Consider the following 72089-nt stretch of genomic DNA (forward strand, 5'->3'; position numbering starts at 1 on the left):
AAATAAGTAATTAGACCATTTACTACAATACTGCAGTGATTTAAGTACGGTCTTAAGTGTTTTTATATATAAGACAGTGTTATTACCAGCAATATATCAAAGTGAACGGCATATTAATTGAGTAAATTGGTCTGCAATTTTTTCCTCACGCACAACAATATTTGAATAAACAGTATTGGTTGTTATATGTGTATCACGAGAGCATAAAACACTCATAAAACATGATTTAAGCAATTTAATGTAACCAACACATACTGTCACGAGTGAAAACAATGAATTTTTGAGTTGAACACTATTTGTAATTTTCTGGTTCTCACTCACTCAGTGGTCCTTTTTGAAGGTTTCTTGTGACTCCCTCTGAGCCTAAGCTATCCGAAGCGAACCCCATTATTAAATCGTCAGCAAAACATTACCAGTGTTGTATTATTTTGAAGTCTTATGAAACCGTAAATGTGAAATGAATGTTTGATTCTTTTAATGTGTCCGACATATATCTGGAATTTTAACTATGAAAACAGTCTTTCAGCCATAAAGTTACTTATTGTTTATGTTTCATGTATGAACATTATGTTGTAAATTTATGATTTTTGAAGAAAATAGCACAAACGAATTAAGAGACAAACTAAGCTATACCTTAGTACAATAAATTATACTGAAGTTCAGTACTACACTAACTGTGGAATTTATTGCATGTTCAATTTAAAATCAACATATAAAATAGTTTCATGATATTGATGTTGATCAGATTTATTTTTATACTATATATTGTTTTTCCTGTATGAATTACAGTACTTTGGGCTACCATAATGCACACAATTCTTCTGAGCCGTGCGGTATTGTTTATACTTTGTTTAATCATAGCCTCCAGTCAATAATAATTAAATTATATGAGGTAGTATTAACAGTACAGACATGTATGTAAAAAAATATATATATAGTCACGGTATAACACAAATTGAACCAATGAAATCAAATTATTAAAAATTTTGCATTTTTTGATTAGGTACATATCTACATTATTTCAATAGTACAGTATGAGATAATTACTCTATGGGTATGTTAAAATATGTGTTTTCAGAGTAGTATTTGGGCATAAAACTCCAGATACTAATTGTTGAAAGCACTTATGGTAGTTGCATTACAACTTTATCTTCATTTTTCCGCCATATAAAGTCATGGTTACCGCTCAAATCTCTTAGTTGTCCCATACCAGACGAGAAGACTGCAAGCCAGTCCACAGCCTTGCACTTAGGGCAATACCATGTGTTGCACTTATCACCCGCCTCACTAACACAAATACCCCTCTGAATAGGCGGGCCTCTTAACAATACATCATCTGCAGTCGCATGCACGAAAAAAAACTGCTTTTTGCACCTGCTGTTTACACACCAGAAAGTGTCACTTAATACTGGATTGTGAAAATGTAAATAAAATAAGAACCATTTTTCTCATGCTTTGTCTTAGGTAACAATAATTTGACTAAATTATTTAAAGTATAAATCACAGCAAAATAAATTGATCCTCTTTACATAAGCTTTTAAAACAACCAGAAAAATGGCTTAGTTGGGAGTCCTTCAAACCCTTCTAGGTGTTTTCTCTACACTTAAATTGCACACAATTTGCAAAACCACATCCTGATCCATGGATATTGAAACATGACCTAGATCTCATCTGAGCATTTAAGGGAACATCAAAAACAACTTGAGAATAATTTAATACTAAGTTTTTTCAAAAAAAAAATTGGTGTTTATTATACCTACTGATAACAATAGCATAGATACATTGTTTATATAAATAACACTAACCAACCAGTCATTGTTTAAAAAGTATAACAACATTACTACACGTTACCTTACAAAACTTTCATTACAAAAGAAATGTATTCAAGTAACACAAAGTCATGTTATGCCTCGCAATGCCCACCCATCAGACACTACTTATATTTACAAAGATGCCTAAAATATGTCATTTTCTTTAACATACCCCCACTTTTATTAAATCCTGTCCACCATAGTTTAAGATATTTATTTGATTGACAAAAATGAGTCTGTCTAAAAACAATGTGTACACATTAATAATAAATACATAAAGATATTTATGACATAACAATATCAGCTACAAAGATACAAACAATGTGTTATTAAACTCATCACACTAAACAAGCTAAGAGGATTTACTTCAAGGCCTACAGCCTTGTCAGACACCACTTTCAATTATTCTAAATGGATGAAGTATATTCCAACATATGCAGCAGTAAATTAAAACACCTACATTAGTGCTGAATATGGACAAGATCAATTATTGCAATAGGGACAATATGGTAAACTGGTAAGAAATGTTTTTTTCATTGTTTGAGACTAGTTACAGTAGTGGCGTGGAGTGGAAAATAACTTGAAAGCAATGCAGTAAATTGTCTCATGCTTTGCCAATGCTAATTGCCCAGAGTGTCTCATATTGTCTTATTACAATAGTTGGTAAGATATGTTCAATATTGTACACCAATAGTCACACAACATGGAGGCACAGACTTTGCAAATTACCAAGCAAATGGAAGTATTGACTCTCATACAGATGTAGCTGTCATACAAAAATTAGCAACCAAATATGATGACCATGGGGACTAGGTATTTTTATTACAGCATTTTATGCACATCCAATTGGAATGGTGGTCATAAAAATCAAGGTTTAAAAAAATTAAAAAAAAAAAAACACTTATTTCCTTTACAAATTAAATTGTTCAGTCTTTTCAAACATTCAAAGATGGTCATTCTCAGAAATAACTCTACATTGCACATAAAAAAGTAAACAAGCACAGGAGTAAAATTTTTGACTGAAATTAATGTTAAATTAAATTTTACAAGAATTTCACTATTTTTTGTGCATTTCATACTTAAGTATCTATTCACATCAAAAAATCAGATTATTAGCAAAAAATATATATATAAAATATTGATACTAGACCATTGAACGAAGAATATTACTCACCTATGATGTGAAAAATCTCTAGTATTGATTAAAGCTCCACATAAACTATGTTAATCTTGTTTCCCAATAGCTAAAAAAAATATACTGGTACCTATTTTCTTGATGTAGTGGCTTGAGTCTTTAAGTATCAGTCAATCCCTCCCCAATCAAGTTACATGTTAATCATCTTATTACAAAATAACATAACACAACCAAGAAACAACATGGTTTGATAAACTTAATCAGCTTATCCATTCACTTCAGTAGCTCACCATTACATAACAACTAATGAAATGGAAAGATTCTCCAAGACCCAGCTTTGACCTCAGTGGCATACAGGTGTGAACCAGTATAAGCCCAACAAACAATGGAATATTGGTTGTACTGGAAAAGAGCACAAACCTTTTTTTAGTGAATGTTTGGTATAAAGAATTAATTTTAAAAATTTGTTGTAAAACACTTTCAAAGCATTATCTTCCATTGACAGCTGGTGTTTGTGGCCTTATGCATAACTGGGAGCAAAGAAAAAAAATTTTAAATGTTATGTAAAGTAAAAAATACAGTAGAATTCCTACATAAATATCCTCTATAACAAAAACCTCATTATAACAAACTGTTTGCCAAGAACCAGTCAAAACTGTACCTAACAAAAAATTTTCACTTCTATAAATAACAAACATATATTTCTTCTCTTTCAGATATAAACTCTTTTATAACAAAGGGACAGAAATATAAATTTATATATTTTTTTAATAACCAAAATGCATTAATATTTGATCAATTATGTTAATGACTGATATTTAATTGGAAATAACAGGAATTTAAGAATATTTAGAAAAAAATTTGTAGCAGAAATAGATCACTACAAAACTATACCAACACACACGAACAAAACATTCTGATAAATTTGACCCATATCTTTAATCAAATAGGTTTTCACAGCATATTATGTAATGATTGATGAACACAAGTAAATGTTGAGTTGGATACATCACCAATATTGATATAATACTCCAATTAATCCTTTTATTTCAGAACTCAATTGATACGGTATAACAAAAGCACTGCAATTTTTGTAACACAACAGTCACACTCAAAATTTCACTTTTTGTGTCCAGGTATAGTGGAAAATCTGATACCATAAACTTATTACCCCTGATTCATTGCACCCCTTTAAAGAACTCCTTTATAGCAAACACACAAAAATTCAGTTCCTTCAGTTTTGTTGTATAGAGGTTTTACATTACCAAATTTAAAATTAAAATTAATAAAAAAACTTTTTTAAAAGAAAAATTTACTGAAACATGAACCGATACCCTAAAGAAAACATTTTTTCGTAGATGCAAGTTCTACATGTTTTGGCATGATGCAAACAGTATTCACCAGCACAATTCCTGAAATTCAATTTGTGGATCAGCAAGCTCAAGCAAATAAATTGAAAAATGCAGTTTCAACGAGAAAAGCGTTCCCAGGACCCAAAAGTGGAAGAAATCCAGAAATCAACAAACGTATCCTAGATTTCGTTAAAGAAAAACGGAGTGAAGGTCTTCAGAATAGCACTGGAAATAGCCAATGAATTGAATGTGCCACGAAGGGAATTCAAGGCAAGTATTGGTTGGTGCAGACGATTTATGCGAAGAAGTGGTCTCTCGCTTAGAAGAAGAACATCTCTGGCTCAACACCTGCCATCACATTTCCATAAAAAGCTGTTGGCTTACCAGCGACAAATGTTAAGCCTACGGAAAACACATGATTACCTCCTTGGTCAGATTGGCAACGCCAATGAAACGCCTGTTTACTTCCACATGCCTATTCTCCGTTCACTCTTACCTGAGTTTTGGAATAAACAAAGCCTCTTGTAAACAAACATTTTCATTGGCTGCCGGCCGCCGCGCACATTATTCGTGCGCAAGAAATAGTCCCTTGGTTACGTACCATTTGTAAGTATTTTTACACGGTCTTTTTTATAACAATTGTTGATATATAGCATTATAGCGATTCATCATTAATTTTCAATACAGTTTAATGTGTCAGCAAGTATGTACTTACAATTATGTTAGCAGACGTCGTGTGTACGGTGGCATAAACAAAAGGTACTGTACAGTGTACAGTTGATGCCCGGCGCAACAGTTGCATTTCGGATTTGCGCGCGCACGGCTTGTTATGGCTGACGTCGGACCGAGTTTTGTAAAACACAGAACGGGAAAGCCTTTGAAAAGTGCACAGAAAACTATTGTGTTGAATGTTTTTAAAACATTTTCAGACAAATATCCGGATTGTCGTGTGAATGATATTGCGAATTTAACTGCGGAATTTAGGCGTGTTTCGAAGAGCAGTGTGCTTCGTGCAAGGAAAGAATTACAGGACACCGGGGCAATAACATCTTCCGGGAAGAAAAGGAAACTTGAGTATCCTGTTTTAAAAACTTGTGATGATTTTGTGAAGACGGTTATTAGGCGTAAAGTGCATAGTTTTTTCTTCGCAAATGAACCACCTACGCTGAACAAAGTGCTACGGTGCTTCCTGTTATATTACGTCTCCGTTATTTTATTAGCACCGACTGTACTGAAGTGTGTGTGTTGCAACTAGTGCTTGGCGCGCCAGATGAATTCAGCCTATCACTTGCTGACGCGGCGCAGTGATACGGCGGTGTTTGTTTATTTCAGAACTCAGCTAAGAGTGAACGGAGAATAGCAGCACTACTGTCGAAGCAAAAGGTGCAAAGTCTGTGTTGCTAAAAACATCTGGCAACAAAATGATGCGCATCACTGCAATGCTAGGTGTAACTGCAGATGGACGCAAACTACCTTCATACATCATCTTGAGGTGCAAAACTATGCCGAAAGAAAAATTCCCGCCTGGCATAGTTGTGAGGTGTCATGAAAAGGTTTGGATGACCGGTCAGTTAATGCTTGATTGGTTGTCTGTAGTGTGGAATAGGCGACCAGGGGCTGCTCTCAGAAAGCGAGGATTGCTGTCGTTGGATGCATTTAGGGGCCACCTCACAACAGAATTTAAAAAGAAGGTCGCATAATGTAATACTGACCTTGTGGTAATTCCTGGGGGAATGACATCACAGTTACAGGTACTCGATGTAGTAGTGAACAAGCCTTTCAAGGATAATCTAAGGAGGCAATATTCAGACTGGTTACTGCAGGGGGACCATCCACTTACTCCAGGGGGAAAGATCAAGAAGCCATCTGTGAGTCAGATGTGTAAGTGGATTATGGCAGCCTGGGACAAAATATCTCCAGAGTCAATTGTGCATGGTTTTAAAAAGTGCTGCCTTTCCAACTCCATGGATGGTTTGGAAGATGACGTTTTGTGGGAAGATGGTGGTAGGAAATCTGATAGCAGTGATAGTGATGAAAGCAATGAAACTGATGAGGCAACGGACAGTGAATAAAAAGTCATTGAAAGTCAATGTTTCAGTCATGTGTTTTGTCTTCATTGTGTAATTTGTAATTTATATATTTTAATAATAAGCCTATGCCTATGTAAATATGGACTCTCAAATATTTTGGTAAGTAAGAATAACACATTTTGTCAGTTCAATAAATACTAACTTAGTTGAAGTGTTACTATGGTAATATGCTGCTGATAATCATTTTAGTAAGTTAAAATTTATTTTTCCATGATTTTGAGTGTGCTGTAGAAGGGGTCGGCCTATTTTCGGACCAATACGGTACTTACATGGGAAAATAATGCCTTTCTCTTTGTAGACTGCAAAAAAAAAGTTTTATGGCTAAGAATTTTATAGACATTTTTTACTGTAATGGCACAGTTTCTCGATAATTTTCATTCTCTAACAATCACAAAAATGCATAGATCAACATTTATTTTCTGGTACTGTAAGACTGTATCTCAAACAAAATGTTCACTGTATTTGCTTCACCAAACTCTCCTAACATCCTGTCATTTAGTCAAAAACTCAAAATTAACACTGCGGTGGCCAACTTAGATTTGTTTCGGTAGAGGTATTTAATAATTATGTAGTCAATCTTGGGTGACATTTGCTCAAGAGATGTTTGCAAAAAGCAATGCACTGCTGTCCATACATCATGGCAGAGGGCCAATTTTCTGAAGTGTTAATTGTTAAACTTATGGACTTTTAAGGTGGTTTATATTTTACAACATGAAAAAATATACACATCATAGCATATTTTTAGCACAATAAACTGCCAAGTTCCATTCTTAACGCTTTTTCCAGCACTGATAAAGAGAATTACAGAATTTGAAAATTTTTCAGTTTAAAGGCAAAGAAACTGCCTACTTTACTTTACTCTATTTTACTTTATTTAGCTGTCCAAATCCTCAAAATTTTGAGGGTTTTGGAAGGCTGGTTAAAATTTAAAAAAAAAAAAAAAAAAAAGTACTGTACAAAAATTACAAATCTATAATATTGGGATTTTTTTGATTTTTGTAAATTCGACTTTCTTAGTCAGGTGCTGCAATTGCAATGTCTTCCCAATCGGGGGAGGGGCCACTACATCGATTGCTAATGTCCTGGCCTGTGGATCATGGGCTGGGGAACCCCGTGCTAGCATGCACTAAGTACTCTAATTGTCTAATGTAACCCCGAGACTAGATATGAGAGATGATGAAAATATCAGAAAAGATAAATCTAACTTTATCAGGAGTAGGCATGTTGGCAGGTCATGAATATCTAGTGGCTGGAAAAATTAGCATTTTTTTTCTTCCAAAATTAGTATCTAATTTTTTTCAAAATTTGTTTTTTTTTAACAGTTTTTTCTTCCTATTATTTAAAATTAAGCATCTATTTTTCTTACCCAAAATAAGCATCTTTTTTTTTAATTTGCATCTATTACTTTATAGGTTAGTATCTATAATTGTGAAATTTGAATTTTTAATGTAACTTATTTAAATCATAATATTTACATTCCTAATTTTTGAAAACTAATTATTCATAAACACAAAGGCCTACAAAGGCCTACAAATAAAATTCTATTTCAGTTTTTAGCAAAAAAAAAATGGTTGTTCGTGGCTTTCTAGACTGAAACCAAATATTAAATTGCAAGTTTAAATAGTAATTCACAAATCAATGCAATTAATGGGATTGGGTTTATATTTTGAAGTTAGGATGCAAATAACTTGGCTGCATCACAAATACATGGCAATAAGATGAAGTATGGTCACAAAAACTAGTGTAGAGAACAATAACTATAAAATCACCTCATGATTCAAGTATAACATTTGGGGGAATGCCAAATACCTGTAATATTACTGTGGTTTACTCCACACTCCAGCTAAAGCAAAATGCAAGAGTGAATCAGCCAACTGTACACCTTTCGTCAGAGAGACAAGAAGATCTGCAGCAAAGATGGTGGACCTGTTGTGTTTGTGTATTAACTGAAGTACTGATATGCCTTACATGACAAACATGAATGAAAAAATTTAATAATGCATGTGCATGTGTCCCAGACAAACTGCAAATTACAAATATAAGGTATGTTATGTCACTGAAAGTCTACAAGACAAGGTTGTTTCTCCCTAGTGTGAAATAACACATTTTTTAAAAATGTGTGGCACTTCACAACAGATATTTAACAAATTATTTGACATTTTAACTAATTTAGCTGAAAAACAAGAAGCATTAATTTATCAAATTAGCAAAAATAGCATTTATGATAAAAGTTACAAAAAAAATATAGCATCTCTAGTAAGATGCTAATTTTTCCAGCCCCTATGAATAGCAATGATAAAGGACAATCATGACTACTAGTCCATGGTGAAGAAAACATATTTACAGCGTTTAAAAAACCAGTTCAGTTTTTTAAAAATATAATATTTTACAAAATCAATATTAAGTGCAAAAAATTAAGTAAAATTAATTCTAAGTTATAATGATGAATACAATGCTCATTTACACAATAAAATGTGATGTACACAAAAATAATAGATTCACCATGCAGAAGTGGTAAGCGGTAACCAAAGATAATTTCATATTCACAGATCTTGAAAAGTTCACACTTCCGACTCCGCCTTTGTTTTAGACGCATGATGATATTTTGCAAAAGTTTCACCGACAAGTAGAGGAAATACTAGAGATGCTTCCCCATATATCTGAAAATGTAAAAACAATGGACAGAGTTAGTAAAAGTATTGCATAAAATAAGCTTAAATTAAAGTGTAATGTACGCTGGGCTTCAGATAAACACTCAAAAAATTAATAAGTAAAAAAATAATGCCTTCGAAGCATCAGCCCACAAACAAAAAACAACAATTATTATCACAGAGGTGCCCAGACGTCGTACAAAGGAATTCAGCTTATAACCTACTTGAAACTCTAGGAGGCTATGTGGATCGAGGATGAGTAATAATGAAATAACAAGAATGCTGGTTTGATTTATATAACTGCCCTTTTACAAAAATTATTTACTTAGCTTTTTCTTTTCTTTTATCTTTATCTTTAAGTACACATGTATTAAAATACATTAATTACAAACAGAAGGGAGCCCCGGGGCAACAAAATACATATAAAAGTAAAACAACCATATCTCTTAAACTTGACCCTGGTTTTACATGAGCTCGCAGGCTCAAAAGAAAGACAATTTCATTTTGTTTTTAATTTGCTTTTGAAATGAATTTAACCCAATCCTATGTCCTGAAAACTGGCGGTCCTGGCACTGGAGGTTTCTGTAGATTAAAGTCCAGAAGAATTCAATTTATGAAGAAACTGGTATGTCGACCGGCGTGGGGAGAAAACTTTTGAGAGCATGAACCCAATCACGGACTGCTAATTTTGGCAGTGAAGTTCCATTCTAATTCTTGAACCCCGCCCAAAACAGCGGGGTGAAGTCACGTTAGCAGGCTCCAGGAGTAGAGCAGGCAACTCCCGGTGCGGAAGTCCGCGGTAGCCATGACGAGAAAGGTAAAAAAAATAATTTAGATCATAAAAACTAGCACGGGCAGCCAAATATAAAACTAAGAAAAATAAGGCATCTATGCCTTGACGTTCGAGACTACATGACGTAGTCTCAAGTCTTGGAAGTAATACTAAGGTGGACTCTCGCGAATCGCGACGTGTGGTCCGTACTGTCCAGATGCTGCCCGCCGAATGTTCAAAAATGGCTTCGGCACACCAAATTGAAGAAAGTTACTGCGCCTATCCAAGGAAGGGGGGGGGGGGGGGGGGGGGTGATGGCCCGAAGGTATCCGAAGATGCCCGAAGGGGCGAAGCAGACTGCAAAGCGCTCACCAGGGTCGCGGGTGAACTAAGGTCTCAATCGCACCGCAACTGCTTCCAAAGTCGATTATGACAAGCTGTCGCTTATGGGAGGGATGAGTAGTGCGCTCTGGCGGCCAAGATGAGAAACGGGGCTTGGGGTAGTGTTCGCTAGCACGAAAAGTCATACTGTTACAGGGAGAAAACGTGATGCAAACTGCTGCGATAACCAATCTTCAGCAAAAGTATCTAATTGGGCCTGTGAACAAGCGCAGGTGCACTGGGTTGCACAAGATCACATCGGAGAGTACAGTAATGGAATCAAAATTAAATTAAATTAAAAATGCAACTTTATTTTTTGATTCCTTCTTTAAAAATGAAAATTTAAACTTAGAATTCAAACTTGTGCCCAAAAATTATGATAAACGGCACAAAATTTCCCTTTAAATAATGCAGTTCTTTAAGATGAGCAGAATTATTCATTCACTTTTAAACATTATCATTTGAAAACTAATGCAGCATATAATTTCAAAAAAGAGCCAAAAAAATTCATTTGATAATATAACTTTTTTAAGAATGCATACCAGCAAGTTTGATAATTAAGTGCCTAGAATGCTAGAAGTTACACATACTCATCACATGAACAAATATTTCATAGTTGAAATAAACTTGTAAACTAACTGTCAAGGAAAAAACTGCCCTTATTACCATATTACCTAATAACATAACTGTCAAGTCACCAAGATGATCACTTTAAGTAATTAAGTAACCTGCCTAGTCAGGGGTGTATTTGTGCTAATGAGGCAGAATGATAAGTGCTACACTCACTAGTGCTTATAGTGTGGTATCTCCTCTAAGCACAAGGATCTGAACTGGCGTGCAGTCTTCCATCCTCTGCTCTCATTGCTAAATGCTTTTCAGAAACAAAACATCACTCGGATATCTGGAGCAGTTATCAAATTGCATGATTTCTTCTGAAGCTCTGCACAATGTACGTAGGCACAGGTATGTGGAACCCTTAAGGCTGTATGACCCAAAAATTTTTATTATTGATTATAATCTGAAAATATTGTTTACATATAAATGAATTTTAACGTGTGAAGAATTTACTCTAAAACTGATAGTTTTTGAGATATGTGAGCTTAAAGTTTAGTTTTGTAACACTTCTTGCAGTATGGATATCCAAACCTTTTTGATGAAATTTGCTCATTTTTGGTATAGAGCGAGTTATATATGTGCACTACTGAATAATATCATTCAAAATTTTCAAAAATTGACTAGTGGTATTTGTGCATGGTCATAAAATTAGCTAATTTAATTTTAATATAAAAGCTCCAAAAATTCACTTAAAATAAAATCCAATATAGTTGTGCGATACCTACAACCATATACTTTTATAAGAAACAATTAAAAGTCTGATATTTGTAACAGTACTGCAGATCCATATCACAACATGAATGCATGTTTTTTGTTCGCCTGGAATTCCAAAATATATCGGATGCAACCCGCTACCCACTTGGCGCCGCCGCGAAGTCTGGCTGAGCATTAGCTTTCCCACCCCACCCCCCTACCCCACCCCTGGAGCGAGCAGGTGAACAGCTTGGCTGCCAGCCGCAGGGTTGCCGGACCTCAGCTGCCCTCCGCCCTGGGCTGGCTTCGCCTACCTGACTGTCGCGTTCGCGTGGTGAACAAATGCCAATACGCGGGTGGCGAGTTTAGTACAAACAAGTGCTGGTTTTAGATGCAGGCTTTGTCAGTCTTGGAAAATTAATCGTACTGTTTTACATTCACTGATTTTTCTTGCAACAATGGCTCCCCAGAAATTAAGGAGTGGCAAACGATATTTAAAAACTAAAAGAAACATGTCATAAGCAATAAAACAATACCAAGCTGCTCAGCGATTGTTGCTTGAAAATGCAGGTGGTTTGGAAGAAATCCAGCCAGATTCATCAATTAGTTCGGCAGAATCTGGCCATCAAGTCCGGGAAGAATTTCAGAAAGTGTATTTTATTTACAGTATGGGTGAAATAAATTTTTGCTTGCATTTTAGTACAATTTTACAATTTTTAATGAAAATTCATATATATACGTATATATTTTAATGTGTATATTTGTTTAAAAATGTGTTCTCATGCATATATTGTGTGTGTAATGTAGGCGTGAGTACGTATGTGTATGTTTGTTTGTCCAGTCGTTTGGTCTGTAGTTAGAACATCCCAACTTGCTTACTGCCTGAGTTGAAAATGTTTTCGATTGAGATTTGGTGTTATATATCCTTTCATTCACGTGTCACGTAAGGCAATCGCAGGATCACCTTATCAAGAAAACCTTAGGTGTTTTTGCGGTTTCCAACCACACCCTTAACTGATGTTACCAAGCTCACAATTCAGCTAAGGATATCATCATCTTATTCTTCTTCATCATGATATTCATCATCATTAATTTAATAGTCATCTGAAAGTAAAACATTCTCATGAACTCATGTTTGTATTCATATAGGATATGAGTGTACGTTAATATTTATAGTATGTTATTTATATATCTGTAGTACTTTAATATTTATAAACATGTGTATAGGTTACAAGTAGTCCTTCATTCAAATATGTTGAAGAGTGGAATTTTGTACACATAGGGGTATATATGTTTGTTTATGTGTATGCATGTACATATGAATGTTTGTGTATGTGTCGGGCATGAATTATTGAAGTATTACTTCCAAATGTGTTTGGAAAGTAATTAATTAGGCTAAACTTGTTTATCTGGTAAATGTATAGATGATAGGAAACAAATATTTTATTTTGTATGTTGAAACGAAGGGTTACAACAAAAACATGGGAGATAAAGTAAGTTTATCAATTAGCAGAGTTTCTCACCGAAATATTTGTGACGAAGAGACCTCCATGATTATAAAGGGCCTAGGAAAACTTTGCTACTGCTTGGTGCTAATGAACGATAACAAGTCGGAAACACTTATTGGTGTTGTTTCCTCGGGATATAGCGTAATGTACTTGTCCGGTTCAAACACCGAAGACAAAGTATAAGTGACGTTAACACAAAAACTCAAACATATGCAAACCTTTTAAAATTTTAAAGAATGTGTCATACTTCCAACACAAAGAACACTTAACTTAAAATTATAAATTTACACGTGGTACTTGGTTCTTCCCGCCGTATTTATAAACCGCGGGTGTTCTATTATACAACCAATCAAAAATTATTTTTAAAACTACATATTTTTTAAATAGATGCAAATATTTGAATACATAATTTGGCAAAAATAATTTTGTTATAAGAACATGGAAGTTTGTATATGATTATAATACATTGGTTTACATAAATGTTTCTAAAATCGTTAGGAGCAATAATGATGACTAAGTTTTAAATATTCACATTAAAACATGTAGATTTTTATTAGTAATAATTAGTAGTGGCACAATGAGAAAGACAAGAAACTAACCATGCATCTGTGGCTGTGACTCACAGTGAATTATAGGGTTTCAGAGAACCAACGTCAAAATTTTTGTGTTATGTCAGCTACTTTAAGTGACATTGTTATTCTAAAAGCATGCATAGATTTTAACTGGCTATTAAAAATTTGCTAAGGGGCCAGCGTATGTATTAATTTTCAAACAATTCCATTCAAATTAAACCAACCAGCATTCACCACAGAAAGGAAACACAGTAGTTTAGTAGATGATTTCTAAAGAAAACATTGAAAATCTTAGCTAAACAGTTTATCTAGCACATGCTTATAACTCTGTTGTCACAACTACTACATGCAAAAACCTCGACAAATATTTTAAGAATTTGCTACTTGAGTGATGTAAATTAATATGTATAAGTAACATATGAGTAGTTTTAAATGTAGCATTCTATACTTGGGGTAGAAATAATGTGTCTAGAAACAATAAAAACATTATGGGAGCTAATAATTTTAGTTACTTCATATACCTAGATTCAACCTTGCTGGATTTTATCATGAGTATCAGAAAACATGATTATGTGTTACACCGAAGGAAAAAAAAATTATGGACATAGATTAAGCTTTACTTCTTTGAGACAATTAACATAATAAAGTAATGTAACTGTAATTTTCAGTTTTTAGGTTCGCTGAATTTGATTTTAATCAAAGTTAGTTCATTGCTTTATTTAAATTTATATTATACTCTCCGCGGATGTATAGAGATAGTCGTAAACAACAAATATTTATCATTATAAAAATTATTTTAAAATATTCACAAAATGGTTATATTCTAAGCTTTATAAGATACTAAATAATTTAAATAGTTTATACATAACAGGTGGACACGTAACTGTAAATTTTAAAAATATTTTTTTTTCCATATTTATCAATAACAAATGGAAATATATGAGGTTTTTTTAAATTTATATATAGTTTAATCTGTTAATAAATCCTTCATAAAACACAAATAGAGCAAAAACTTAATTATGTTGTAATATTAGTTTGATGTGATGTATAATAAAAGAAAGATATAATGTTATCTAAGTCTCAAGTTAAATGCTAGTTTGCCAACCTGTACTAACCAAACATTATCATTTTCATAAAGTGCTTGAGTAAAATATTTTTAAAAATATTTTAAGTGGAAGCCATTAAAATAAATATTTTACCAAAATGTGTTTCAAAAAATTAGTAGATCAAGTTTATAGAATTAAATTCTGCATAGACTTATACTTGCATAGACAAGCTGAAAGGAATTTTCTCATTTCCGTTATCTTGGAAGTAAGCTCAAAAGAGCGCGGTTTATTCTTTACGGCTTATGGGCTGAATATTATGTATATTGAGTGCTCACGAACATTTCAGAGAGCAAAAAGTTAGTTTGTAGCATATTATTTTTTGTGTTGTGCTGTTCTTGTGGTTAACCAAAATTTTCACTGTGTTCTTTGCTAACTAGTATTGATATTTTGAATGCAATGGATTTATCATAAAATAGAAATAAGCAGTACCAATTACATTACCAATTACCAGATAGGTTTGGGGTTCTGTACTTGATGATCTTTCTGCTTTATACTGTAGTGGACATAAGGGGGACCTAAGATATTGTTACGAACGTGAGCAAGGCCGCGACACATGCAGGTGCACAGCTGGCTGACATCATGTGGCCATGCAACATGAGACGTTCCGCGCGCACCTGGGTCGCCGCTTCCCCTCCCTCAAACCCTCAGCTCCCCGCGCGGCGCTGTTAGTTTGACATCCGAAACCTGACAGCTGCGGAGTTACGCGAGCCGCCGACACGTGTTTCGAGAGATTTCTGTCGTCGGGTCGGCGCGGAATGATGCTACTGGCCCCGGCCGCTCTCTTGAGTTCTGGAATTGCGCCTGGGCCTATTTATATTCCCGGGACGCCGGCCTCCGAGGTCAGTTCAGTCGGGAGTTCTCCCGCAGCAGAGTTCTCAGGGCGATAGTGCCGCGGGTGCGGCAGAGCGGCAAAGTCCTTAGATGAAGGTTCCAGGGCAGGGAGTGAGTGAGGGAGTTCAGCCAGGAGTTCTCCCGCGGCGGAGTTTCCGGGGCGATAGTGCCGCGGGTGCGGCAGAGTGGCGAAGTCCTTGGACAAAGGTTCCAGGGCAGAGAGTTCAGTTCCGGGCGATAGTGTCGTGGGCGCGGCGGAGTCCTGATCAACGTTCCGAGCGAGGCGTCGAGTGGGTCCTCGGCGAAGGCAAGTGCGGCGGCGGCGGCGGCGGCGGAGTGCAGCGACGGAGTCCCGCGGCAGAGATCCACGAGGGGTGCTGCAGCGAGAGTTGCGCAAGAGGTGCGGCCCAGCGAGGTGTGTGGATTGTAAGAAACAAGTGACTGGGGAAGTAACATTTTTTTAAGTGCAATTGATTATTTGCCATTTTAGAAGATTATTTGTAAGTGACATAAGTAGTGGCCATCAATAAAACTGTGTGTGATAAAAGTCTAATTGGGCTATCCTTTTACGAACCCGGTAAATCGTAACAATATTAAGCTAAATACACGCTTTCTACCAAAAAATAATTTGTCGGATTACTTCTGAAGCTCCAAAAAATTAATTTACTCAAACTGTTACTCTGACAATCTGAAAGGATTTGTTTTATGTGTCTTATAATTTTGTTGGCATGACTTTTTCTCACTAAATAAACACTTCAGTTATGTTAAAATCTTTTTGTTGGGGCGATATATTTCTATGTCCATTGTGCACCTTAGGTTGCCGAAAGTTGCCAAATGGAATCTCATACAAAAAACCTCTATCTTGACATAATTAAGAAAAGCTGACCTGTGTTTTGTAGTTAATAGTTTGTTAAAAATTAGTAGGGGCATGCATATGGTACATGTGGTACATATGGTACATGTGGTACATGTGGTACATGTGGTACATATGGTACATATGGTACATATGGTGCATGTCTGTTGCAATTTTTGTGCAGTATGGATAAGGAAACCTAAATGAAATAAATAACCTAAAATTCTTGGATTTAAAGGTAATGCTGCTGGCTATTGTGTGGTATGGATAAAATTCTTCCAGAAAAATATATTTAATTATAGTTAGCCTTTTAAAAAAAAAATTCTGATGGTTTTACTCAGGGGTGCCCACAAGGGGGGGGTAACGACGCAGACTGTGTCATTAAAATTTCAGGGGGGGAGGGGTGGTTAAAAGACGAGAAAGATGTATATATTATTTACATAATTATAGCTTCTAATATGAAAATACGTTTCTGGTGCTTTGATAATTGAAAGATATCTTGTAAATCAAATTGGCAACCCCGCACTTTCCTCAACAAAAGCAGTTTGGCATCTGTCGGTTCAGGATGGAAATATTACCTGATATGACCAAAATTATTATTAGAAAATCAGTTTTAATTAATGCAAAATGTGATAAAATATAATACTAAAAAAGTATAATATTATAAAATAATTGAGTAAATCATTGAGAAAATGGCATAAAAAAATTCGGGGGGGGGGGGGGGGGGGCGAATCATTAGGTTAGGGGGGGTGAGTCATAGTGTTTGGGGGGGGGGGGCACCTCTGTTTTACTTTTAAAGCCAGATAAAATTTAATATTTTTTTTCTGAAAGAAATTAAACCATATCAAAGAGCAGCCAATAAAATAGACTATACACCTAAAAAGTTATAGCTTTAAAATCAATTTCATTCTACTAATCCATATTGCACAAGAACATTAAAAAAATACAACTCTGCTGGCTAATTATGCAAAAATTATTCTATATATACATTTTTTTTTCATTTCGTGAAAGTTCAGTAACTCAAAAAGTTGGCAAGTTTAACCATGTGGAACGTAAATATAAAATAATAACCTGTAATGGGACATACATCCTTAAGGATGCCGCCTACCCGGGCACACACATGGTGCGCAGAGCTTCAGGAAAAACAATGTGATTTCAAAACTATTAAGCTATACGAGTGGGGTCTGTTTACGAAAAGCATTTAAGAATTCGCTGAGGGCCAAAAAGTACTTTTGATTTCCGATTAAGTTTTAAAACTGTATTTTTAGAAGAGTTAAAATGGCTAAAAAGTGTGTTTTCAGAGTAAATTTTAGGCATTAAAGAACCGATAGAGATTCTTGAAAGCACTTAAAGGGACTTTATCTTCATTTCTTTGCCTAATAATGTTATGGTCACCGCTAAAATTTCACAGTTGTCTTATGCATGACAAGAAGACTGCACGCCAGTTCTGAGCCTAGAAGCATCAGCGAGCGTACAGGTTATCATCCCGCATCACTAACACACATACACCCCAACCAGACAGGCCCTTTAAGAAACCGATATTCGCGCAACCCTTAACTTAAAATATAATATTTTCAAAGCTAACCTTAACAGGACGGGATTCTTTCCTGATCTTGCCCCAGGATATTGCCTCGTCGGGCCGGGCCCCACTGTCGCTGCCGTCAAACTCCGAGGCTGTGTTGATGAACACAGAGAAGTCTGCACCATTCCTCTGAACAGAACATACATCATTGACAGCTAAAATACAGTACTATAAAACTAGTACTAATGTGCACCATGCATTAAAATTATACTTCTAACACCCTTCAAACAAAAAAATGTGTAACAATCTAACAATGATTTGTCCTCTTTCATAACCAATGGGCAGGAACAAGATTTTACAGTTTTATTTTAAGGTCAAAATTATTTTTAAAACGTGAAATTTCGGTGTTATTGTTTTAAATCATTGTTATTATTCATAAAAACATGGAACTAAACACTATTCAAAACTTATTTTACCAAAAAAAGTCATATCTTGACTGACACATGATGTATTTTGTAGCACTGCAGGACCCTGCTATCTCCAGCTTTTATGAGCATTTTTTGATACTTGTGTTTTGTGATTCAGATGGCTCAGCAGATTACAAGTATATATGTAGTGACCTAGGCCATAGTGACCTAGTTCTTCGTACTTGTATTTTATGAGTCAAAATAATGTTGTAATTAGTTTTTATATTTAATTATTTTATTTAGAAAAGACTTTTAACTATATTTTTACTGATTTTCACTTTGCTAGGTTAATATTATTTAAATTTCTTTTTCAGTACTTATTTGATTTCAATGTTGTTTTTATGCCTATATTTTACATTTGTATTTACTTGGAAGCTATAATTATGTTACTGGAACATTGTGTACAGTGTTGGTATAAGAAAGAAGGGCGACCAGGTTAGTCATCATGAGGTCGTGGTACTGAACGGTCACGTTAAAGTGATGGCTATAAAATAATATAATAATTTAGCTGAGAAGCAATTTTCATGGCTGCAGTATGGGCGGCGTTGATTTGTAAAATTATTTTGACATTTAATTTAGAATTCATTGACTGCAGTCATTGATGTTAAACCTGCGAGACTTAAAAATTTGATTTTAGTTGTTCCAACGACACAGTCCTTGGCTTGTATCGTGAGTTCACGTGAAAGATGGGATTTTAATCCAGTATAATAAATCTTACTTTTATCAGACACTTCAGTACCATTTCAAAGAAAATTGTTACATTAAAGCAATGAACTTTTTTTTGTGATGTGTTGTGGATAATCTGAAACAGTGTTGTAGTGTGAAGATGGTGGCCATTGTGAGTTGTGGATTTTTGTCAAGTGTTAATAAAAAGCAGTAAAACCCAATTTTGGTCCGAGAGTCTATATTTTCATCATAGGGGTGTGCGAATATTCGAAATTGCAAATATTTGTGCGAATCAAATATTTGATTCGATTCACATTCAAAACCATATTAGGTATTTGAAATTTTCAAATATTCTAAAGTTTTCGAATGTATTAATACACTAGAATACCGCCAATGCGACCCCCCTCTGATGCATCCATTCCGTTTATACGACCGTTTTTTGAGAAACAGTGAAAAATTTTAGCAGAGAAAGTCGAATATTTGAGTAAAATCGGCTGAAAAACAAGTCTGTTACACTTTGTTGGGCGCTATGTGTTCACGTTTATCTTGGCGAGAGCTGTACTGTAAGCAGGCAGGCATACAAAAGATGGCTAAAAATAGATACCACCCCTCTAGACTGTCCACCCGGCAGTGTCTAGACGAGCTCAGCGCGTCCACTCACACGAAAAGCAGTCTCAGCTGTCATGTTATCTTACCCGCCTCCACGAAAAGCCGCTGTGGTAGCTTCTGCGAGAACGTAAGAAACTCGTCCGGCCAGACTGGCGGTAGCGGAGGCTTGACGTCATACTTGACGTGACGTGACGCTTACCTCTCCCATACCCTGCTAATTCAAGCTCATCCCTCCCAGAGCCACAAACCATGTAAAAACACCCCCCCCCCCCCCTTTTCCATCTAACATTTCAACACATTCCCTCCCTTATTTCAACCTTCTGCGTTGAAAAACTGTCAGCATCCTCCTTCCCACCCACACAGCGTGCGACAAAAGCCAGGTTGTATAGTCCATTCTTGGTAAAATAAATATTTTTAGGGGCTTATACGACTGTCCTTCGCCGTTAATAAATACTTTATAAGTTAAGTTATTATGATACAATTTGTTTATTAGTCACACAGCAGTTTCTGCTGAAAAATCACTAATACCTCGAATTTTATTGAATAGAAAAATTTAGCAGGGCCGTAAATATATTTTACTGCATAGTTACTTATCCAACTGAATTCCAACGTGTTTTTATTCTTTTTTTTACGCTGCGAAGGGACGTGGAAAAGATAATTGCTTGAGCTGTCAAAATAAACATCGCTGACGGCAAGGGCAGGAGCGCATCCTGTCGGTCTGTCGCTGTGATTATCTACTCCAAAAACATGTCACAGCATTTCAGGATAGCATTGTTCTTATATATTTTGTTTATAGCCGAATGTTTTCTACCTGATCCACACAAGTTCCTTCGCCACGTTTTGAACGAAGATAACCACCAGCCGGCTAGCATAGCCGAACTCGCGTGACGCGAATTCACTTAGCGCGAGTATTTATCGGAACCTATTGTTCGGGGTATGCGAGTCCGAGGTGTAATATGAATTTAAACAGTTGTCTTTTTTACACCATAGACTATTTGAATATGAAATCTATGCGAACAAAGGCGTTTTAATGTATTTGGATATATTTGGGGGGGGGGGGAAAGGGGGGGGGGAAATTGGCCCGAATTCTCTATTGCGACCATGCCGTTTATAAGTCTGTTTTTCCCGGAAACCGTGAGGGGTCGCATCAGCAGGATTCTACTATATTACTTTTTTTTTGACAAAACGTGTGATACAATAATATGTCGAACCTCAAGAAATCATTTTCCGAGAAACTTAATAGAAGGAAAAAAAACTGTAAGCGGACCTTTACTTACATCAAATTTTAGGTTAGGTAAATGGGCATACTGAGAACAATTAAAGCCAATGTAGCATGAAAATTGAAAATTATCATAAATGCTTACGATTTTACTGCAAACTTTCCGTGATGTGTAGCATAATTAATTTATTATATCCAGTTGTCCTTAGCACAATTTTTGGGCGAGCCATGTTTGTGCCATATAAAAGTGTAAAACTATTTAAAACAATGCCAGCGCATCAGTTTTCACCTTTAAAAACTAATGCACACATACTCTTTGGTCACCATTCTATTAATTTTACTAATACAAATCTAGAGAAATTTTTTTAACGATAGAAAAGTAAATACAGCGGCCATCATGGCTACAGCAAAAAAGAAAACGTGTCCGTTTGTGTTGATGGCCAGCAGGGTGGCCCATGGCCAGAGAATTGTGTTGCTAGAATTGCTCCAGCGCAATCGCTTTTTAAACTACTGAGAATGTTACATAAATAATTAGATAAAATTAAAAAGACAAGATAAACAAAATTCATTAAAAATTATTTTGCCTTGACACGTTTGATTCCAAAAGACTCTGAGTACGGAATATTGACCATGGTTACGAACAGTTGTAATAAACAACTCTTCGATATATCGATTGGTAATAGCTTGACTATTTACTGCCGAGAATAAAACTGATACATCGAAGATCTGTTTACTTTCATAAACTTTTTTTTTTTAATTTTCAGAAGAAGAAATGAAGTTCAGAACATTGTTTTTCTGCTTCTGTGAACATTGTCACTTCCAAGAGGCAATGCTTGGATCCAGAACATGTAAAGGAATTGGTCTTTTTGTACTGCAATTTACGTAATGTTGATGGCAAGGTGTAGGCTTGGCTTTTTATGAAGACATTTCTATACATATCACTGATTGTGTTTTATTACTAAACCATTAGAAGAGACATAAAAATTTACATGTTACTTGAGTAATAAAAATGTATTTAAAGCTAAAGAACATTACTCTTTTAAACAACAATTTATAATATGCCAAATTTTGACTAATTATTCAGATTTATACCTAGAACTTAATTAGAAATTATTCACAAATTATTCGCTATTCGCAAATATTTGCAATTATTTGATTCACATTGAAAAAGTCACATTTGCACAGCCCTACATTTAAAGCAACATTTTACAAAATTTGAACAATATTTTCAAACCCAACTAATTCTTCAAGTGTTTTTCTGTATGTATGTGCAATCCAAACCTATGTTGAGTTAAGCGTAGGTCTGGATTGTAGCAATTCATACAATAATAAACTCATTAATAACATAATAAGCATGACTAGAACAGAACTACTCATTGTTACATGATGTAGTGACATGCACTGCAGTGGTATTTCAGTTTAATCATAATTTACCATGTAATCTTCTCCCTAACAATGTAATGGGCAATAATCATTTAAGAAAACAAATTGTTCCATAGGAAATAAAATATCTATCAACTTGTATGTACTTCTGCAGTAAACAAGAAAAAATACATCACACAAAGTCACTTTTAACAAATAGAAAAATTGTGGGTGTAGATATTGGTAATAGAGGACAAAATCTGACAGAGCATTGTAGGTGCATTTTTACTCAATGGTAACTGAAAACCAATAATTTCCAAATCCTGAATTAGCCATTTTTGTTTGTGCCAAACTTACCATCAAGTTTGCGTTGCAGACATGGTGTTTTATCAAGCCACCTCCTATGATGATCATCCCAGAGTGCTTAGCTTTTATCGCCATGGTGTTTATTCGACGAACATCTGCCAGATGAGAATGGGAAAAAAAATGCAACATGAAGTATTTATCAAGACTCTTGAAGATTCTCACATCAACAGAAAACAATACTGTATGAGCTAATACATGAAGATAATTAACTAAAATACACTACAGTGACATTCACTACCTGTATTAGTATTTTCTTTACATCAGATAGAAGATAAAGCATGTACTGAAGTAAGACACTATGCTCACATTCGAAAATAATTTAGGAATCAAGTTTTACCATTACACCACGTAAGAAAAATGTGATCTCAGACACATTTTAAGTGGTTAGGTACTATAATTTCAGTGCAGTTCTTAAAATTTTTTCTCTACAGTAAAATTCTGTATAAAATTACAAAATAGCCATTATTATATAACAGTAATAATTTTAACATTTCTCCAGTTATGACATTTTCCTTCTAATAAAGTTCAAACTATCTTACCCTTTACCTAAAAACTAGTGATGGTTCAAATCCCAATTTTCTCGAATCTGAACCTTAGAGTGCCTCAAATCCATCCCTTGAATCTGAATTTAGTTTTCAAGAGTCAACTGTAGCCACACCTACTGGGATACAACTTAAAATCAACATAAACAAGGGGTTGTGGTAGTACGACCACGACAGTGGTGCGCTCGTGCTGCAAGAAATGAAGTCAAAAAAATGTGAAATAACAAGCAAGCCAATTTATTAGTAACAATGCATATAATGCATATAATATGCATATAATAATTTGATTCCCGCGGGAATACACAGATACAAGTTAAAACAATGGTGCGATAAATGGGGCAAGCTGACGACGCGTTTAACGTAGCACAATCATATGGGCCGCTAGACAACAACAAGAAAGAAAGAAAGAAATTACACTTACAATTACATACAATTACTATTACCGTTATGACGCGGCTTGACAAGAAGTGTCCAAAGCCATCATGGCATGCCCATATACAACCGCAGAAAAACACTGTTACATAAGCTACCGGTAGTACTCGGCGTGAGCAAAAGAAACTAAAGCAAAGAAATAGACTAAGCAATGACCTGAAGGGTCCAAGATGACTTACAAGCATTAGTAAACATGGCAAAAATCCAAAAGTGAAAGCGCGGCCACAACGCGCCAGCAAGAATAAGAGAACATACTAATTACTGAAAATTACAGAAGATAAGTTTCACAGCCGACTACATACCAACGCGACGCCAGCCCCAAGTGACAGCCTTCGTGTTAAATGACCGGAAGACTGTGGCAAATAGCCTGGGTGCCGAGGTTATATAGGCCGGGAACAATACAAGGCAGAGTGCGCTGGTGGCGTGGTGGGGAAGGGAGGAAGAGGGGGGAGGGGGTAGGAAGGGGAAGTCGGAGAGGAAGGGGAAAGGAGGAGAGGGGAGGGGAAAGGAAGGGAAGGAATGCTAAGCAGTGCCCGCACTGCTTCACAACAATGAAATAATGTACAATAAATAAAAATTTTAAAAAATAGTATAAAATGTTTCTTCATAGCACTTCTTTGTTTCTGAAATGGTTAACTACATTTTAAATTTGTAATTCCTAATGATTTTACAGTATTTTAAATGTCACTCAACCTATTTTACAATATTACATTATTATATTTATACCTAAATTAACTATTTGATAAAATGAAAAACTACTTGAAGTACCACAATGCCATCTAGAAGTACCACTATGCCATCTTGAAGAATGATTTGAAAACATACCCGGAAATTAAGAAAAAAATGTTTTCAAGGGTCTCCCCCCTACCTACACACTGAAACAAGGCTTTTCTTAAGAATAACTGATTTTTTTTTTTTTTTTTTTTTTTCAAAATAAAAACAGTTTTGGGTTTCAGAAACTATCTCAAAATGAAATCATCATCTTCTTAAATTCATGCAAAAAAATGTAATAACTTACTGTTGAATCACTCAAACATGTGGAAGGTACTAAATGAAGCAGTACACCAACTCTAAGCACAGCACAAAGAGAAATTTATCACATTTGTAGTGTTCATAAATAAAATTGAAGAGCTCTGTAGTAAAAAATAAATTACAGATATATTGGAATAACTTTGTAATTGAAATTTGTTTCCTGTGTTAAAAATCTATGACCTTCCACGTGGCATTTTCAGAAATGGTGTCAATCAACTCACATAAATAGCTATGTTACACACGAAACTTTTTTTTTCCCAAGAAATTGCTGAGAAATTTTGAAAAAAACTTTAAAAACATAAGAAATTTTGTTGTTATCCACAAATTTTGCGCTTAGCCATATTTTTTGGGTCCCCTTAATATGGCACCCTATACATTTATATTAGTTTCATGAACTAAGTTTTTCAAATGAGTACATGATATGTAGTTAATTAACTTAATACAAAAACATTAAAAGAGTAATATTTTGGAGAACGGTATTAGAATAATTGCATAAATAAACATAAATAAGCCTAGTAGACTTTTACCAATGTTGAATTTAATTTACTAGTATTTTTAATTCAATATTTTTCTTATGATCTTTTTCCTCGAATCACAAATTTTTCGAATACTGGAGATTCGGTGGGATTCGAGGATTCGACCAGCACAATGCTACTAAAAACTCATTATGATCTGACATTTCAAAAAGTTATCCTTAGTCTTTTGTGGACCACAGTAACCGAGTAGTCAGATCGTTCACCTCCCAACAAGGCAATCTGAATTCAATTTAAGTTGCTGTTCAATCCAGATATTTTTTTCACAAGTGGATAGTCTGTTGGTCAATGCAGTGTACGGTGGGTTTTCTCGTAGTGATCCAGTTCCCCCACCCATTCACTCCAGCAATGCTTCTCTCACATATTACCAACCCTCACCATCTCTAAGAACCCTGATGTCTGCAGAACTGTACGCCAAAATTCATTCATTTATTTATTCTTAAGAAAATGAAGAGTTTTACTACCCTGAAATCTAGGGAACTGCAAATATTTATTGAAAATTTGTATGTAATTAAGAATGAATTATTTAATATCCTAATTTACATTTCAAAAACAAATATTTTTTTATTATTTCTCACTGATGAGCAAAGCAAGTGAGACTCATAAACAATTAATTATATTTAAACAATTAAATTTAAAAAATGTAACATTTAAGAAGCCAAGATCAATTCAGATATTTTTATTTTTTTTCTGTGACATAATACATACATGCTTTTGAATATGTAATAAATAATCCATTGTTATAATTCAAATAAGAAAAAATTTAATCAATTACAAATTAAAAAATTTAAATGGTTTAAGAAAATGCATATCCAGGTTTTAAATTTTCTTGTAACTTAACACCACTCAATTATGGTTCATTTACAAACAAATCTCTCTTTTTTCATTTTACTGTATTTTGATTTAATAGTTCTCAGACTTCTGTGAAGTGTGAAAAACATAGTATCACTGTGTGTTCAAATTTGATTGGAAAAATATTTTATATTTACGAGTGATTGGAAATGTTTCGAATGTAAATGTGGAAAACAGGACGCACGGAAGCTCCTGGAAGCAGGGGTTCCGACTGGCAAGCCCTCACCTTGGATGATGTCCAGCACGAGGCCCGGGCTGCGGTGCGAGTGGAAGAACAGCATGTCCCCCATGCTGCCGTCCGTGATGGCGGGGCTGAACACCGGGATCTTGTTCCTCGCCGCCCAGTAGCAGATCGAGTCGGGGTTGTCTATCTCCTCGCCCAGCTTGGCCACCATCTTGGACGGTGTCCACAGCGTGCCCTGCCCGACCACCACACACTCTTACACTCTAGTTGTCCCAACACTGTTGCCAGATTTATACTACTACCCGTCTTGTTAACATTAAAAACATTTTTTGTATAGCATCATTATTTAGAATAAGGTAAGAGGTTTTTTTTTTTTTTTAACTTTATTATTTGTTGATTTTTCTGAGACCGTACTTTAACGTCTAAAGACAGTATCATTACAATTGGGCATTCTGAAAGAAAAATAATTCAATGCTAGATACCAATTTTTATTTCACAGGCGAAACAATTTGTAGCAGTCAGTCTATATTAATAACAAAGGCTTTTCATACAATTACATGCTCAAAAGAGCAAAAATAGGTGCAAACAAGAAGTCTTTCAACTACTTCTCCTCAGAAAAAAAAAATTTCATATTAGTAGATGATGCTCTTTGATGAAAACAACAAAAAAAGTGTGTTTCCAAAATTTTCATTTCAAATTTTTCTTAAAAAAATACAATGAGCACATACATTTTTAAAATTTTTCATTATATTAACAAAGTTTTGTCTAAATCATTTGTATGGCGTATGTCTGGCAATAAAGCACTCAGAAATAAGGACAGTCCTAAAGGCAGAAATTGTGCACTGGAAAGATAGAGTTAATGCCCAGTTTAGGCCAAAGAGAATACTAGTTTTTTGATTTTGATGTGAAGCGAATGTCAAACAAATGTTTAAAATAATCGTCAAGTCAGATTAATTTTCGAATATTGTTCTCAGCAAGACTGTAAACTTATAATAAAATACTGGATTGAAATAAATAAATATATAAATAAATATATATATAATTTTTTTTTTTTTAACCTTTGTAATGTTTGAATTGATTAAATAACTAAACAAGTGGGCCTTATATATAACACCATTCAATAAAAATTATAAACTAATCATGCATAGTATTATTATTGAGCCCTCATTAAAACCAATGTTAGTACCACATTAACATACTTTTAAATAATCAATTTTATAGGTGCAAAACATATACAACACTATATATATATATATATATATATATATATATATATATATATATATATATATATATATATATATATATATATATTCATGAGCGAATCTTAAGCTTAAATGTTTTAAAGATTGTAAACAAATGCTTCGCTTCATAACAGACACATAGCTTTGCATCACAATCAAAGCTTCAAATAAAACGAATAGCAAATTTTCTGGTGAAGACAAATCAAATATTAAAAAGGGCTATCATTGATTTGCTTAGTCAAAGCTTCACACAGACCTAACCCACTTAAAATCACATGCAATTTAAGGATGAGACATACTATAGATAGGGCCTTCGCTGTGCTTATTGTACACTAACAATTCCATCTCTACCAAAATAAAGTCAATGTGACTTGCAAACAAACTGTAATTTTTTTTCTATGATTTTTTTTGACTTTAACGGCATTTTAGCATCGAGGAAACCATTTTACAAATGTTTTTTAATAAAAATGCAAATCAACAAATGTTACACCATCAAGTTGGTGTCCTTGTTTCTTTAATATGCGCTCATCATTTTACGTTGTATGTGTGGCCCGGCTAAGCACACAGAGAAACCTTAACAAAAGACAAACAATGTTCTTTAGGAATTTTTCATTACGATGGTTGCGTTCTACGTTGTTTTTTTTAGTTATAATTTTAATTTGGAAATAAAAGAGTTTGTTAAATTACCTTTGTTATTTCTTTCCAAAAAAAATGTTTTTTCTCATAGTTACATGGCATCAGTACACAATTTTACATATGAATTTAGTTCGAAAGCTTTGTTACTTGCACAGTTTTTTGTTTTTTCTTATACAAATTTTTACGAGGTCTTTGAATTTTGATAGGATGAGGTCCAAATACATACCACAGCCCCATACATCTTGCCGTTGATGGTCGAGGATTCTTGTCACTCGCCAAAAAAAAAAATATTTTATTAATGTCCCTTGGTTAACTACATAACTCAAGGTACCGTCGATCGCGGACCGGAATCACGCGAAGTCGGGCCGATGCCGACGCCTAGGGCCTGAATTTCCAATTAAATTGTTGGAAAATAAAGAATTTAGGTTAACAAAAAAAAACAAAAATGCAGCCTGGCCCCAGCCCTTAGGCGTAAAGTTGTCCCTTAGTAACTTTCCATAATATGGCGTGAGTTGCCGACGACATAACCGGGTTCAGCGACGATCGAGCAACAAGTGGCTTGGTCAACGAGACTACCTTCCCTTGTAAAGGTGAAGACAAGGGAGGTAACCCAGTGGGCCAACTGACCAATCAGAGCACAGAATTCAGAAACATGACCATATAAGGAAATTCGGACGGGCGCATCACTCCATGCCAGGGCTCGCCCTGATTGGCTGGCTAGTGGTAGCCTCTAGAGAACCTTCCCAACGGTCGCTACAGCTGTGCGTCCATGTGACGCGTAAATCCCAAACACGCATTTACAAGGTGAAAAATAACTTTCTGGCGCCAGTGTGTCGAGCCTGTCCGCTCTTCCTTCTGTACCTTCCAGACTATTCTCGAAATATTACACTAGCAATATCCAATAGAATTTAGAATTACCCAACAAATTTAAATACAATGCTCAAAATTTTGTAATCAAAGTTGAAATTCATACCGTATTAGAAATTTTAGTTTAAAAATTAGGTCCTGTAAAATTATAGTCTACACTGCTTTAAACAAAACAATTACTGAAATTAATTATTAAATATAAAAATTAATTATTATGAACTGGAGTTAATCCACAAATTAATAATTAAGTATTTCAAGGAAATAAGTATTTTAAGGCTTTCCGTGAAATTTAACCAAAGTAATTAATAACAATTCTTAACAGATCTGAACCATTATCCTTATCTACCTATTAAAAAATTATTATCCTTCATACCAAAGTTATTCTTAATCAATATTCTTATGACCCAAAAAAATATATGTATATAACAAATCCTCATTGTGCAATGCTACAATCATAAGCTCATTGTGTTTTGCAAAGGCCTGTCTGATTTATTTAAAATTATATATAAGATGCATTATTAAATAATGTGTAAAGATATCAAAAGACATCAGTAAAAGTTTATCTTTAAAAACCACCATTTATGATAAGTTTTGTGTAACTATGTGTGTTTGAATGTAACAGTTGATTCTTTGAAGTCAATCATTAATAAAAGAAATAGCACATTCATATTTCCATTATTTATAGCTACCACTAAAAAAAAAGAGCCAATTTGTGTGTAGATTATTAGATGAGCATTTACATAAAATACCTAATATGATTTTAGTAGTCAGAAATGGTTATGTATTGTGAAACAAATAGGTTAGCGTTAGCCTAACATTCTTGGTTTAAGATCAGCAACAAACAAAATCTTTATCATCAAATAAATTTTTTTTAAAATCATTTTTTTTGTTATGAATATCCAGGCATAGAAATACATATTAGACAATATTTTATGAAAACTTATAAATGTATTAAACCAGACCTAGATAGGTACTGATATCATTCCGGATGAAACTTAATTTATTAGGTTTTATACTGTGTGGTTGGTAGGTAGTGTCAGAATAGTTTGTGGCCGAATTCAGAAAAAAAACATAAGGAAATATGTTTAACCTGGGAATCTCTATTTACTTTTATGCTCCTTGTTCTTAACTCTATGAGCTCGCAATATGATTTACGAAACATCTTATTGGATAGTTAACTAGTTTCCTAAACTAGTGTTTCTCAACCGCCAAGCTGTAACCTGGTACAAGCCATGGAACATTTCAGACCGGGTCTCAATCATCATAATCAGGGTGTAAAAAAAAGGTGGTACAGATATACAGTATAATTTTCATTACAAAAAACCTAAAAACCCCACAGTTTAGTACATGATAGTGAAAGTACATTATAATAAACTGTTACTATTATTAAATGGAAAACATATTGTACGGATGTAAAATTATACAAATAAAGTTGAGAAATCCTGATATACTTTAATAATGAAATTTCACTATAAATTTTTTGAGCTTCTTAACATGTATTTTTAAAATAGTTTCTTCTGGTCTTATTTAAATACTCTATTAGTATTTTGGTAAATCATGTTTCTTTGTCCACTATTTTACCATTTATGTTTTCAATATCTTTACACCAGTGAATTTGAGCAAAATTTAATGCTAGTCAAATAGGCCGCTGGGTTCTTCAGGTTGGAAACCACTGTAATATAATATAAATTTTCCTTAACATGCAAAATATCATACAAGTAATAATTTTTTTTATTTATGTCTTGAGCAGTATAGGAAGGTGTAATCTGCAGTAACAGGTACATACTACATATTGGCACTATCAGAGCTGATTCAAAATCCATATCGGTCCATTGAAAAGTGTGTAAAAAAAACACAAATGTTTACACATTTTGCTGCAATGCATAGACCATAGAGGCTACACACAAGGCCTCTAGGATTATACTGGGCTCTGAACCTCTTAAGACCCAGACTCAGAGGTCGAAATTTTGAGTCACACCCAAAAGGTGGGGGGAAGGAGGGCCCTAAGGATCAAAACGCACTCTTTAAAAGAGTTGTTCCATGGCATGTTAATGGTAAATGCACTACAATGGCAGTGTTCCCACTCTCTTATTTCAGTCAATTTCCCTGAGTTTTACCTGTCTCATCAGTTATCTAACAAACAAGATAACAGATGTATTATACAATTCACATTATTATAAAAATTTTGCACATTTTAACAAACATGCATAAGTTGCAGAATTAACTAATTATAAAATATTTTCCTACACAATAGAACCAGTACATAGTTTGCACTGTTATCATTCATATCAATATTACATCTAAAAAATAACACAAATACATATACATTTACTTGTTTGATAAAACTTTTGTATAATATACTATTTATTGTGATCAGGCAAAATACTATTGATACTGTTTGTGACAAAATTCATACACACTTGTTTGTATCCCTTACGTTTTACTTCATAGAGAAACTCGGATATGGATTATTTACGACACTCGAATATCTGATTAAAATCCATACCAGGTTCAATACATTAAGATAATACGTACATAGTAAGAAAAACTACTAATTCTACTTTGTAACTAAGTTATTGTCATTTTCTCTATGTTTTCCAGATTTTAAAAACAACTTTTCCATTGATTCATCCCTGCTTTCCAGTTTTTATCTGTCAGGATATCCAGAAAAATTCACAAAACTGAATTTGCTAAATGTTCCCTGACTTCTCCAGGTATTTTTATCATTTTTTCACTGAAAAAGAATGTAATATTTCTATTACAACCTGTAAAAATTGATTTCACTACTACCTAACATTGCCACAGTTACTACATACTAATAGTATCTCAAATGTTTAAAAAAATCTTGACATTGTAACAAAAATCCTGGAAACATCGAAAGTTCCATATCATAAAATTTACCGTATAAACCCACGTACCACCCGCCCCCGGGTAAGACCCGCACCCTTATTTTTAGAATGCCATGGTGGGAAAAAATGTTTTTATTGCAAATCTGCATTGAAAAAAAAAATAATTTAGTCATGATTTCTTTTCCCTTCAAACAGTAACAAATCGTAAAGAATTACCAAAAAAGTACGTACTATGCTACTTATTACAGCCTCGGCATTTGTGTTAAAAGTGTACAGAAGGCAGGCAACTGCAATGTGGCAACATCGTGCGAGTAGAACGTGGCATCGCCGTGCGCGATCGAGAACAACACGCCGTGTGTGCGCGTGACCTTGCCCAGCTCCCAGCTGTTTACAGTTACAATCTTCCGCGTCCATTATCGTGCGCTGGGCAATGACCTCGTTCAAACAAATAAACGATAAAGCACGTGAGTCTTAGCCACGCATAATAAAATCTATTTATATTACATGCACAATAAAAAACCTTGTGCCTAAATGTGGCATATTCTACAGCTTCCGCAGCTTTAACACATGCCTCTGAAATGCTATTAATTTCTCATCGTAGCTTGTCGGTGAACGCTGGCGTATTGTAGTACGCCGCCTCATGGACAAACCCTTTCTTACCATGAACCTGCGCATCCAGTTCCTACTTGCTTTAAAGCCTTCACCCACGTCAAGTTCACGAGCAATTTGCAGCGCCTTTAGCGAACACATTTCGGTGCTTACAGCGTACCCGAATTGCCGTCTGTCCTGTAAGTAGTCGTAGAGTTTTTCCTCTTATCTCCGGAAACTTTGCTACCGTAACACGGAACGCACGTCTATCGCCACTGGCCGAAAGCAGTTTGTCTTTACTTTTCCTCCAATCCCTCACACATGATTCCTCAACATCATATATTCGCCCAGCAGCACGGTTACCGATTTCTTCCATTTCACTGATTACATATTTTTAATTTTTCCACAAATGTGAAAGAACGCAACTTTTAACGATGCATTACAATACTTGCAGCCAACACACGTGTAAAACCACTGGGTACTTTGCAAATGAGGATAGGACAGTGCGTGGGAGCGCGCGTTTGTAACCAGCGAAGCTGCAGTGTGACAATGCTGAGAGGAATGTGACCTTGACTGTCTGCCGCTTCCTTCCCATCCTTTTCCCCTACCCCTCTTGTCCTTCGCAGCAACCTCCAGTCGCGCCAGCGTTATTTCGTCCCCGTGCAAAAATGGCCCAAGACCCACATAACACCCGAACCCTACTTTTTCGAACCTGATTTTTTTAAAAAAGGTGCGGGTGGTACGTGGGTTTATACGGTATCCCTTGTTCATGATGATTTTAAGTTGAATATGAAGGAAAACATTTCCACAAGACCTGACATAATTTGTTTGTATTGTGATATTCAAGTAATTGTTTGGCCAGGATCGTAGGACATACTAAATTAAAACAGCAAACATAATATACCACGGGAATAATGTATAGTATACATTATCATGCCATCAAGATCCAGGGATTAACTTGGATATATGATGTGGAACATTGCTCATATAGGAGAAATGTTGTTTATAACATTCCATGATTCCTGCTTATATTGTTTGCTTCCTTAATATCAATAAATGCAAAAAAAAAGTTCATACCTAACTATTCCAACATTTATCTCATCTGTGAACTTTAACATGTGAAACAGTTTACTTTACAATTTACACATGTTTTTGTTTACAATCAGTGCTTTACCATAGATGTAGTGTGTTCAAATAGGATTTTATGCATAAACAAAATGTATGTGTGCCACAACACTAGCACTACACATTAGTGCTGGCTAGCGCTGTGTATTCGACATATCGAATATACGTAATGTTCGTAGTTTCGTGTCTGTTAGCACCCCTGACTTGAAAAAAGAAAGAACAAATCTTTTATTTCCTCGCTATTCTGGTGTTTTTTTTTTTTTTCAGTTTGCCAACTATTCCGCGATGGCAAACAAAAGTGTTTCCTATTGCTGGTAGACTTGAATTAATTTCATTCGTAGCTAGGAATCCCAAAAAACACATGTTCAAGAGGCAAAGGAATTGGACATAGGCATTTCACACTAAATATCACAAACTATAAGACAATTTTACATAAATGTGGCCATGTGTATTACAAAACAATATAACAAAAGCTGGAAGCACGATGAATTTGAAGAAAAACTGTTGACTTAGTAAAGCAAAGTCCAGCATCAAATGAACCCATCAGTGGTTTTAACATTATATTTATTTACGTAGCTCGGCAAAAGATTGATATTTCCAGCTTATAATAATTTTTTCCCTTTGCCCCCATGAAAAATGTTATGACATTGTTCTACATATTAGAATTTTTTTTAAATGTTGTTATTCAAAAGAATTGTGCTAAAAACCAGCTAATTTGTGGCACAGGTGGTGGCTAGGGACAGGCGCAAACCTTACGCTCTGTTTCTGCTCGTGCAGCATGAGGTCGAGGCGGGGCATGACCCAGTCCTCGAACAGGCAGTAGTTCTCGTTGGGCACCAGCAGGTTGCCGATGCGGTTGAGTCCCTTCTCGCGCAGCTTGCGGCCGTCCAGGTTGAACTCGCCCAGGTACGTGGGCGCCAGGCACTTGATGAGGTCCTCCTCCACGCCGCCCGCCGTCGTCACCAGGCAGTCCACCTACACTCACGCCCGTCACCGACCCCCTGGGTTCGTGCTTCCCACTTTCCGTGCCATCTTACATTCTTCCCACAGGACAAAGTTTTAGGTAATACATAAAGTATTAAAGTAAATACTAGTTTAGTTACCAACAGAATAATAATAAATTTTATTTTCATTCTGTACTTGTAAACTCTTTGGCTCAATAATACTACTAGATTTTTTTAAATTTTTTTTATTTTATTTTTTCCTTTTTCTCAGGGGTTTCCCCATTGAGAAACCAAGATTCAATGATATGGAGTCAGATACTGGAAAACTAACATTTGCGCATCTTCATATTATGTATGTATATAATCTGTTTTAAAAGTACATAAAAGGTTAATTATGTTTGGTCAGTTACATAAATAAATTGTAAAATCTTGTGTAGGCAAGTGTTTAATTTTTTTGTAAAATAATAACTTTTTTTTTTAAGGATTGCTAGGCCTATTATTATTTTAGGTGAATAATACATTCAATATCACATCATCAAACAATAGTGCATTATTATAGTCAATTAGATGTACAAGTCCCTTTTTTTTTTTTTTTTACTCATATGATGACCCTACTAGTTCTGAATGAACAAGGTCAGCCCAGATATAAGGTCAGCGTATTGTTCAACCGACACAGCATTGCACCAACATTCCTCACCAGGATGTCTACAAATATATGATGTAAAAATCTGAGGTCTTTTTCAAAATCTTTAGTACATCAAAGGGTAATTTTTTTTAATTTATTATAAAAACCAAGCATCGTATGAAATAGTAGATCAACTACTTCAAGGATAATGTCGTTTTTTATTTTATTGAATATTACCAGGTGTGATCAACAGAGCAAAGAAAACATTTAAGTACAATGCTGTATAAAATAAAAATTACATGCCTGAATGAAAAAAAATAATGTAAATAACAATGTGAGTATATTATTTTTACGTTACAAAGTTAAACCTTTTCCGAAATTACTTCCCAGTGATTTAAAGTGTACATACAGTCTCCCACCATGTATGTCCAATGTGCAACTACAAACTGAAGTGAGTGTCGAAATAATGAATGAAAGCTAGCCAAAAGTGTGCTGCGACCTCCAGCCCACTCACCATGCGGTGCTGCACCAGGAAGCGGATGGTGTCGCGCACGCCGCACGACGACATGTTGGACGTGAAGCTCAGGAAGATGGTGCAGTTGGTGCGGCGCCGGATGAAGTCGTCGTCCTCGAGGTCGTCTAGCTGGTCCAGGGTCAGGGGCACCTGGCGGCACTCCAGCTGCGACAGTTTGGGGCACCGTCAGGCCTCCCTTCCCCCTTACACCCTTCCTTCTCGAGCTTCATGGAGCGCTGATTACGTTTCACTGGTTCATTATTTTTTTAATAGTGAAACTTGTTTACTGCTGGCAGAGTGAGTTGAGAAATTGACCGTCATCAAAGCATGACTAAAAAGAGTAATAATCAGAAAGAAACAAATATGTGAAACATCCAGGAATGGGGTGCTCTATGGAAATTTTGTGCACTTAAATACATGCACACATATGCACTCATACATTATTATATTATAACTCTATCTGGGAAGTTTCACGGTTAACGGAAGTGACGGCCTCACACGTCCTTTTTTTTTATTATTTTAATTAGGCCAGAACAACATAAACCAATTACCTAAATATTATTAGTGACAGATGCTACCTGCATATAACCCACACACATCAGCTACAGGCAAGAAATAACACCCCTTCCTTCTAAGAATATCTGGCATTAAATATACAGTTTAAGACACAATTTATAATGTATATTATATGCATGTGGTTATGTCCCATTCATCCAATGATATCTAGTCAACATCTTGATCACTAGAGGGTGATTTTATGATAACTGATGGCGAAATGAATTGGGGAAGTGAAAACGGAAGCACATGAAAACAACTCACCTGCTCATGAAATAGTAAATTCTCCAAGTAAAACCTATGTAGTAACAAAAGTTTTCATCAACCTTAGATTTTTATTTAGTTTGATTTTAAATCTCTTTATGGTTAGGTCATAACGGTTGGACATATACCATACTAACAAATAGAACATATCTCGCAGTTAGGAACCAGCACAGTGTTTGCCTGGCATGATTTTTGGAAACCCATGGTAAACACCAATCCAGTTGGATGGGTCAGGTTTCGAATCTGGGTCCTGATGAATGCAAGTTATGTTTTACGTTGGGCCACTTCACTCGGTATCAATCTTAAAAAAATTAAGTCAAATACTCAATGATTAAGAGCCCCGACAATCCAGACACACATATGGTGTGCAAAGCTTCAGAAAAAACTATGTGATTGTATAAATTTCTCAAGATACCCGAGCGATGTCTGTTTACGAAGGCAGATGAATAGTTCTGCTTCCGTATTTTTTTTAACTGTATTTTTAGAAGAGTGATAATGGCTAAAACGTGTTTTTTTTTCAGAATAATTTTTTGGATATGAAACACCCGGTACAGATTCTTGAAAACATTCAAGTGACCTACATTACACCTACATCTTTATTTCTCAGCCATATAATGTTATGGTTGTACTCAAATCTCATAGTTTCCCTATGCACAGCGAGAAGACTGCGTGCCAGTTCAGAGGTGACACCGTGCTATCAGCGAACATCGCACCTCATCCCACCTCACGAACACAAATACACCCCTCACTAGGCAGGCCCTTTAAACATACTGTGATTGCACAAAATATAATGAAGGCCACAAGCCAAAGACCACACCCACCATACTCCTTATCTGCTCGACTGCCAAGCCAAAGTTTGTCGCCTGAAAGCCACTGAACTTGTAAGTCTCCAAAAGGGCATGGTAGTTGACCCCTTTGTTCCAATCATATCCTGCAACAAGAATCAAAATATGAGATTCCCATAACTCTGTATTCATGAACAATAGATAAGTTTTCATCACAAACACACAATACATTAATATTAGGGATGGGCCAATAAATACCTCGAATCCTCAAATACCATCAAATCCTTAGTATTCAAAGGGTTCAATATTCGAGAAAAAAGATTTGAAGACAAATAGAGGAAATAAAGTAAATTAAAAATTTTAACACTGATAACCTATGAAGTTTACTAATTCAATTTTTTTCAAACACATATCCTGTTACCATTTGATTTCCCAAAATAGAAACTTTTAATGTGTAATTATATAAATAATATTACAATATGTATTGATTCTGGAAACTTAGTTTGTGAAACTAACATTTAAAGCATTGAATTTTAAACACCATAGTTAAAACTTTTTGTTTCTTGTACCTACATTATTTTATTTTTGACCCTTGAGAAATAGATTCTGATTCCAGGGGTATATCTGATATACTTTTTGGGATTTGAATTTCAGATTCGGATTTGAGCAAATGGGATTAAATCCATCAATAGTGAATATGCAAACGTTTATTTACAAAAACTTGTGCAGGGAACAGTCCCATTGAATTGCCACAATTCATATTTTTTTATAACAAGAAATTTTTTGTGTGGAAAAAAAAGTTAATTTTTTCCCCCCACATCAATACGCCAAGAGATAAGTCACTTATCACATAAAAATAAGTTTGTAGGAAACATTTGAAAAGCCATGCACAAAGCAATCAACGGGTCAAGCGTAGCTAGGGAACTACTAGTATCGGCACAGCGGTTTGCAGAAAATTTCACTGTGTATGCCGAAGTAAAACCTACAGTGACACAAGAAAAACCCTAGGCTCATTATTGCAATGTCCAATTTCAATCTACACTTTTAAAATTAAAAAAACATCTCCAAATTCCTGGCGAAACAATTTCAGGATTGCCTGCACACTTTTTTTTATCAAACTGTGATTTGTAAATAAATAAATAACTAAAACTAAACACAAGAAATTTAGGTACAAAATTTATACAGTTCGCAGGATTATTAAGTCAGAAAGCTAAAACCTTTCCAGAAATAATTTCCACATAATTTCAGTGGTCATTCGTTTTTAATGTGCAACTATAAAGTGAAGTGAGGAGTCAAAAAAACAAAATGCAAGAGAGCAAAGGGGGCTAGAAATACAAGTTTCATTACTTACAGCACCACTGTTGTTTATTTAGTGACATTTTTATGTCCAGTCCTTTATTTTGATTACTTTTATGTGACTTTCATCACCAGCAGACACCCAGCCATGTCACACTGAAACTACAATGCCCTGCAGACAAGCTTAAAACAAATGGCATACAATATGTAACAAGGATATAATAACTTTATTACAAGTGGTTAATATTTACTGCTGTACGTATTTAAAGTTTTTTATTTCATTCACATACGTATTTCAGTATTTTAATATGACAGCATCTTCCAAAATTTCATTCATTTTACAAAAAAATGTTGAATTCCCATTTTTTACAATGATTGTGCACATTTATATCGCCTTTGACTGGTTGGCATCATTCCTAATTGCAGAAAGCGTGCAGATGGTCGCATGCTGACCGAATTAAATCTAACCAAGCATATTGGAACAGCTCTGCCCTGCCGATCTACTGCACTTTAGACCGTGTCCCAACTCTCAGAGCGAGCACACTCTCTCGCCCACTCTCAATGTCACAGAGTGAACCTGTCCCAAATGGAAGGAGAAATACAACGAAAGCAATGTTGGTTTTCAAAACTTTTAGGATATAAGGAAATCTAGATTGATGTTAAAAGAAATTAAAAAAAAAAAAAAATTAATGTGAAATAATCATTTTTTAACATCCAATAACTGACAGTAACTAACATGGTCAGTTACATATTGGATGTTAAAAAATTATGTTTTGCGGTAAATTTCAAGTTGTAAATTTTAGTGCTTTGCGATACAATTTTATGAGAACAATTGGGCAAAAAAATTCATTGTGTTATACTTTGGAATCCTGAACAATGTTTTAAAACTGGTCTGCCAGGATTAAATTACACATTCATTGTACCCTCTTGTGCAATCACAAATTAAGGAATTCTTAAGTACCTACACCTTTACTTCATCACCTTCGCCACTATCAAGAGGTAGAAAACCATTTGTAATATCACAAATCCCTCAAGAAAATAATGATGTTAAATAGTTAAAGCACAAAAATTAGTTTTTTTGGTTAGTTCACTTGTTACAGATAAGCCCCTATTGTCCATAATTATCTCTGAAACACATAATTAACTCGAACATAGTGTCTATATGAAATTTGTAGATGTAAAATTTACTTCGAACACTAATTACATTTACTTCATAAGTTCAAATAATACAGTAAAACTTGCCTTTTTAGTTTAAATTGAGAAACAATATACAAAAAACTAATTTAATAGTTTTTTGTACTTAAAATGTAATCACTTGGCTCGAAAATCACCAGTTGTACTACGCAAAGTGTTTGCTGCCAAGTCAGAAACAAAAGAACATCATAAAATTACCGCATTTATCCATTACTTGTATGCTATCAGTCTTAATTAAGGGGATTTTAAGGATACTTAATGAAATTGAAGGGCACCTTTTTAAATTAATTAATTAATTAATAAAGGACTTTTTAAAGTTATTACGGAGGCATACAAACCCTGTTATGGAAAACAAAAGAATTATCTAGGAAAGGAGCTCATCGTAAAAAAGCAAATAAAAATCACAAAATGCAATTTTTTACTTCCTGTCTTTTTCTAATCAGTCTGTAAACTGGCAAGGCTATAATTGTATTATTTCATTAACAAATATAAATTTATTTTCCAGTAACATGATCATTGAAGGATATGATTTCCTGCACGTTGAATACATACTTGAAACAAGAAATTCACATGATATGAGCAGTTGTAAATCATTTCAAAGGTTAGTTATTTAAAATTTCTTCTTACTATGTAGTTTTTGTGATGGTTTGATTTCGTTAATAGATTTACTTGTTTCTGAGGTTAGTTTTTCATATCATAGCTGATTCTTCCTAAAAAAAAAAGGGGGGGGGGGTTGTTTTGTTAGATCAGCTAAACTAATGAACATATTTAATAAATAAATGGAAATTGTTTGTTATTGTATATCTATATATCTTTCTTTATAATGCATACCTATCTTTAAAATGAAAAATATTTTGGTAATTGTACAGTTTTAAATCACAAACATATTAACTTAACTGCTAACTTTAATTTAATATTTTGATTTAAATTAGTACACCAAAAAAAATCCAAATAAATAATATGCAATACATGGTAGGTACTTCATGTAGTGAATCTAACCAAACCGATCATTGTCATGACATTATTTTAAATAGATCCAACATAAACTAACCAACTATAAAATGGTAAACTACTAGAAATATCGAAATGCTGTTATACAAGATGATTATAAAATGTCAGGAAAAAATGTAGTTTCAAATTTTTATTTGCTTTGTTATATAATCACTCAAATAGATTGTTCTTACACATGTAATTTGTAGAGGTCACATCCGAAGACGAACATTTCACTTAATTTGAGTGTGAATCAGTGTGTGCCAGAGGAATAGTGCTCAGTAAACATAACCCCCACATGAACATAACCCCCACATGAATTATGAAATGGCCTTAGTCAATCAGATGCTAAATCATCAGCACTGCTGACCATCGGCTCATTGTACCAGGGTCTTAAGGCTCAGTCAGAGCTCCAGTATTTGTTGTAGAAAGTAAAAAAAATTAGAAACGACATGCGACCCACAGCTGCATTTGCACCCGTCACATAGTAACAAAGGTTTTATTTAGTTTGTACATGAAGATTCGTAAATACATACTGTAATTAACATGACACAAAACCTTTAACTGTTGGTGTTCCTTCCGGAATCGAACAACTTTCAACAAAAACTGCGTTCTTAGCTTTTTCTATGTCTTCAGGTTCTGAATTACCGGTAACCTCTTTTGCAGCAGCCTCAGAACATGACGCTAAGTCTCCCCATTGATCGGAACTAGACGACATTGAAAATTTAACCCGTTTCACATCTGTACTCAAATACAAAGAAAAATTACTACGATTACACCTTCGACGGATCACAATGTACGACGAACAAACATAACGAGCAAACCACTAAAACGTCGTCTGCTTGTGTTTTTCCAATAGCCTTCAACTTACTTTGGTTATATTTATACTAATGTTTGAAAGTATTATAATTATACACAATTAGTTAATCAGGAATTTTTATTTTTGCTTTAGGATTTTGAGAGTCAAATAGAATGACAAGGTCAAAAAGAGTTTTTAATGACCTGATTATAGCAATTTAATGCTTATTGTAATTGAGCTACAAAGACAAAATGACATAAAAGAGACATGAACATATTGATAGCCAACATAATTAACGACAGATAATTATTCCTGAAATTTAATAATTTTAGATTTTCTACAGGCTGAATTTAGAATAGAATTTCGCCTGCACGATTTCGACTTTAAGTTTAGGCTATTGGCAGTATTATTGCTATGGGCCACACTTATTGTTTCAAGCAATCTATGTTTGGAATGGACGTCCGTCAAAGCCACATGTCGTAGGATAATCGACAGCCGTCGCCCTTCTCATATGAAACATCCAACGACTACACGGATTAGTGCCAAAGAGGATAAACACTGTTGCACGGTTCCTACTAGAGAGAAGCGATATCTCGAAAGCATTAATTAAATCTCGAAGGATCATACAGCTTGCTCAGAAACTCCTGGATGTAAATTAAATGGCTGACAAACAAACATTTTTTTATTAAGAAAAAGCAACTTTCCAAAGTTAAAGTTACGAACAGTATCATGCAAATATGGAAATTGTTTTTACATTAAGTTGCCAGTCCAGTCACTTAAAGCACAGGGAGGGAGTTCCAGCTATGCTGCGTTCAGAAGAGGATACCGGAGTAACAGTTCTGCCAGCACCTGAAGCTGTCGCTGTAGCTAGCACTAATCAGTGCAGCCCAGCCGACCAAAAAGGCATTGAATGGCTGTACACCTAATGTGCGCAGAGCTGTTTCTAGTGTTGAAAAGTGTAAGTATTCGACCGACAAGTTTGGTTACACCCAGGGTGTAGCTACATCTGTAGCCTAGCCACGAACCCGACTGTCGGGGGAGTAGTCAGTGGGTGTTAGACTGTGAGAGCAACATGGTGACATCAGGATCGCCGTCGACATCGACCAACACCGCATCTTCCCAAGGCGATGGCGATGGCTTTGTGAAAGTCTGCAGAAAAAAAGCAAAAATTGCACACACGAAGAGATGGACATAAGCACCCCATCCGGTTCTGCGCCACCTCACAAACAGCCGCAAGCAGCCGCACCCAAGAAGCGACAGATGAAACCCCTGTTCGTTTTCCTTTACCAGAGGCGCCAGTACTCCATGTTGTACACCACGCTGCGAAACGTCCTACAGAAAGGTTCTCCTGTAAGAACCACAGCCGAGATGAACTACTGGTAAACACATACAGCACCCCAGAATATCAGCGCACCATTAAGGCCCTTGAGGCCATCGGCGCGCAACACTCTGCTATGTTCCAATGGGACGAGATGCCCCAGAAATTCGTTCTGGGTGGAGTGCAATGCCACATGCCCTTCGATTTCCTGTCGTAGGAGTTTTTGGCAGCAAATCTGCCAGTCCTGAACTGCTGGTTCTTAGAGAACTGGCAGAAGCGCGAAAAGTGCGATGTGCTGGTAATAGAGGTCCCTTAGACCTGCAGCATGGGAAAAAAATCCACTCCCTAGCATGATTATTCGTGTTGACGATTATAAAAGGCCCAGTGGTCCCAAACAGTGCAGCAATTGCCAACGATTCTGCAATGCTGCTATTGTTTGCAAGTAGTGCAGTGGCACACACCGAAGAACAGAATGCCCAAATGGAGGGAAACAGGAACACAAGAAGTGTTTCTACTTCGAAGGGCAGCATTGCGATAACTATAGGGGGTGCAGGGAATACAAGCACGAATCCCGCACACGCCTACCACTCCAAGTACGCAAGGAGCACGAGCAATCGTCTCATCGCACCATATACAGGACAATCTGCGAGCTGCTATGCAGCTCCTGCCCCAGCAGCCAGGCCCCTCGAGTTACTTCGGCCCCTCGAGGCCAAATCCATGGGGCCCCCCATAGTACCTCCACCACCAAGCATCGGCCAGTACATGGTGCAGGCAAGCAGGAACAGGCACACGCCCTTGCAGCATAACTGCGAGCCCAAATACAACTATCTAGACTATCCAGTACTGGCGAATAACCCCCGGCCACGCAGACAAAATAGTCCTATACTAGGCAGCCGAAAAAGTATGAGTCAGGCCACAAAAATGGTGAAGGCAAACATCAGCAGCTGGCTCAGGAAAATCTGCTGGCAACCAAGTTTGCCTCAACAGCGACGGAGAAAGAAACGCCCTCGTCCACCCCGGGGCAGGCTGAGCCTGTACCCGTGGGCACCATGATGGTAAATGCGGCCCCAGTGCTGCCATCTGCCCCACCCGCATCCCAGGAACAGCTTGTCCGACAACCGAATGTGACTGACTTAATGAAAGTGCTGGAGCAGTCACACACTTTCAACTCAGACTCCAATTTGGCAGCAACCATCGTACCTATGTGCCAACTTATGGTCATATGGTGTGACCCAAGTGTTCCCTTAACAGAAATAGTTCAAGCCACAATGTGTTTCGTCCAGACCCTAGCTGCCAAGCTTAATGTCAGCAAATAATCTGATTATGAGTTGTGACAAAATCCTGGCTAGTAGGTTTAAGTTACGTTCCATCATATTCTGGAATGCATGCGGAACTAAAATTAAACTGCCAGATCTTGTAAACCACCTGAATAAATATAAAATACGACCGACTGATAGACTTTCTATATGAAAGTATGCAGTGTTGTTAAGTAACGAATTACAAGTAATCGGTTTACTTGTAACGATTACTTTTCAAGTAATTTATACTTGTAACGAGTTACATTTAAAAAAATGTAATTCGTACTTGTAATCGGAATACATAACATAAATTGTAATCGATACATTAAGTTAATCGATACTTTATATTTACTTGCCGTTACTTTTATTCTCGGAACGTATAATGAATACAATTAAGATCAAGAAAAACATACATTTTTGTATTAGTAAAGTTTATAATTTTATGCTTGTAGTGCTACGAGGACAGCCTAAGTTTCACCCCCATAGATCGACATGCACGAACAGTTCCGAAGTACGTCGCTCGATCGGGTAACTTCGGTAGTAGAAAAGCGCGGGCTATAGCTACAGCTTTTGAACGTGAACAATGATATCGTTTTTTGATCTAGCAAGAGATAAATTGCAAAATTGTACCAAAAGTGATAAATATAACACTATTATGGGATATGTAGACAGTGAAATCGGTTATAACAATTTCTTTGATGCCTTAAAAAGTGCAGGTTACTCGTTCTCAGTCAGAAGTAGTGCAGCACAGGAGCAATTCAAAATATTAGATTCAATTTTCTGTAGAAGACGAAGCAAGCAACATTAAAATGTTTATCTTGCTTGCTTCAAATCCTCAACCCTTATATCTGTCAATGAAGGAAATTAATTTAGCTTTCAGCTTGGTGACCTCTAGATCATTACAAAAAAATGAAGGGCTATAAAATGCTAATGATATGACAGAATGGGTGGGTGAAGTAATGTAAGAACTCTGAGAAAACCAACTAACCACTGCAATGTTTGCTATGTTCCGCACTATCCAAAGATCCATTAATGACCCTGCTGAGAATCAAACCCAGAGACCTAATGTTTGCCTCTAATGACCACATTTATAAGACCACAAACCTAATGCTTATTACCTTTTCCACCATTAATTTAATTACCTTACCTTTACAGATCGTGAGCAGCAGATAATGACCAGTGTACTGAATGAAGCCTTTGAGATTAAGGGCTTCTTATGTGTAGGAATGTTTGCAATTTTTGAAACAGCCCTTTTCGGAATTTTATTATTCTACTACTGTTAAAAGTCTCTTCTCTACAAATTTGCTTTGTTCTCTGTTACTAATTATTATTAATGTAGGGCATCCTCCATCCATTGCATACCTTTATTGAACATAACAACATATTATATTTTATTATATTTTTATTCTCCTCGCTGGTTCTGTATGTTCAACTACAGCTGATTCAGTTGTGTCTTTATATTTTTAATTATTTATTTGTTTATTTATTTCCATTGTTTTCCATGGCAAACAATACAAAACTTCAATGCCGTTAATCCAAAAATTGGAAGTAAATCATATTTTGAAGGTTTGCTATCTAACAAATCATTAGGTATTTAAAAATTTATTGTAATTTTTAAATTCAAGAAAAGTTTTCTGATGTATGTTCTGAGAAAAAGAAACATTTATGGAAGCTTACTGTAACACCAAAAATGAAGTATGATGTTACTGATATCATTTGTGTTTGATATAATTAATTATTAGTGTTAAAAGTGCATTTGCAGTGCTAATTTCTGATCCCGTTCACATACAGGCATAAGTGTGATAATTAAAATGAAGTATGACGATTTAAGAGTTAAATGTTATGTTTAATCTCTTTCCCTAACTGTTTGATGAATATTTTAAGTGCAAATGTGCAGTTTGTAGTTCTTATGTTAGATCTAATTCATATTATACAGGCTAACGTGCATTGTTTTATGAAGAATAGTGTTGTAACAAACTGTCAGATTAAATTGTTTTGTTCCAAAATAGAGCAATGCTCTTTGGAACATTGCAGAAAATAAAATTTTAAGAATTACAAAGTCTAGCACAAATATTAATGTAAATCAGCTCCAAGACTTAAGTTGTAAATGTGAAATTAGGCCTATGTGATTACAATCTTATGGCATTAAAGGTCTAGTAAGCCTACCTACATTTGTATTTTAAATAATCCAAGTTCATAAACATTTAAAGAAATTGCTGCAAATATTTCAGTTCAATGAACTGATTCAAATAAAAAATTATAGGTTGAAAGATAATCTAGTAATGAAGACAATAGTATTATTAATTAAAATCTTGTCTGTAATCTCAGAAGTCAGAGAAGTTGAACCTTCATGCAAAACCCAGAGCTGGTAGGCAATAATTTTTTTAATTTATTAATCATTTTCGGATTTTTTTTTTTATCAAAGATTGATTAATTTACATTGATTGATACCAAACATATACAAGAACTTCAGAATACAGATTTTCCTTCATATTGAAATATTGTTATTTAAAAAAAATTATTTTCTTTTATTGATAATACACTTATTGGAATTGGCTCTAGAATATAATAGTGAATACGTAATCTGTACTTGTCTATGATTTGTTTGTTTTTTATGTAAGTGTATATAGTAGTGTTTTTTTTTTAATGGTTGTTGGCTAGTGTTATGTATGTATGTGCACTATATGCAAATGGTAGTTCTGATAGTATATGTTCATAATAACTAATATACTGATATCAGACTAGCTCAAAATTGGTCTGTATTGTACATATATGAATACTTTATAAGATATGTATTGAAATATTATTTGAGTTAAGGAAAATTGTTACTGTAGAGTGTAGATGTTTGATTGATTATTGAAAAAAAAATTCCTTCTGACAACCATTAATAATTTTTACTGCTTTTTATTAATCTTCATAAAAATTCACAAGTCACCATGGTTACCATCTTCCAGCCACAAAACAAATATTATCAGTGATTTTAAAATACATCAATAAATATTATCAGTGATTTTAAAATACATCAATAAATATTATCAGTGATTTAAAAATACATCAAATAAACTCTCTCGCTGCATTCACGAAATCATTGCTTATTTACATTGGCCAGCCAAAGAGTAGATAAAAAAAAGCTGTTCTCCACAAGCCTGAAACAAAAAAGAAATCAAAGTTAAATGATATATATTGTACTAAAGAGAAATGAAACTGATAAATAAATGTATCAAAGAAAAAAGTTATGCATACCAGAATGATAAATTAATTTCAAAACCATTTTAGTTAGAAATTTGATACATTAAATATTTTGGTAAATTCTCATTTATGTACTACAATTAACATTTTTCTTTGTCCTTTCAAATAGATATTTTTTCCAAATACTTTTTGACAAAAACTCATTTATGTGAAAAAAAATTATATGAAAAACATAATTCTATTGCTCTTGTGCCCATTATTGCAGAAAAACTAGGTATTTAACAATCCAAGTAACTACACAATTTTAGAAGTTTGTTTCTCAGGGCCTCAAGTGATGTAATTGCTTGTTATTAGCTTAAGCAAATCTAGGCTTTAACTCAAGCAAAATGTTTACAAGTTGAATTAATTTCACGTAATGCATGTCACATAAGCAGTTAATTTTTTTTTTTTTTTTAAGTATCTAACCAAAGTCTTCGGGGAGAGTATTAGTAGGTAGGTTACCAAAATTTGTAAGATTCTATATATATCCTATATGTTCATATTTTAGTCGTATCAACAAAATGCCTACACAAGAATAGATGTCAGCATGTTATTTTGCAGCAGTCGATGGCATTACTTCATAATACAGTTGTGAAATCACTACAAAATGTGTCGGATGTATATTGCAATGATTTACAATTATTATCGGTAATCGCATAACTGCAGAGTTCAGAGGGTGTTAGAAAATTAAAATATACCACACATTGTTCTTTTTTTGTTTCTAATAATATTAGTTTATATTCCTACAAAGATGGATTCAGAAATTTCCTAGAGTAACAACTTTTCCACACAAACCAAATTTGATAAATAGTAATTCTTAGTACTATGTACTTCGCCAAATAAATTATTTTTAAAGTCTAGGTAAACTTACCTAAAGAATAATTGCTTACACCATTTTACAGTAGTTATGAAGAAGTTACCTTTCCCTAACCATTTTCATGATTTAACAGCACTTATGTAACTAACCTAACCAAGTATTGCAACTGTGAACTACAGTATAACCCTGTAATTGTTTTCAAGTGAGCATGCGGAAAAAAACATAAGCAGTCGATGGAAATTTAGCCATTCCAGTGTTTTAACGTTTTACCAATGGATTCATTAAGAAAATATAAAGTTAAAAACCATTGATCAGTACCCTTGATGCTTGAATTTGCTTAACCAATCCAACAATTATACAACTTCGTTGTGCATCAATAAAGTAAATCAATCATCAATACAGTAAACGTCTTCGATTATACTGCGCTAATTCCCAAATATATTTTTAAAAAATTGAAATAAATTGTTTAACAGTAGTTTAATGTTAAAGTAGGTAAGTATAAACAATACAAAATTTGTAAAATCATGTGAATGGTTGGTTAGCTAAATTTAAAAAAAGTAATTTTCTTTTGTTGCTGCTTATCCATAAATTAAATTATAAAATTTTGAAAATACCGTTTCAGACACTAAAAACCTTCCTCTATTAAAACTGTAAACAGCTTTTCTTAATTCCTACTGGTTTTCAAGAAATCACATTTTGCAGGTCACGCTAGATACCTTATGCAGTGAAGCAGCTGTTACCATTTTCCCCTCTAATTGCATAGCAGATCCTGTGGTTTTCCATATATATAAGAATGTATATATTTTTTATTTGAATATTATAACCTAATGAAACGTAAATAATAGTTTTAAAAAAAGTTACGAGTCTCTAATGTGTATCCAAACCAAAACGCCAACCCTTGACAGGGATTTTTTATAGCAGTATGGAGGCGCAAAGCGCAGATTAGTTACCTGCAATAGCACGTAACCTGACGTATAAAAGGAATCATTTGTTACAAAATGAAAATTTATTTTATATGTCAGGTTATGTGTTGTCTCACGTAAAAAATCAGAATTTTGCACCTATAAACTGCTAAAAAATATCGCTCTCAAGGACTGATGCTTTGGGTTTGGAATGCACAATAAGGAGTCACATAACTTTTTTAATGTGTTAATTTACGTTACTGCATTGCAATATCCAAATAAAAAAATAGACAATTTGTGTATGAAAAACAACAAGATCTGCAACTCAATTAAAGAACAACATGGTGACAGGCCCTTTACTGCACAGGTAATGTAATGTAACCTATAAACAGTGATTTCTCAAAAACCAGTCTGAATTTAGAAAAAACTTTTTTCAGAGTAAATACAGGTACATATTTAAAGTTAAAAAAAAAAGTGTCCAAAGTTTATTTTGCATACAAAAAGCAGCAACGTGAGATAATAACCTAAAAAATCACTGTAAAATGTATATTGGTTGGTTAGATTAGGTTAGTAACATCCAACCGTTCAATTGATTTTACAGAATTTTTAATTGGTGCTATCCCAAGCTAACCAAATGTAAATTCCACTGTACTTAGAATCACTGTACGTATAATGTTACTAACCTAACAAATTTCACTGTATTTTTAATCCAGCTAACCCAAGGGCAGTATCTCAATATTACAGATTTGTAATAAATAATCCTAACCTATCCACATGTTAAACTACTTGCAGTATCAAACAACCCTCATAGAGAATAATAATTTTAAACATGTCAGGAAGTAAAAAACACTTTAGGAATTTATAATTTTTCCTGCAATACCCCAAATTATATTAAGTGCACTCACCTCAATGTAATTCAGCTCTGGTAACAATTATTTTAAAATATTTTTACTTAAATGCGGTTAACTGCTACACACCACCAGAAAACATTTCTTATGATTTTATACGTTGTGCGCTCATGAACATAAGATGAAATCTCCACACGCTACCTAAAATTTAAAAAGATAAGCCTATAGTGTACAAAAATTTATATAAGAAATGATTACTTGGCAAGAATAACACAAGCAATGTTAACTTGTAAACGGACAAAACTAATCTCCTAACAAATCAAACAGAAATAGCTCAATAACTTACCTGAAAATCTCATAATTAGTAACATATTTGTGTACATGTGTTTTACTCTTAAAAAAATATAAAATAACATTAGTCAACAATTTTTTGATCAATATTGCAATGTTTGTTTTTAACGTACAGATAAAAAAAAAATAAATAAATAAATAAAACCGAACATGTACGAACCAGCCCGAAGGGCATGTCGATCTATGGGGGTGAAACTTAGGTTGTCCGTGCTACGATCGTATGCACAACATATATGATCAAAAATGACAAAGCACATAAGTGGCTTGTCAGTTTCTACATATCTTTGCCTTCTTGTCTTCACTTTGTTTACTTTTGTTGTGTCCACTAGAGGTGTAAAAGTAAAAGTAACGAAAAAATGTGTACCCGTATGTATTCGTTACTATAACAATCGGTACTCGTTACTTTCCATGGGGAGGAAACTGGTATAGGAATCGGTTGCAATGTTATGTAGCCTTTTTTTTGGTAGTTTCTGTTATTCCCGTGCCAGCGGAAACTATCGCTAGTTATAACATATTAGGTCATACTGGAGACTTTTGACAATTATATTTTTACATATTAACGTAAATAAGTAGCTTTTAACAGAAATATTAATAATTTTTATTTTTAAATTCAAAACTATGTTTTACTTAAGTTATAAGTAATCTTGTAATTATATATTTGACACATGTAGTCATAGTAGTGTGTTTGTGTTTGTAAGTTGGAATTAACGTGCATCTATTTAATAAGCATATTACTTATTTTTGTTGAAGCAATAACCTATTAGAATTTCTAAGCAGATGAATGTGATAAAAGCAATGTAGAAGCTCCAGTATACCGGCGTAGGAGTTTAGGGAGATACTTGTGAATCCTAGTTCCTCTACACATTTGTGTATGTTTCTTAGGGGAATTGAACATGGTACATATGTTTTTGTGTGAAGCATGTGCTTCTTCTGGGGCCGTATTCTTGACGCTTTTACGGGAGGGGTTGGCAGACTTTCAAGTGAGATGAGCTAAATATTAAGTAAACATATTCTCCAATTTTTTTTTAGTGAGCGGCAACCTTATATTTTATCTGTGTCTACACAGAATATTAAAGTAATAAAAAATGACAAAATTAAAATATTTATTTCTCACATTCTACACTAAACAGTTTTTTTGTAAAAAAATTATGTTCATTAATGGAGATATACCTACTGATAAAACATGAAACTAAAGCCAGACTTTGCATGGAGAGGGAGGCGAGTGCAGTGGCATGCAGGTTGAGGACATGCGTTGTGATTGTGCCGTTTGGTTTGGTTAGGCTTTTTTTTGTGCTCTGGCAGAGCAGTGAATTGTAAAGCCGTAATATCCTATGAAAAGAGCCGCATGCGGCTTGCGAGCCACGGTCTGCGACCCTAGCTCAAGGGGAATGATCCAATAGTTCCATTCGTATTCATTTCTTTGCTCTTGTTGATAGATGATACCTACGGACAAGAAATGAAAAATTCCATTGACCTTTATGAAAAGAAATTACATTTAGTGCTGGGAAAAATTTTATCCTATGTTGCATATGTAAAATTTAATTCTTGAGGAAAGTACTATGAAAACACAAACATTTATAAAAATGTTTACAGATTTCCAATTTCATAGTAACTACAAAAATGATAACTTTTATGTACAAGTTCTTGGCAATTGTTGCGGGAGTAATTTTGTAGACATTAATTTAGCAGCTTCTGCGAAACAATCAATGTACATATATATCAAGATCTTTGAGAATATAACTTTTTGTCACATGTGGATTTTTATTGCTGACTTTTGTTTTTAATGATACTTTCCACATGTGCCTATGTGCAGGGCAGAAATTTAGGATAGGTTTGCGAGATACATATGGGTAAAACATATACCGTTATTTTCACACTCGATTATAATTGTGCAAAATTTGTATGTAACAGGACAATTGAGAGTTATTTAAAATTTCGTAAAAGGTATACCTTTTTACAGATAAATGTGCATAGTCTATATTAGCCTGCCACTATAGTTCAGCCCCATGATATTTTGACACATTTATTGTAATATTTAGCATGGAAAATGGATTGTGTTTTGCGGAAACAATGGAATAGTCCCTATTCAATTTAATGTTAAGTAGGTAAAGAAAAATTCCCAGTATAACTTTTGTTTTGTTAATATTTAAGAAACTGTTCGACACTGCCAACCACAGAAACAAATGTAATATATTTGAAATTTAAATTGTAGTTCATGTACAACCCAGCCCTCACTAACATGGAGGATTTATTATGACAGGTTCTAAGTAGGGGCCCAATTATGTGAAGATTGGTTTTTTTCTATGCTTATTTTTTCGTATAACATACCTCCAAGTAGGTCACTTGAAACTAAACTTATTTTTTCAAAAATCTCAATTGGTTACTAAAGTTTAATTGAAGTCACTTGTCATTTTTTATACGTTTTTGTAGGTTATGACATTGATCAACATTTATTATAACTTGACATTGGTGTTAATATATTTTTTTAAATAAAATTTTTTTTTTTGTGGTTACGTAGTTTGTGTTATGAAGAGGGGTAAAGATGACGCTGGTTATTTGGTTGCTATTCTGGAATCATATCCTTAATTGTTACCATCCTGTTTCTGAGATTGTATATTCAACATGTTTCCCTACACATGTATTGATTATGTGTAATATCGGTTGCTTAAATTTGTCAAGTTTATATGTTCACATGTTAACTTTTATAAGCCACTTTTGTAAAATCTATTCTTTCATTTAACATATTATTCATTTGTGAGAGCTTATGGTTTTTTTTGCTTGCATTTTCATGTTTTAATAGAACTTGTTAAATGAGTGTATATACTACAGAGACTTATGAAGATGTTATTTATTTCAGTGTCTTGCTGCCTGACTAAAAATATTTGTGTTTTGTCTTATCAGAGTGATAAAAGTCGTTTCTGAACTGTAGTTGCATTGGTGACCATGGTGCTTCACAAATATAGCTGTCAGAAATTCTTACATTGTTGATGTGTCACATTGCAAATAAACTTTCTCTACACATGCATTAAAACTTTTTGATTAATCTAATTTCCTTTTTTTATCATCCTGTAGTGTAACCTGATAAGCAGAATATTTTGCTCCACTAATTTGTTAAAAACTTCTGTTAATTAATATTTAAAATAATCGCACATATAGGTTTTTCTGCTAAAACAAGATAATATAACTCATAAAAATACTAATTAATTATATAGTGTACATACCAATTCAATTAGAATGCTAACTCATATTCCCAGATGAGAACATATTTTTTTAGTATATGGTATACCCTTTTGATGTTTGTAAACATGTTTTTATATTCATTAGGGAAACTTTTTAACAGAGGTGTTATTTTCTCCCCAAACCTTTCCCCTTAAAATTAGCATTTGTAAGTAAATTAAAGTTGTAAATCTGGGATAAAAAGTTGTGTACTTTTGTATGAGAGTTTCTAGAATATTTAATAATAATTTCGTTTACTATGTTATGGCATGTAATTTACATTTTAAGCAAAATTCTCGTGATATCCACAAGTTTTTACAAAAGGAATATATCAATATCCTATGTCAAATCTATTGCAACTTGAAACAATGTCACGATGCGTCTTAATAATTTTAATATACGGAGGCGGCAGCAATTAATTATGTAACATGTTAGAACCCACATGTATATCACGTCATAAGATTAGCAGCAAATAAGTATTACATCCGAAGCTGATCCAAACTCCATTCTGCTTTGACAAGAAAAAACATTTTCATGGTTACGTTACCGCTACCAAACATAAACAAACAAAAAAAAACATGAATGTGTGCGTGCGTGACAGCTTCCCACTGCGCATGCGCAAGTTGTTAGTTCTTATTTTGTCCGTGCCAGCGTCAACTTCGCTGCAAACGCTCCATAGCAGCCATGATAGCAGTCTGCTTATCGTGACACGCGTTTAACATGGGAGTTTCCACTCTTTCAGAATGATTGTATGCTCGTTGCTACAGCTCTAGTGTCCATTACTCGCAAATGCATCGCAATCATGGATGGTATAGGTAACCGAAGTGATACTGCGACAAATTCAAATGCTGAAGAAGTCGTTAATAATGAAGATAGAATTTTTCCGTTTAGTTACCTTGATAAATATTTTGAATTATCTGGGAAGCAGAGCAAAAAGAATATAGCTGTATCCGAATAGTGGCCTAATGGATCCCTTAGTTAAGGGATCCATAGATAGTGCATCGTAATTGACGCGGCCATCTTTGAGTTGTATCTGAACTCTCACAAGGGATGTCGATGCATCCTCTCATGCGTCCACTAATTCGAGATTTTTAGGGATGCGACTCTCGCATCCACTGATACATCCATACATCCCTTAGCTTTGTTATTGTGAACATAACCCTTAAAGAGCGAACTTGTGATACGAGATAGTTAATCAAAATGGATTTTGAAATAGAAGATAAACACGTGAAATGTAACTATGGTATTTATAAATACTTATACCATAAGTATATGTTTACATATTTCACATAAACAGTAAATTAATTTAAATTTGTAGGAACAACAAGTCCCCGATACTAATTTTCTTCCATATTTCAATTCCCAACGATAATTGAAATCATCCGAAATTGTTTACAATTTTGAATGTTCATTTACGTTTTACTGGCGCACCTTAGATGTCATGAATATAAAATGCCAATCCACATTAGTACAACGACAAACCAACAGGTAGTGCTAGCTGTAAAACAATTCGGATATCGTGCATCCTTTAGAATGCATCCTTTAAACTGTGAGTGCATTTGTATAGGGATGTAGGGACGTGAACTTAAAGGACGCATCCCTAGGTATTCGGATACAGCCTATGTCTGTGAAGTGTAAGCTATTTTGGGAAATAAAATACTCAGATCAGCATGGAGCACTGCTTCAAATTTAAGGAAACACATCACAGTAAGAAAACTAGATAATGAATTTTATTAATGATATGTATTAACACTGTTTTACACAACGTTTACTGACATTAGCTACTGTATTTCTACGATTGTAATTGTGTTGTAAGTAGAGGTGTAAAAGTAACGAAAAAATGTGTACCCGTATGTATTCGTTACTATAACAATTAGTACTCGTTACTTTCGTATCGTTACTCGTTACTTCTGATACCGCATGACATGGCACATGCTATGTTATGTAACAGCATCGAATCGAGTCGTATTTCGTACGCGTACAGTATGACGTCGCGTAAATAAAAATAAATAGAATATAAACAATTTAAAATATTTGATAATTAACAGCTTTTGTTAACCAGGAAACAATTAACTCTCATTAGAGCGGCTTCATTATAATATATCTTTTAAGATAAGAACATAAAACGTGAAAATACGCGATTATAAAAAACAAAAACATACAGATTTATAATTTGTAAAAAAATACTTTCTTACGTTGTTTCTGTTCGAATCTAAAACTTTATCTACACACACAATACCTTTAATAAACAGTAAAAAACTTGGACGACGAATTTCCAAATTATACTTTTATTAATAAACAAACATCGTTCTTTGTAACGAATAAGCGCGTGCATGCGTGAAACATACGAAAGATGCGAGTAACGAAATGCATTCGTGTGTAACGTTTCGTTACTCGTTACTAGATGCCGCTCCCGTTACTCAGTAACGAATACATACGGTTTGCTACAGCTCTAGTTGTAAGTAGTGATGGGCAGAACGGTTCTTTTGACCGAACCGGTACTTTCGGATCAGTTCCGTGAAAGATTCGTTCTAGTGATGGGCAGAACGGATATTTTGACCGAATCGGTTCTTTTGGATCAGTTCCGTGAGATGATTCGTTCAGAACGATTCGTTCATCTCGGTCAATTCGTTCTTTTCTGTGTATGGGATCTGGCTCTTTTATCAGGTGTCGTAACTCGTTCATCTTTTAGAGTATTACGTACGTGTTTTTGTATTTGAATTTGAACATTGCTTTCCGTAGCCAGTGAATCACAGTTGCGTATATGAAACAAGATTATTTATATTTTATTACTTTTTAAGTTACAAATATTAATATATAGGCTATTTACACTCTAGTGACAGTAAAGTGTTTACATGTAGACCAACACATTTAGAGAAAAAAGACAAAAATTTAATACTACTGCAATTCAGTATGAAGAGAAACAAATGAAGTACATTAATTAACCCAAAAATGGTAAGTGTGAACATTTGTAGTTACTTTCCCTGTTATTTTTTTAATTCATACGGTTTTTTTTTTTTTTTTTTGTTTTTTATTTCCAAATTTGTGTATGTGAATGTGAAAAAGCAATTTTAAACCACTACTTAACAGTTGACATTTTCAGGTATAGATACTTTTCATGTTACCCTATTTTATTTGATCAGTTATCGTTTGCTCTTGTGAACATGCGCACGCTGTGATTACTAATTCTTCAGACTCCTGATGTCATGAATCATTTTACGAACGAATCAGACCGGGCGCGTGACCGGTTCTCTCATCTCGTTCTCTCGTTCTCTCCGCGTTTTCGTTCTTCCGAATCTTTCAAGGTACCGGCTCTCAAAGAGCCGGTTCTTTACATCGCGAACGAATCGCAAGATTTCGTTCTCTCAAAGATTCGTTCTTTTTGAACGAATCGTTAACGAACGACCCATCACTAATTCGTTCAGAACGATTCGTTCATCTCGGTCATTTCGTTCTTTTCTGTGAATAGGATCTGGCTCTTTTATCAGGTGTCGTAACTCGTTCATCCTTTAGAGTATTGGCTACGTGTTTGCTTCCAGCCTCCCCTCGTTATCGCGTGACCCGATAACGAGAGGAGGCTGGATCGCGTGGGTGGTTATCTTTATCTACTCTGCATGGGTAAATGAAATTTCAAACGTCTAGTTGTATACTGACTGTTATAAAATTATTGACTGTTGATCGCTGCAAATGCTTCATGCAGTGATTCTATATAATACGGGAGCATTAAATCTAAGAATGTTAGGTACGAAAGTGATCTTTCTTAACTTTAATTTGTAATCGCACTATTATAGCTAGTACTTGAACATTGCTTTTCGTAGCCAGTGAATCACAGTTGCGTATATGAAACAAGATTATTTATATTGTATTACTTTTTAAGTTACAAATATTAATATACAGGCTATTTACACTCTAGAGAGAGTAAAGTGTTTACATGTAGACCAACACATTTAGAGAAAAAAAGACAAAAATTGAATACTTCTACTGCGATTCAGTATGAAGAGAGAAAAATGAAGTAGGTACTGACGTCCCTCGGCTTCTGGTCCCCGTTTTCCCGTTGAAATAAATGTCCTGTTATGCCCGTACTGCCCTCGTCGGAGAGGTGTGGGTCCAGGCCAACGTGGCCGGGACCGGGAAAGGCGGGACCTGGAGGGAGAGTGAAGTGATTGCGAGGAATGTTGGTAGGTTGTCGCAAGCAGAACACGGCATTAACGAATTTCACGAGCCGTCTTTTATTAACGCTTATAAAGTCCTGCCGCAGCCTGGCGGAACCGTCGCGGAACAAGTGCCCTACCACGGCGACACGGACTCCCTGATGACGGGGCGGTTCTCAAATACGTTTCGGCGCGAATCGTAAAGTTTATTAATGCTAGGCTGACTCAGTGAGAGAGGGCCCGAAGACGGAGCGCTGTACATACGCGGCCCGTTACGTAATGTTCCGTGGACGGCGAAAAGTTCAGAGACTCGTAGCACCACGTTCGCGTTGTAGAAACTGCCCGCTAGACACGTCTCCCGATGACTCGTAAGTTAACAATGCTAAGCTGATTCACGGTGGCAGCTCAGCTGCCGTGACCGACTGCGGACTGAGCGAACGTTCAATCCCGAGCGCAACGTGCGCGGCTCGCGGAGCAACGAACACGTCTGTCTCCGCTCGAGACCAGGACGCGACTGCCTCTCCCCGCTCGCCCGCGGGCCGGCGCCCGCGGGTGGCGGGGAGGGAGGGGAAAATCGGCCGGCGTGGGAGAGAGCTCCGTCCCGCGGCGCGCCAGGCTGCAATTACATACTACGGCGAAACACTTCAGAAAAAGTTATTGAATTATTTACAAAGACATACACGAGACATTAATTACACAGCGAACTTGCACAATGAATAATAAATAAAATAAGTTAATTACACACATTCAAATCCCTTAATCGTTTACAAATATATACACACTGAAATAAAAGATAAAGTCACATAGAAAAAACACTCGTTGGCATGCTAGGGCGCACGCGGGTGCGTCCCTGGCCGTCGCACACACTGGGGTTCACTGGGGGGGAAAACAGGCCCCCTCAGGCCCGCGTCGGTGGCCAGGTACGGCCTCTGTATCTGGGAGGGTACGACGACTGTCGTCATATGCCCCCCCTCTCCCGAGGCCGTCCTGGCCCCCGACGCCGACCTAGACCGGCAGCCGCGTCCGCGTCCGGCCACTTGTCTGGTCGTCGGAGCTCGTCATGTCATTCCGTCCGGGTCGGGCAAACTGGGGCAGGAGCTGCATCACGCTGCAGCGTAACCCCCCGTCGGTCGTTTGTCTTACGTCGCGGGGTTTGCGCTGACTCCCCCACTCGTAGTCCCGGAGGTAGTGGGGGGCCGTCTTCTCACGCGTGGACCGGCGCAACGCCGGTCCCCTCCCCGCGTGAGCGGTCATCCTCGGCTCCCCGGAAGGCAAGTCCAGGACCACCTGCTGGGCCCTGTCGACATCGCCCTCCCCACTGAGGAGCCGGACCGTTACCCCGTCTGTCACGTCCTTGCTCACGTCCGTCCCCGTCACCCGCCGTTCCCAGGAGTGGACGTACCTCCGTCCACGTCTCTGGGTAGGCTCCGGCAACGTCACCACTGGTTCACTCAGGTCGACCAGGTCGCCCTGAGCAGTGTTGTCATGTGTTACGTCCTCGATGAGTGGTCCATCAGTGTCGGCGTAGGCGCTGACGTCATCAGGCGGGAGCACCCGGTCCACGAAGCGCTCCAGCTCTGCCATGCTTGCGCCACGCGGACCCCTTCCGCCCCTTCTGACGGGCGTCCGTTCCCCGCCCCCTCTTGCCAGTTGCCAACCACCGTTCCCCTTTTGCTGTCCCCCCGTAGGAGGCTGAGTCGGTGTCGTCGTGGGGGCCCGTCCATGTGTCGTGCCCCAGGTGTCGTCGTCCCTGTCAACGTTCCTGCCAACCCCCCGCAGTGACTTGGGGTGGGCGTGTCCTCGTCGACGTCCCTGATCCGGCTCCGGTGGCGTCACCACGGGGTCACCGAGGTCGACCAGGACTCCTACTGCGACGTTGTCATCGGTCCTGTCCCGTGTGTCGTCGTCCCTGTCAACGTTCCTGCCCACCCCCCGCAGTGACCTGGGGTGGGCGTGTCCTCGTCGACGTCCCTGATCCGGCTCCGGTGGCGTCACCACGGGGTCACCGAGGTCGACCAGGACTCCTACTGCGACGTTGTCATCGGTCCTGTCCCGTGTGTCGTCGTCCCTGTCAACGTTCCTGCCCACCCCCCGCAGTGACCTGGGGTGGGCGTGTCCCCGTCGACGTCCCTGATCCGGCTCCGGTGGCGTCACCACGGGGTCACCGAGGTCGACCAGGACTCCTACTGCGACGTTGTCATCGGTCCTGTCCCGTGTGTCGTCGTCCCTGTCAACGTTCCTGCCCACCCCCCGCAGTGACCTGGGGTGGGCGTGTCCCCGTCGACGTCCCTGATCCGGCTCCGGTGGCGTCACCACGGGGTCACCGAGGTCGACCAGGACCCCTACTGCGACGTTGTCATCAGTCCTGTCCCGTGTGTCGTCGTCCCTGTCAACGTTCCTGCCCACCCCCCGCAGTGACCTGGGGTGGGCGTGTCCCCGTCGACGTCCCTGATCCGGCTCCGGTGGTGTCACCACGGGGTCATCGAGGTCGACCAGGACTCCTACTGCGACGTTGTCATCGGTCCCGTCCCGTGTGTCGTCGTCCCTGTCAACGTTCCTGCCAACCCCCCGCAGTGACCTGGGGTGGGCGTGTCCCCGTCGACGTCCCAGGTCCGGCTCCGGCGGTACCACCACAGGGGCGCCGAGGTCGGCCAGTACACCTTCGGTGACGTCATCCTCGGCCTCGTCACCGTCCACTGGTCCGCTGTCGTCGTGGTCGTACTCGTCGTGCGGGTCGCCTATCAGTCGAATGTCGTCCCTGTGCACCTTAGTTGTCCGTCCGTCGGCGCGACGCACGAGGTACGAGGTGGTGCCCAGTCTGTCTACGATCTCCTGTGGCCCCGCCCACTTAGGAGCCAGACTGGCGCAAAAGCCCCGCTCGCCAGCCGACAGGTGATGACACTTAACAAACACCTGCTGGCCAGGCTCTAGTCGTGTTGGGGGCTGGTGCGTCTGCGGCGTACGTCTAGTCAGGTAGTCAGCTTGGCGACGTCGGGCGTCTTCGCGCAGATCGTCCGTGGTCATGTCGTGCAAGTCGGGGGTTGCTCGCGCTTCCCCGGGCAGGGCGAGGTTCCGGCCCTGCACCAGTTCAGCGGGGGAATGGCCCGTGACCACGTTCGTCCGACGGCGCAGGCAAAACAGCAGCGTCGGCAGGTGCAGGTCCCACTTGGTGTGGTCCTCGTCCAACCGGATGCGCAGCTGAGTTTTAATGTCCTGATTCCGCCTTTCGGTCGGATTCGCGCGCGGATGGTAGGTGGGCGTCGTGTGATGCTCCACCCCCCAACACGCGCAGGACACTCGCCAGCTTCTCCCCGTGAACTGCACCCCGTTGTCCGTCAGCAGGACCGCGGGGTACCCGTATCGCGGGAAGAACTCGCGCTCGAGCAGGGCAATCACGGTGCCGGCTTTCACGTTTGGTACTGCGAACGCCTCCGCCCAGCGGGTGAAGACATCCGTGACCACAACAATGAATCGCCGACCACGGGACGTGCGAGGATACGGCCCCATAATATCCACCGCCACAGTGTGGAAGGGATTCCGGGGCCGTCGTGGGACCTGCTGCTCCTTGCCGTCGGGTCGCCTGGACTTCCGCTCCTGGCAACGCAGGCAGGCCCGCACGTAGCGTCTCACTTCTGCCGCGTCGCCAGGCCAGCGGAACGTCCGTCTGACCTCACGCAGCGTCTGCTCCGCGCCCGGGTGTCCCGCCAGGGGGTGGTCATGCAGGTAGCTCAGGACCCAGCGCCTGGCCTCGGGCGGCACGTGGGTCCGCCACCCGCTCGACCTGTGAGCCCCCCTGGTCTGGAGCACCCCGTTCAGGCTCCGGCAGCCCGGTATCACCCCCTCCCCACACTCTGTCAGTCGGGTCCGGGTGTCGGGGTCCCGGAGTTGCGCCACGTGGACCCACGCCAGCAGGTCAGTCATAGTCTCGGGTCGCGCGTCGGGTGCAGGAGCAGTGGGGCTTGTCAGCGCGTACAACGCGCACGGTCGCGGCACCGAGTCCTCTACCCCGCGCTTACGCTCAGGGAGGAGCACTTCCTCCCAGCCCTGGTCGTCGTGGAACTCATTCTCAGGGTCCGGATTCCGGGACAACTCGTCGGCCAACTGATTTTCACGTCCAGGAATGTGCTCGACCGTGAACGAGAATTCCTGGATCAGCATGGCCCACCGAGTGAACTTAGACTTCCGGCCCTGAGCGGAGTCCAACCAGCGGAGGCATTGGCTGTCGGTTCTCAGCGTGAATGAGCGGCCCTCGACGTGGTGACGGTACCTCTGTAGGGCCCAGACCACCGCAAGGCACTCTTGCTCATTCACGTGATACTTCCGCTCAGCCTGCCCAAACTTGGCACTGGCGTACTCGATCACGCGCCTCTCGCCCCGGTCATCCATCTGGTACAACACCGCCCCCATCCCCTCCCGACTCGCATCCGTCTGGATGAAGATGGGGCGGCTGGGCACCAGGCGTGAGAGCGTGTGACAGTTCCTGAACCGGCGCTTCACCTGTCGCAAGGCCTCGTCCGCGGCGGGGGTCCACCGGAACTTAGTCTTCGGCGACAGTAGGTCCGTCATCGGGGCCGTCACCGTGGCGAAGTCGGGGACGAAGGACCGCAGCCAGTTGAGCAGCCCCAGCAGCTTCTGGAGCTGCTTCCTGGTCTTCGGTGCCCCCTTTCCCTCTATTAGCTCCAACTGCTCAGGTCGGGGGCGGCACCCCTCCGCCGTCACTATGTGTCCTAGGAACTCTATTTCCGTGGCCCCAATGTGGCATTTCTTTGGGGCGCACGTCAGTCCGTGTCTGGCCATACGTTCTAGCACCAATGCCAGATAGTGCGCGTGTTCCTCCCACGTCCTGGACCAGATGATAACGTCGTCCAGATAGGCACTGGCGAACTCACCAATGTACCCATCCAGAACACGTACCATCAGGGCCTGGAACGTGGCAGGGGCGTCCATGAGACCAAACGGCATGGCGCAGAACTGGTAACGTCGACCGTCTGGTGCCGTAAATGCCGTCTTAGGGCGGTCCTCCAGACATACCGGCACCTGCCAGTAGCCTGATTTTAAGTCTAGTGTCGTGAAAATAGTGGCGTCCCCCAGTCCTGCCAGTGCGTCTGTGATATTGATCTGCGGGGGCGGGGCGGGAATGGTCAGTTTGTTTATCGCCTTGAAGTTTACGCAAAAGCGTAGACTTCCATCTTTCTTGGTGGCCAGCACCACCCGTGAGTTATACGGGGAGGTGCTGGGTTCCACTACCCCGTCACGTAACATCTCGTCAATTTGAGTCTGTATGGCCTCCCGTTCCCGGATGCCAAATCCGTATACCTTCTCAAAGGGAGGGCGGTGCGGTACCATCGGTATCCGGTGCTCCGTCACGTTTGTCCATCGTAGCCGGTCCGCGGCCGCAAATACCTGTGCCTGAGAGGTGAGGACATGGTTGATGACATCGACGTACTCCTCTGGAACACCGTGCTGAAGGTCTTCTAGGCAAATGACTGACTGAGGGGGACTGGGGGGAACCTGGTGCACGCCGTACACCGTCCAGCGCCCCTGGGTGCCGAAGTGCATCCGGCCAGCTCGTACTTCCACGGTGGCGTCGACCTCGTGCAGCCATGGGACCCCCAGAATCAGCCCCTCGCGGAGCTCGGGGACCACCCAGGCCTCGACGTGGCTAACGTGACCAACGATGCTCATTGTTACCTGAGTGATGCCCCCTGCTGCAACGACGGCGTCCCTGGTGGCCAGCTGCACCAGCTCCCTCCGCGGTGTCACTGCCTCCGCTCCCACCAGGTGGGCCACGATGTAGGTTCGGCTGGCGGCGGTGTCCACCAGGGCCAGCATCTCCCGCCCGTTAGCGCGGACAGGAATTCGCAGCAGCTCCGGCTCCTCGGGGCCGACCTGCCCCAGCTGTGCAGTCGTCTGTCCCCCACCGCCCCCGGCCACCTGGCCGTCCGGGCGTGGGGAACTCGCGGCGAGGTCCGCGGCTCGATCCGGCGCCGACGTGTTGACGTTCCGGTGGTCCACCTCGTCGACGACAGGTCGACGAGGCGGCTGGTCCGGCCCTGGTATAACCGGCCTCAGGGCCGCGGTGGTGGCGCCGGCAGTCAGCTGTCCCTGCACGGAGATGGCCGGTGGGATGCCTGCGCTGATGCTCTGGTTGTCCGCCCCGTCGACGGCGTGTCGACGAGGCAGCTGGTCCGACCCTGGTATACCCGGCCTCAGGGCCGCGGTGGTGGCGCCGGCAGTCAGCTGTCCCTGCCCGGAGATGGCCGGCACGATGCCTGCGCTGATGCTCTGATTGTCCACCCCGTCGACGGCGTGTCGACGAGGCGGCTGGTCCGGCCCTGGTACACCCGGCCTCAGGGCCGCGGTGGTGGCGCCGGCAGTCAGCTGTCCCTGCCCGGAGATGGCCGGCGGGACGCCTGCGCTGATGCTCTGATTGTCCACCCCGTCGACGGCGTGTCGACGAGGAGGCTGGTCCGGCCCTGGTATAACCGGCCTCAGGGCCGCGGTGGTGGCGCCGGCAGTCAGCTGTCCCTGCACGGAGATGGCCGGCGGGATGCCTGCGCTGACGCTCTGGTTGTCCACCCCGTCGACGGCGTGTCGACGAGGCGGCTGGTCCGGCCCTGGTATACCCGGCCTCAGGGCCGCGGTGGTGGCGCCGGCAGTCAGCTGTCCCCGCAGTTGCCTCGGCGTGGGGACAGCTGATGAGGAGTAGTCCCGTTGTCCCCTGCTTCCCGGCGGCATACAGGACGTTAGTGCGGTAGGCGCCGGTGGTGGTCGACGTGTTCTGTCAGTTACTGGGACTGCCGGTGGCTGGCGGGCCGGGGAGCGGCACCCAGTTGTCCCTCCGCCCCCGGTCCTGCGTTTCCCGCCTGCGACGTGTTGCCTTCGCGCGCCTCCTCCCACGCGGCTCTGGTGGGGCAGAGGCGATGCCAATGGTACGCGTCCGGGCAAAAACAGCATCGCGGCGGACGTTCGTCCCTCTCTCTCGTATCTGTCCGCTCGTGACGTCATCCTCCTGTCGCAGCTGGTTCCGGGCGTTCCCTGGTGCCACCGCGGTCTGTTGTCCTGCGCGGTCCCGCGCCGCCGGCGTAGCTCACCACGGCCAAGTCACTGTCCGTGACCTCTGTGACGGTGACCCCCCGCGGCCCCGAGCGAGCACGGGGAGCTCTCGCGCCCCTGAGTGCCGTCCTCCACTGCGACATGTCACGTTCGATCACGCGGGCGAGGGCCACGAACTCCTCCGTGTCACGACCAGCAGCCGTCCTCATGAAGGGGCGAAACTCTGGCAGCAATTGTTCGACAATGGTTGGCAACGCCGCACTCACGTCCCCACTTGTCCCCAATCGGCGGAACATGCGTAACTTCTCGTAAATGAACTGCTCTGCACTCTCGTCCTCCTCCTGGTTTCGGCAATAAAATGTCCGCAAACACATTGCCCGCGCCTGATCGTTATCAAACCTAGTTTTGACTTGGCGTACAAAATGTCCCCACTCGGTATCAAAACTCCCGGCCATTGACCACCAGTTCCTTGCCTCACCGCGGAGCTGTCCCGCCACTCGCGGCGTCCACTCCGCCCGTCGCACTTCGTACAGTTTTAGGAGGTGTTCACACTCCCGCAAAAACTCCCGCGGGTCCTCGTTGTCTCTCCCCGCAAACTCTGGCAACTCAAACTGCGCGCTCACGTACCGCACTACCGGCCCATCTGCGTCCGCGTGCCTGTCCCCCTGTTCCCGATTACTGTCCTCAACTGTGCTGTCCGTGCTGTTCGCGCCCTCGGCCGCGCCGCCGGACCCGCACACCTCGTTTTTTACGTCCATTTTCGCGGAGTCTCCCTCCTCACACAAGTCCGTTTCGAAACTGATTAGATCGTATCTTTCTTGTCCCGCCTGTTTCCACGCCATCCTGTCCTCCTGTGCTACTGATCCGCGGATCGTGAACACAATCTCCCCCAGTAATACAATACGATCCTCCCCAGCGCGTTATCTTCAGTCCGGGATACTGCTGCACCGCCGTCTTGTATTTCTGTCCCCCACGACGCGCTATCTCTCGCCGAAACGTCTCGTGTTTGCGCCGTTCCCGCGCTGCGTTATCTCCCGCCGGCGCGCCGGCGCGACGTCTCGAATTCGAGCCGCTCCCACGCCGCGCAGCCGCACCTGCTTCCGTTCTGTCCTGCACCTGCGCGCTTGCGTGCGCTTGCGTGCGCTTGCGTGCGCTTGCGTATGCTTACGGCCACACTAGTTGGGCGCCAAATGACGTCCCTCGGCTTCTGGTCCCCGTTTTCCCGTTGAAATAAATGTCCTGTTATGCCCGTACTGCCCTCGTCGGAGAGGTGTGGGTCCAGGCCAACGTGGCCGGGACCGGGAAAGGCGGGACCTGGAGGGAGAGTGAAGTGATTGCGAGGAATGTTGGTAGGTTGTCGCAAGCAGAACACGGCATTAACGAATTTCACGAGCCGTCTTTTATTAACGCTTATAAAGTCCTGCCGCAGCCTGGCGGAACCGTCGCGGAACAAGTGCCCTACCACGGCGACACGGACTCCCTGATGACGGGGCGGTTCTCAAATACGTTTCGGCGCGAATCGTAAAGTTTATTAATGCTAGGCTGACTCAGTGAGAGAGGGCCCGAAGACGGAGCGCTGTACATACGCGGCCCGTTACGTAATGTTCCGTGGACGGCGAAAAGTTCAGATACTCGTAGCACCACGTTCGCGTTGTAGAAACTGCCCGCTAGACACGTCTCCCGATGACTCGTAAGTTAACAATGCTAAGCTGATTCACGGTGGCAGCTCAGCTGCCGTGACCGACTGCGGACTGAGCGAACGTTCAATCCCGAGCGCAACGTGCGCGGCTCGCGGAGCAACGAACACGTCTGTCTCCGCTCGAGACCAGGACACGACTGCCTCTCCCCGCTCGCCCGCGGGCCGGCGCCCGCGGGTGGCGGGGAGGGAGGGGAAAATCGGCCGGCGTGGGAGAGAGCTCCGTCCCACGGCGCGCCAGGCTGCAATTACATACTACAGCGAAACACTTCAGAAAAAGTTATTGAATTATTTACAAAGACATACACGAGACATTAATTACACAGCGAACTTGCACAATGAATAATAAATAAAATAAGTTAATTACACACATTCAAATCCCTTAATCGTTTACAAATATATACACACTGAAATAAAAGATAAAGTCACATAGAAAAAACACTCGTTGGCATGCTAGGGCGCACGCGGGTGCGTCCCTGGCCGTCGCACACACTGGGGTTCACTGGGGGGGAAAACAGGCCCCCTCAGGCCCGCGTCGGTGGCCAGGTACGGCCTCTGTGTCTGGGAGGGTACGACGACTGTCGTCAGTACATTAATTAACACCTAAATGGTAAGTGTGAACATTTGTAGTTACTTTCCCTGTTATTTTTAATTCATGTTTTTTTTTTTTTTTCCCAAATTTGTGTATGTGAATGTGAAAACGCAATTTTAAACCACTACTTAACAGTTGACATTTTCAGGTATAGATACTTTTCATGTTACCCTATTTTATTTGATCAGTTATCGTTTGCTCTTATGAACATGCTCACGCTGTGATTACTAATTCTTCAGACTCCTGACGTCATGAATCATTTCACGAACGAATCAGACCGGGCGCGTGGCCGGTTCTCTCATCTCGTTCTCTCCGCGTTTTCGTTCTTCCGAATCTTTCAAGGTACCGGCTCTCAAAGAGCCGGTTCTCTCGTTCTCTCCGCATTTTCGTTCTACCGAATCTTTCAAGGTACCGGCTCTCAAAGAGCCGGTTCTTTACATCGCGAACGAATCGCAAGATTTCGTTCTCTCAAAGATTCGTTCTTTTTGAACGAATCGTTAACGAACGACCCATCACTAGTTGTAAGGTCAATTCCAAAATTTAAAGAATGTTACTTTAATTACAGGTAGCTACTTGTATGAAGTCTTTTGATGTTATTCAAGCAAGTTTGTCCTCAAATTAGAGGTGGGTTGTTACAGCAATTTTCTGTTTCTGTTCCAACCTGATACTGATACAGCATTGTACCATGTTACAAGTCTCTGATACTTCTGTATCAGACGGTCCCAGGAGGCAACAAAGCTCCGCGTACGCAGACCGTGCGACCGGAAGGAGAATCTGATACATTATTTATCACGCCTGGTAATTCTCTACCTCTGATACTCTCATGCCCGCCTGATACAACCAGTATCAGTTCAACATTCACTGCAGTTCGTCCTGGCCGTGTATCACCATTTGCGGGCTGTCATGGTTTATAGTTAGTATATTTATAGTGAAATAAGGAATGGATAAGTGCACGAAAAAGACTTCATTTGTGTGGAATTTTTTCACGGAAAATAATGAGTTTGCTAATTGTAATTTGTGTAAACAAAAACTGAGTTATAAATCATCGACTAATCTGAAGAAACGTTTGAAAAAACATTGATATAGTATGCTCACTAATGTACCTATCTGATTTTTTATTTTTGATAAAATCGTGAATTTTTAATGTATAAAAACACTAGTTACTAATTGTTTTCGAAAAAAGAAAGTCCATATGTTGATTACATCTGTTATTAGTGTCAACTGAGAATTTATTTGCATTTTCATAGCTGTTAGGTGCACAAATATAAATATTATATCTTGTATTAATGTACTTTTTAATATTAAAATTTCATTAGTTTTATTATTGAACGAGACGGTGCTCGCACTGCGCCCTGAGCGTACTTTGAAGTAGGACAATAAACAAAACGACTTGTAACCAGGGCTGCCACTCTGATATTCATGAAAAACCTGTCGCGTACCCGCCTCCGTAGAATGCGTGGAGACGTGGCGGACGTCGCTCGGCCGTTTTCTAGTGTTGCCCGGCGCCAGCTCTCTCGCGTAGAGCAGCCTCCTGCAGGGAGGCAGGGGTGGACCGTCCGGCCCGTGTAGCTGCCGAGGGACGTCGCGCGCTGGAGAAATGTGCGGTGCAGGCTAGTTGTGTTAGTCCACGTGTTTTGGCCCGCGGACACGCCAGATACAAAACAACACTCACGCACACGGTAAAGACAACGATAAAAGAGATTATACACAATATAGAACAGAATCCAAAAGCGATAATAGCGGCGAGTTTATGGAGCGTCTCGCGGCCGCGTCTAGCCTCGAAGGTGGCTCGCACGGGACTGGAGACCAGGACGCCGGCGCACTGCTCTCGCGCGCACGGAGCGGAAGTGACGTCATTCCCAAAGCCGCGGCGCGCTGCGGACAGGGCTGTGATCCAAGCTTTAACCCAGAGGCACGGAGGTACGACGTCAGATGCCCCCCCCCCTGGATAAGCCCGGGTCAATGCCGTCCGTGCTTCCACCCGAGGCAGCAGGATCGGGACGCCCTCTCCCACGGCGGTCGTTGGAGTTAGGGCCGCCTTTCTCGCCCCGTACTCGCCGGGTTGTCGTACACAAACGCGTCCAGCTCCGAGCCTGTGACATAGTCTGCCAAGTAACGTGGGGCTCGCCGACGTCGCCGGTTGCGTCTCGGGGTCGTCTCAGCCGGCTCCTCGACTGTGACTCTGAACTCTGCATCGGCGAGGGAGGCACCATGTCCCCATCCACCTCGGGTGGGGGAGAGTGGCTCATCTGCCTCCTCCTCGTCCGGCTCGGTCACCAGAGGTTGTTCGCCCGCTGCATCGGCGCCCGCCTCGGGCATCCTGGTGACGTCATCGATCTGTGTCCGCATCGTGCGTCTCCGACGGCGTCGCCTCGGACTTGTGGCCGAGCTTCCTGCTGTTTCCAGGGTCGCTGTTTCGGGGCTGGGGGTGGCATGGAACAGGCCCCGCATGCCTCGGGGTGTGATCGAGTCGTCGGAAGTAGGGGTTTCGTCCACTTCTACTAGGGTGACATCTTCAGAGACCAAATTTTCTCCTGGGACTGATGTTCTCCGTATGGTGTCTCGGTGCACTTTTCGCGCCCGCCATCCATCAAGGCGGACTAGGTAGGTGCTCCTACTTAGCCGTTTAAGGATCGGGTGTGGTCCCGACCATCTGGGGCTCAACCCGGCACTGTAGTTCTTCGGCGCGCTGGACAGAGGCTGCGTGCGCACGTATACCAGTTCTCCAGGTTGGAGTTCCGGTGGCATTCGGGTCGTCTGCGGTGTTATCTGGCGAGTATGGGCCCTCTGGTGTTCGAGCGCTGTTGTCATTTCTGCCTCTCGCCGTTGACGGCGCTCCTCTGGATCTTCTTCTTCATCGGCAACCCCGTGGGCTGTCCATTCTCCTGGCAAGGGCAAATTGTGGCCTTGGACCATTTCCGCCGGGGTCATTCCTGTGGCTGCATTGGTTCTGCGACGGATACAAAACAGAGCCTCTGCAAGATGGTTGTTCCACTTAGTATGGTCGCTACCCAGCCTTATGCGCATCTGGACTTTCAACTCTTGGTTTCGCCTTTCCGTCGGGTTGGCTCGGGGGTGGTAGGCAGGTGTGGTCCGGTGTTCGACGTGCCACGAGTTGCACATCTCCCGCCACTGCCTCCCGACGAATTGGCTAGCATTGTCCGTCAGCAGGTCTCTCGGGTAGCCCCAACGTGGGAAGAATTCCGTTTGCAATATTGTCCCAATGGTATTGGCCCGTACATTGCTGGTGGGGTAAGCTTCTACCCAACAGGTAAAGAGATCGGTCACTACCACCAGGAATCTCTTGCCCCAGGCTGTGCGGGGATATGGCCCCATGACATCCAGCGCGATGGACTGGAAAGGGGTAGTGGGAATGCGAGGCTGTTGTTGCTCCATCCCGTCGCTCCGCCGCGCTTTCCGCTCTTGACACATCTCACAAGTCCTCACGTACTCCCGCACGTCCCGGGCCATGCCGGGCCAGTGGTAGTGCTGACCGACCGCCCGCCGTGTTTGGTCTGCCCCAGGGTGTCCGGCCAGGTCGTGATCATGCATAAAGCGCAACACCGCTTCACGTGCCTCCGGTGGGACATAGGTGTGCCACTCCTGATCGGGTCCCAGTCCTCGTATGTAGAGCACACCGTCCCTCGTAGTCCAGGTCTCACATGGTTCCGCTATTTGCTTCGTGCGTCTGCGCTCAGCATCCTGAGAGGTGCGTTGGGCATCGTGCACCCGACGTTTCAGCTCGACCATGTCCGCAGGAGGCGGGTCGTCGTCTACACCTAGAGCAAGCAGGCGGCAGGTTGGGTCCCTTGGGTGGTGGTGATCCGTCTCACGGCCAGGTGGCAGTATCTCGTCCCAAGATACCTCGTCCTTCAGGCACGATCCCTCATCAGGGTCCCGTGACAGGGCATCCGGCAGCTCGTTTTCTACTCCTGGAACGTGCTCCATAACGAAGTCGAACGACTGTAGAAACAGCGCCCACCTCACGAGTTTGCTTTTCCGCCCCTGGAGGGTCCGCAACCATGTGAGGCATTGGTTGTCCGTGCGCAATACAAATTGCCTACCCTCGAGGTGGGGACGGTATTTCTTCAGTGCCCATACCACAGCCAGGCACTCCTGTTCATTGCTGTGGTAATTCCGTTCCGCGCGGCCGAACTTGGCACTGGCGTAGTCGATTATGCACCTGTCCCCATTTTAGTCTCGTTGATATAGCACTGCGCCCACCCCCTCGGCGCTCGCATCCGTCTGCACGTACAGCGTCCTCTCGGGGTTTATCCGTGACAGAGTGTGGCATCGGAGAAAAGCCGCCTTCAAGCTGTCCAGCGCCTGCTGTGCAGCCGGTGTCCATTGGTAGCGCTGTCGTGGTGACAACAGATCTGTCAGAGGGGCAGTGAGCGTGGAGAACTGCGGGATATAGTTCCGCAGCCAGTTGGCGAGGCCCAAGAGCTTCTGCAACTGCTTGCGGGTTCTAGGGTGTTCAGCTTCTGCAATTTTCGCCAGGTGCATCGGGTGCGGACGATTACCCTCAGCATCCACCACATGCCCCAAAAACTCCACCTCTCTCCGTCCAATGTGACACTTCTGTGTGGCACAGGTCAAGTGGTGCATCTGGAGCCGCTCCAGGACCAGGGACAGGTGCTGCACATGGTCCTCCCAGGTCTTGGAGTACACAATCACGTCGTCGAGGTAGGCTGTCACGAACTGGCCAATGTACTCTTCCAGTACGCGGGCCATCATAGCTTGAAATGTGGCCGGCGCGCACTTGAGCCCGAAGGGCATGGCACAGAACTGAAATCGTCTACCATCGGGCACCGTGAACGCAGTCTTTTCTCTGTCACCTGGGTGTATTGGCACCTGCCAATACCCCGAACGTAAGTCAAGGGTCGTGAACACTCGTGCATTGCCCAGGCCTGCCAAGGCCTCGTCCACACTGATCTGCGGTGGTGGAGAACTAATAGTGACACTATTCAGGGGACGGAAGTCCACACAGAAGCGCATGGTCCCATCCTTCTTGGCAGCTAGGACGATGCGTGAGTTGTATGCGCTGTTGGAGGGTTCAATGACACCATCTCGCAACATTTCGTGCACTTGCTCACGTATCACCCGTTGCTCGCGGAAACCATATCCCCTGGGGGCCTCATACATTGGTTGGTCGTGCATAGTGGGGATTCGGTGTTCTGTCACC

At 39.6% G+C, this 72089-nt stretch overlaps 1 protein-coding gene and 2 long non-coding RNA genes across 4 annotated transcripts in view; 1 reads left to right on the forward strand and 2 right to left on the reverse strand.

Moving 5' to 3' along the window:
* Positions 1–955, forward strand: part of LOC134540648 (uncharacterized) — a 10137-nt gene extending 9182 nt beyond the window's left edge. For both annotated transcript variants that reach the window (XR_010076481.1, XR_010076482.1), the window contains exon 2: positions 1–955. This exon is cut by the window's left edge. This is a non-coding gene — a long non-coding RNA (uncharacterized LOC134540648).
* Positions 956–7302: 6347 nt separating this feature from the next.
* On the reverse strand, positions 7303–41476 carry LOC134540643 (probable deoxyhypusine synthase). Its single transcript, XM_063383509.1, has 8 exons — positions 41191–41476; positions 37189–37298; positions 35549–35713; positions 34222–34440; positions 26199–26391; positions 22573–22676; positions 17956–18081; positions 7303–9048 (listed from the first exon to the last, which is right to left on the reverse strand). Exons 1-8 carry the CDS (start codon positions 41348–41350, stop codon positions 8950–8952), a joined length of 1176 nt encoding a protein of 391 aa, XP_063239579.1. The 5' UTR covers positions 41351–41476; the 3' UTR covers positions 7303–8949.
* A 5459-nt stretch (positions 41477–46935) lies between these two features.
* Positions 46936–50394, reverse strand: LOC134540656 (uncharacterized). The gene is made up of 2 exons (XR_010076483.1): positions 50189–50394; positions 46936–50043 (listed from the first exon to the last, which is right to left on the reverse strand). It is a non-coding gene; the product is annotated as an uncharacterized LOC134540656 (long non-coding RNA).
* Between the last annotated feature and the right edge of the window lie 21695 nt (positions 50395–72089).

Source organism: Bacillus rossius, chromosome 1, assembly GCF_032445375.1.
Source record: "Bacillus rossius redtenbacheri isolate Brsri chromosome 1, Brsri_v3, whole genome shotgun sequence".
NCBI lineage: Eukaryota > Metazoa > Arthropoda > Insecta > Phasmatodea > Bacillidae > Bacillus > Bacillus rossius.

Excerpts from the sequence above, each read along its gene's own strand:
- LOC134540643 (XM_063383509.1), bottom strand. The coding sequence starts at position 41,350 with ATGTCGTCTAGTTCCGATCAATGGGGAGACTTAGCGTCATGTTCTGAG. Across the intron at positions 35,714-37,188 it reads TCGAGCAGATAAGGAGTATG|CTGGAGTGCCGCCAGGTGCC; the intron begins GTGGGTGTGGTC and ends AAACTGTCGCAG. Across the intron at positions 34,441-35,548 it reads TCCTGGTGCAGCACCGCATG|GTGGACTGCCTGGTGACGAC; the intron begins GTGAGTGGGCTG and ends GCGTGAGTGTAG.